Consider the following 72089-nt stretch of genomic DNA (forward strand, 5'->3'; position numbering starts at 1 on the left):
ATTTGATATTAAAAGGAAAAAATTTAAAAGCACACTTTTTATTAAAAACCACAATTCACCCTCCCTCCTGGTTTTGGTCCAAACGACTAATCATTCCGCTACACGTTTTCAACAATACATTACTAATACACTATCACATAAGTGATAAGTATGTGGTAACTCGTGAGTAAATAAGTGCGAACCCAGGTTTAATGATCTGGACACTAAGTTCCCAAGCAAAGACTACTTCACAAACTATCATTTTCAGAAGTTGGGTGAATGAGTAAAGTGTACATGGTCGTTTTGGAAGCATTGAAAGTTAGTTTTACTTGGTTGTTGTAGTCCTTCAATTCAATTGACAAAATTACTTTAGATACCCATTGTTAGCAGTAATTGCTAAGTCATATGTAATTAAGTGTCAACCCGTCTCATTCGTTTTGCACCTTGATGAAACCTTTTAGCATACCTAACTAAGTTAGTATTCCCTTTAAAGTTTTCAACTGCCCATGATATTTCCTTCATTTACAATCATGTTGAATTAAGTTGAGACAAGACACTAAATCATTAAATTCCCATAGCTATGTGCTAACACGTGAGTAAATAAGTGTGAACCTAGGTTTAATGATTTAGACACTAAGTTTCAAGGCATAAACTACTTCACAAACTATCATTTTCAGAATTGGGTGAATAAGTAAAGTGTACATGGTCATTTTGGAAGCATTGAAAGTTATTTTTACTTGGTTGTTGTAGTCCTTCAATTCAATTGACAACAATTACTTTAGATACCCACTATCAATAATAATTGCTAAGTCATATGTAAATAAGTGTAACCCATCTCATTCGTTTTGCACTTTGATGAAACCTTTCAACATACTTGACTAAGTTAGTGTTCACTTTAAAGTTTTCAACTGTCCATGATATTTCTTTCATTTACGAACATGTTGAATTAAGTTGAGACGATGCACTAAATCATTCAATTCCCATAGCTTTGTGCGAACACGTGAGTTAAGTGTGAACCTAAGTTTAACGATTTGGACACTAAGTTCCAATGCAAATAGTACTTCACAAACTATCATTTTCAGAAGATGTGTGGATGAGTAAATTGTACATTATCATTTTGGAAGCATTTAAAGTGATTTTTACTTAGTTGTGTTAGTTATTCAATTCAAATGATAGTTATTTTAGATACCCACTGTCAGTAGTAATTACTAAGTCGTATGTAAATAAGTGCCAACCCATTTGATTCCTTTTTCACTTTGATGAAACAAATACCTGATTTCAAATATTAGTAATAACTACATTCAAAGACCACGTAATTGTAAAACATGATTTACGACTTAGTTAACAAAGTCCATAAGATTAAAATATAAATTTTTCAAAGAAAATATTCAACATAATTACAAAGACAACTTCCAAAAAATCAAATATAGTGGTTATATTTTCTTAAATGCCTTTTGCCCATCACTTGGAGGGTTGTCTTGGGTGAAAACATGACAATTTGTTGGATGGATCAACCAACCTCTTCACCATTTTCTTAACAATATTGTCCATCATTAGGTCATCATCATCATTGTTCCCCATTGACCTTGCAATTGGTGCCCATATATATTTCCAAATTTGCGTCCAAATCGGTGTCCAAATTGTCCTTGCCGGTTGGCTTTAGTCGCACCACAGGAAGTGAAGTTTGAACTTATTCATCAGCGGGACTCTTTATGTCATGTTTGGAGACCTACGAATTTGATCATGTCTATTAAAGTTCAACAATGACTTCAACCATAATAGATAAATATGATGTTTGACCAATGTGATACCTTGACAATATTCCTTAATGTAATGTTCAGGTAGCACGTGTGTGGATTGGGTATAAAAGTGGTAACATCTTTCAGTAATATTACAAAGTCAACACCAATATGTGAACAAAATTCAGGAATTGAAACTACTTTTTTATGGATGCTGGTTTGGGCTATATTTGAGTTCTAAAATGAATATTACTAAATTAAAGGAAATAAGGTATTTTTAACATAATCTTTTACTAACATGGATATCTAATGTTGAAATCATACACCATGGATTCGTCGTTATTAATTCCTAAGTAAGCACATATGTGGATTTATAGTTTACTTAATAAGGCAACCAATAAAAATCATTCCTCGTAGTTATGAAGTCAAAAGTAGGCACATATTTTCATTTAAAGTTTAGTGAATAAGTCAATCAATCAATATCATCCATCCTCAACTATAACTATAAGGGGTAACTAATGTGAAAATGATAAACCATGGTTCACATATATTAAGTCTTAAGTAAGCAAATACGTGTTTACAGTTTACTGCATAACATAACACCAATATGAGAACCAAATTCAAGACCAGAAACTACTTCGTATGGATGCTAACCTGGGCAAAAGCATTTCACAAACAACACAAAATGTTAACCCTAACCTAAAAATCCCACACTTCAAACAAAAATCCATATACAACCTTTCCTTTTATGGAAATAATCATCACAACCATTAAAAAAAAAACTTACCACCACGAAGCTTTTGAAGAAGCGAGCCTGCTTACATTCCATGACAACGACAAAACCCAATGTCTAAAACCGCTAGTGTGACCACACTCCTACACACTACAACAAAAATCGTTCCTTTCCACATAAATTATACAAAGATCGAACCAACGAACATTTCATACAATGGGAAAAATTGCACCTTTGCGACGAAGAAGAAGAATGGGAATATTGTAATATCCCGCCCGGATATTATGGATTTTAAATAAAATAGAATAAAATAATATTAAAATCTCATTTAATATAACTGTAATTCCTCAAAACGCGGGAATTTAAAACTTTCATTCATCATAGAATAAACTTTAAAACCATAATTATAAGCTTTATTACAATCATCAAAGTCTAGTAATATAAAATATTACAATTTATTTAGAGACATAAAACATAAAACTTAGAAAACTCTTTTCTCCCATACTAGCCCCGCTCCGGCTCTATGCCTCACCAGATCCACATGTAACATCATCTGCTCCTGTGTACTGCGTACACGATAATTGCCAAACACAAGCAAATAGGGTCAGCTAGCAATTAAACAATCATATATATAAAACATACATATACATATAAACACACCAAAGGAATTTCATCCTTTGATTCCATATCACATGGCCACCACCATGTTACCCGTGTTGTACGTCTTCTGATGAGTACCTCAAGATGTCTTGCTACCACACCTACCAGCCACAACTGGTAGAGCACGTGCGAGAAACCATGCTACGAATCACACTCCGTAACGCCAAGCGAAGTTCCAACTATAAATAACATTCGTAACGTCCTAAGACTACCAAACTTGTTGGTCTCATACCAAGGAGGGCAATCTATCTAGACCCGTCGTACGTGCCACAACACGCACACTCACACTGGAAACACTTGCCAACCCAAGCCACAACTCAAGAGTTCCTCGTGTTTAACCGACATCCCGAGCCACAACTCAAGAGATGCCATTCCGAGCCACAACTCAAGAAATGTCACATGCTTAACCCCTATCCCGAGCCACAACTCAAGGGATACATTCCCTATTTGACATTCTTATTTTTTTTAACGAGTTTTAATCACTAATTTATTTTGTCCATATTTTATTTTATTATGGTAATTTAATATATTAAAATGAATCGATCTTTATGCTACCAACATTTCCCTCTATAATATACAGAAGTGTGTTCTTGTTTGTGTAAACCCTCTGCAAAGAATCACCATTATCATACTATAATAGCCATATTCTCCATACATCGACAGTGGTAACTCCACAATGGGTAATTATATTACCACATGTTGTGCATCGATTTTCTTGAAGAAGAAACAATCTCTTCCCATAGACGCGATATTTAAGCTTCCTGTACCAGTTGCAAATTCTTCTTGGCCTCGAGGTATCCATAATGTGATTCACTGATCAGTCATTAATCATATAACACATTTTCTCCTTCTGATATGTCCCTATTAAATTTTTTGTGTTTGTTTGATACAATGATTTCGCGAAACTTTATACTAAATGCACGATGGTTACTACAATTGTTGCATGTAGGAAGTGGTTTTGCCAGTGAAATAATTGATCTTGATGGGCTACAAGTGTCTCAAATATCAACATTCAACAAAGTTTGGAGCACTTATGGCGGTGGACTGGTCGATCAAGGTTTCACCATGTTTGAACCATCAAGAATACCTCAAGGTTTCTTTATGTTGGGTTGCTACAGCCAACCCAACAACAAGCCACTTTCTGGATGGGTTCTTGTGGGAAAAGATGCGTGCGCAAACACAAGAAACCCCATTTTAAAGAAACCACTTGATTTCATACTTGTATGGAACAGTGCACGTACCAGGATTTCCTAAGATGGTCTTGTCTATGTTTGGCTTCCAACACCACCTGATGGGTATAAAGCAGTAGGCCATGTTGTGACCACCACACCAGGAAAGCCTTCCCTTGACAAAATTAGGTGTGTCAGATTACACTTCACTGACCAATGTGAGACAAATTCATTGATTTGGGAATCACGCAGCTTCAGAGTTTATGATGATAGACCAAGAAACAGGGGAATTGAAGCTCCTGGTGTTAGAATAGGCACCTTCGTTGTTCAAAATGGGAGTGCCAAATCCCCATCCATTTCTTGTTTGAAAAACACCAAATCTATCTCAAAATACATGCCTAATCTACAACAAATCAATGCATTACTCCAAGTTTACTCTCCAACTATGTTCTTGCATCCCAGCGACAAATACATGCCATCTTCAGTGGATTGGGCAAGAGTCAAATCCTGTTCCAATAGCACCAAACGGCACGAATCTCCCTCAGGATCATAACAATGATGGTGCCTATTGGCTGGACCTGCCTACTGATGCAGCCAACAAAGAGAGGGTCAAGAAAGGAAACTTGCAAAGTGCCAAAAGTTATGTACATGTGAAACCAATGCTTGGAGGAACTTTCACTGGCATTGCAATGTGGGTCTTCTACCCATTCAATGGCTCTCGAGAGCAAAAGTTAAGTTTATTTCTTTTCGATTGGGGGAAATCGGTGAACATGTTGGGGATTGGGAGTATGTGACACTAAGGGTAAGCAACTTTAGTGGTGAACTATGGCAGGTCTATTTCTCACAACACAGCAAAGGTAGATGGGTTGATTCCTCTCAGATTGAGTTCTAAAGTGGTGGCAACAAACCACTATTCTACTCTTCCTTGCATGGCCATTCAACATACCCACATGCTTGTCTTAATCTGCAAGGGGAAGACAACATAGGCATAAGGGATGATACTGTTAAATGTAACATTTTTATGGATATGGCGGCATTTGAATTAGTTTCTGCTAAATATTTGGATGCAGTTATAGAGCCTTTTTGGCTGAACTATTTCAGAGATTGGGGTTCTAAAATTGATTATAACAAAAATGCTGAGCTGAAGAAGATTGAGAAGTTCGTTCCTAAGAATAAAAATTGTGCTTTGGAAAAGATTTTGAGGAGTTTGCCATGTGAGGTGCTGGGAGAGGAAACCCCACTAGATCAAAGGTCAAGAATAATTGGAGTGGAGATGAAATTTGAAAATTGTACAGTCACATTACATTGGGTCAATTGACTAAGTTAGCTATTAGATTGAATAGGAATTTTTACTCTCTTTTCTTGTGATTTAACTTTCTCACATGTTGTGTGTTATGAATACAGTCGCTGTATAATACTGATACAGTTTTGTAATTTTCTTGTCGTAATAGAGTTTTCTTTTTCTTTGGTCATAGTTTTCTAAGCTCTCTTTTCTTTGAGTAATTTGCCGTCGATTTCATTTATAATAGTATTGATAATAGTGTGGAAGGGCCCTGTTTACGAAGTGCTACAGCAAATTGGAAAAACAAAATAAAAAATTGAAAGAAACAGACAATAGCTTCTAGCTGAACATAACCTAGTCAATTCTAGGTGGTTTCTCGTTTTCATATGATTAGATTAGAGTCTCATAAGATAATTCCTTTTTTTTTTTATATAGAATATAGAATATTTATAGAATGTCTAAACGATTAAAAGATATTTTTTGTTGACTTAGTTTTTTATTTTTAATTACAAATATTTTGATATAAATCAACTTAAATATAAATTATTTTTAAATTATTTTTTTAATTCCTGCGGAGAAGTTTATGGAAGGGTATGGAATATATGAAATTTTGCAGTAATTAATTTTTCCTATAAACTGTTATCATTGGATCAAATTTTATTGGTCATTAACTAGCCAAATCTAAATTTTGTTATTTATTTAATTTATAATTAGGTACATTTGAATGAATTCTTTATGGCAAATTTTAGAAAAGAAAAGAGTGAAAAAGAATTTAAAATTTTTGTTTTTTAAGTTAATTTTAGAAACTCAATTACAAAATTTGTCTAATTTTATATTTAATTTGTATAATGGAAGTTTATTTAATTTCCTTCTTCTTTTGTATATGTTTTAAAATAATTATTGAACAATTAACAATCTTATTTCTTATATATATGCTGTGTTATAATTATAAAGGTTAAAATTATCCTTTCAACGAGAATTTTTTTAATAATTTTCTTGATTTTTAATTTTTTATAAATTCTTTACTCAAATAATATAATTTTGTCATAGATTATTTTAAATTTTTTAACTATTTTATTAAAATTCTCCCTCTGTTATAAAAAAATTAATTCAACATAAAAGCTTAGAATGTATTATGAAAGTAACATGTGATATATAAAGGTAAATATGAGATTAACGTGTTCCTTCTCTTTATCTAGAAATGACAAATAAACCCGTTCCCGTGGATATTATCCGAACCCGTCCCCATTTTGACGGGGAATCCCTGCATTGACTGGGTATGGGTATGGGTATGGAGAATCCCCGACTTTTTCAATTGGGTATGGGGATGCACATATCCCCGCCATATTACCCGTCCCCGTTTAAATTATTAAAAATATTCCTAATTAATTAAATAACCATATATATATATATAATATTTTTTATTTATTTTAATTATTTGGTTTGTCATGAAACTCATTCACATTTCAATTATATTTTTCATCTTATCATAATCTTTATGTAATTATGTTAAAAATATGTATGTTAATTAAAAATTTTTATGTCTCACATTTGAATATTTCTATTATTTTTTAATATTTTTATTTAATGTATATTTTTCTTTCACATGAAAATGTTTAATACTCTCAATTTAAGTATTTAATAGCACAAACATTTCGTTTACTAGGTAATATAAAAAAATATCATTTACTTATTATTCTTATTATTAGTTTTTGTTTCATTTGAATAACTTTTTTATTTTACTAAAAAAAGTTTTGTTATTTCTCAACCACTTAGTATATATGTTGATATTTGAAAAGTTTTCTTAGATTTCTAAGATATTTTTCAACTTATCATACCTTAATTATACATTTGTTTTCTTTTGTGCGATTTCTTTCAATAGTCTCTCAAATTGTTTGTAAACATTTGTTAATTTTTTAATATTTTTATTTCTTGTTTATTTTTGTTATGTAGAATACTATTTCGATATATTTTATCTAATTATTTTATATTTTTTAACTCATTATCAATCATACTGTAATTTTTTCACTATAATTGTATAAATAACTTTTATTTATTACAATATAATAATTTAATGTAATTGTCATTCATATTTTTTTATCACCATCCAACATAATTGAAGTTCAAAAGATACAAGATCTATGTTAAAATTTTATTATTTATTATTATTTGTTCTTTGTATCATTTTGATTAAGTAATGTATTATAATTTTATTAGTGTATAAAAAAGAGATTCATTAGAATTTAAAAGATTGAAGTAAACAAACATTTAAAATATATTTTAATTTGAATATTTTTTTCCTTCTATATTTTCTTAAAAATATTTTTAAATTTTATCAACTAGGTTTCATTAATCTTTGCAAATTTAATAAATGTGTTAGTTCTCATGGAATTTTATTTGGTATTATAATCTAAAATGTAAAAAAATATAATTTATTTTAAACTTTTATTATGATTATTATTTGTTCTCTGTATCATTTTGATTAAGTAATGTATTATAATTTTATTAGTGTATAAAAAAGAGATTCATTAGAATTTAAAAGATTGAAGTAAACAAACATTTAAAATATATTTTAATTTGAATATTTGTTTTCCTTCTATATTTTTTAATTTTTTTTTAAATTTTATCAATTAGGTTTCATTAATCTTTGCAAATTTAATAAATGTGTTGGTTCTCATGGAATTTTATTTGGTATTATAGTCTAAAATGTAAACAATTACAATTTATTTTAAACTGTTATTATGATTATTATTTGTTCTTTGTATCATTTTGATCAAATGATGTATTATAACTTTTATTAGTGTACAAAAAAGAGATTTATTAAAATTTAAAAGATTGAGGTAAACAAACATTTAAAATATATTTTAATTTGAATATTTGTTTTTCTTTTATGTTTTTTAAAAAATATTTTTAAAATTTATCAATTATGTTCATAATATTTGTAAATTTAATAATTGTTTTAGTTCTCATGAAATATTATGTGGTATTATAGTTTAAAATGTAAACAATTATAATTTATTTTAAAATATTTGATATCAAAGAAACAACCATCATTCTAATATTGAATATTTGATAATATTATGTTTCTTTTATCATAATTTTTTTATTATTTTATAAAAATTAATTAAAATTAATATTGAAGTAGTAAGAAAATGGGTATGGATATGGGTACGAGATTATACCCGTTATCCGGTGGGGATGGGAATGAGTCAAAAGTTTAATACCCGTTGGGTTAGGGTTTGGGCATGAGGATGAATTTTTTTTGCAGGAATGAGTATGGGATAACGAAATTCGTGCCCGCCCCACCGCGTTGCCATCCCTACTGCTAACTAGTTATAGACTCGTCGTGCGGTCTTGATGGTTCGAATGGGTTTTGAATTATATGTTTATTAGTATCAAAGGTTAAATTGTGTAATGATATATTTAATATATAACACAATAAATTGGGATATTTGTATTGTTGAATGGTTTATTTTAATTTTTTATTGGTATATGTATTGTAAATAATATTGATCTCTATATGTATTTTTATAAGTTATTATTTACAATTTGGTTTTACTTATTTGTACTATTAAAATTGTCTTTTTTTTTATTAATATGTCTTGCTTATAATATGTGTCGTACAATATTGTTTAGAGTTTAATTGAAATTTATAGATATTAATTAATCTTAATATTGATGAAAGAGTTAAAGTAAATGTTTAGTCAAATTTTAATATTAGGTGTTTAGATTAAGTATGAAGTATAGACTATAATTGTTTAACTGAAATTTGTTTAATTATCAATTTAATTAGCAATTAGTTAAATTCAAATATACCATTGTACCAAATAAAATAAATAATATTCTAGAACAGTTGAAAATTGCAAAATTAAAAACATACTTAAAAGCACAAACACATAACTTGAAAACTCTAGGAATCCAGAAAATTCATGAAAAGTTACCATGTTGATTTTCTCCAATTTTTCTCCCTTTAACTTCTCCCCCTTTTTGTCATACATTTGAATAAAGAAATAAGTCATCATAGCTACAAGGAAGGGCTAGGAGAAGGTCAATCAGGTATCATGTCTCGAGGATGAAAATTTTCTGGGAAAATGTTGTGAATATAGACAAACATGTTATAGGTTGCATGTTTTACACGTTCAGATTGCCTTGCCACTTATGCATTCAATAGCTGAACTATATCTTCGTGTTCTAGTGCATTTAATTTATCGACAATCTTTTTCATGTTGTTAATACTCCTCTTAGCTCGTTGGGTCTGTATGCTGGGCATATTTGGGATAAGTGATGGATTAGAAGAGTCTAAAAGAGTTGGAGTAGGGAATTTTGTGGAGGAATCTTGTGACTCAGAAGTGATAGGAACAAGAATTGGGTTTGGAGTAACCTTTCTCCAAGTAACCTCCTTTCTCGGTAGACTGGCTTTTTCATGAAAGAGGTTTAAGAAATACATTTCCTCTTGTTAGAGCAATTTGACTTTTGGTTGGACTCATATTTTTCTCAGGAAAATTATGTGAATTCAAGGTTTTGTAGGAGAGAGAGGTGTGATTTGAGGTTAACTAGTGATGTGTATATATAGGTATGAGATGATTTAGGAAAGATTTGTAGCTCAAACATTGAAGTGGCAATTTGAGTTAATTTAGTGATGAATTTGACACTTATCTTGTTTTGATTATGTATATTTATATTAAATTCACCCCAATTTAGTTTGTTTTGAAGTTTCTAGCACCAAAAGATAGTCAAAGTGGAAAAATAAAGAAATTGGATGAAATTCAAACAATTCTGGGTAAAATTGTGACTGGCGAGGTTGGGTGGCAGAATTGAGGTTGAGCCACAAGCAACAAACCCTTTGGAAGAGGAAACCTCAAGCACTAAACCTGGGTTAAGCCATGAAGATTCCTTCTCAAAGAAGTTATCGTAGGAGCTGAGAACCAGAGCATGAGGTTGGGCATAAAAGCAAACCCACATAGGAAGGAAAACTCTATTGTTGAGCTACAAGTGTATTGTTGAACACTGCCCTGGACAGTTTATAAAAATAGAGTTGTACTCCTATTTTGAGAAACTTTTTGGAGAGTGTCACTTTAGATACTTTTTAGAGAGTATTTGTAAACACTTTTCTCTAAACTTATTGAATATTTTTAAAGAGGATAAGAGAGCATGACTACTCAAAGCATTGAATTGTTACACCCATTATGAGGAACTAAGCCTCTCTAGTGTTGAGGTCCAGGTTTAACCCTTTGAAACTCCCTTGTATTGGTATTGTTGTATTTATAAAAGTATGCTTTTGTTTACATTTTTATGAATTAGTTTATACTTGTTGTTGGATGAACTAATCACTCATCTTATTTCACTAGCTTGGGATTGAGGTGGGAACTAGTTCCAAGTTGTGGTCCAACTAATTCTCCTCCTGCTTTTTTATGCTAGGAATAAATTTAAGGCTCTAGCTGGTTATAGAGTCTTGATCTAACACACGTGATTCATTCAAGCAATCTTTGAGAAATCAAACTAAAGTTTGATGATCTTAGGCTCTAGGTGTCACGAATAGACCTAAAGTTACATTTAAAGAGAAATTTCAAGACATGAACAATTGCATCTTTATAAATGATAATTGGATTGGTACAAGATGTTAGTAATAAAATGGTGGTTTAAGCCAAGAAATGAGGGGGTTGAATTGGCTATATAAAACTTTTTCGAAAGCTTAAAACCTTTATTTTTATTGAATCAAATAGACCACAAAATTCGGATGCAAAAACTGCAGGACAATACACTTTCAACTGATCAAAAATAAAAACACCATGTTAATATGTTCATACACCTATGAATCAACAGATTAAAATTTCAAAATAATCGGCTAAAATACTAGGAAATTATGCAGAATGCAGATTTCTCAAATTTCACTCAAACAACATACTTTCTCACACAAGATTTGTTCCAAGCAGTATTTCTAACAAGATTATGGTATCATATTACACAGAAACGCATGCCAACAAACCAAAGATTGATTTGCTTGATTTTCTTAAGATTTAAAAGTGAGTAGGAAGAGGGAAAGAGAATTGGAAATTATTTTTATACCGGTTCACCCAATCACAAAGCTGCAACAAGGCTTTAAACTTGTTAAAACCCATTTTAAAAGATTAAAAAGGAACATCGAAACTAACAAGACATATTTAACTTATGTCATATAGCCTACGAATCTGGTTCAACATGTAAACATCATATTCAACACATTATTTCATATTTAACACTATAGAAACATGATTCAAATGGATCTTCATCAATCTTAATCAACCACATGTGATCTTCCTACACTTTGATTTACCAAATCTTTGCACCAAGGTTGCTTGTGCTAACACAAGAGAGTCATAAAGTGGTGAAATCTAACCTCAACACGTCTGTATCATATTGAGTACAACCTTTTTCATCACATATGTTTTTAACATGTCTTTATTCAACATTTTATAACAAATATATTTTACATACTCATCATACAACCCCACCATTGTTTTATTAAAATCAAACTAGTTTAAACACTATGTATTATACCAAATCCTTGTGGATATGACACTTGTGTTACTACAAACTATCCAATATACTTGTTGGAAAATTGATTATGTTAGATCATCAATAGACATATAAAGAAAAGATGTAAAAAATGCAACAATTGAATTTTTAATTTTTTTGTCAAAATAGGAAATATTTAAAATTGTTTCAAAAATTAAAATCAAAGCCTTTTCAAAATAATTATAGTTTTGTAAACTATTTGAAGTTAAGGAATTTTCATAAATAGTTTTTTAAATAAGGAAACAAAGTATGTAAAATCGAGTTTGATATGCAATAAGGTAATATTTTTGAAATCACAAACATGTATATGATGAAGATTTTAATGTTAATCACTAGAATAATCAATAATAGTCAAAATCACAAGAATATTTATCTCTATGTGTTGTGTGAATTTACTATAATGCTAATTAAGAATGCATATCATAGGATAAAATGTGCTTGAATATCTAATAGTTAGAATGTGTCTGACACTTTAAAATGTGTGTAATTCTAATATGAATTTAATGGTTTAAATGCATCTAAAGCTTAGCACACTCTTTTAATCATTCATTTATAAGGGTCATGCAAGTAGGGTTCTCAAATGATTAAATCCCTATTCAATAAGTGGTTTTGTAAATATATCTTAGAGTTGATCATTTATTGGCATAAACTTTAAATAAATAATACCCTTTTGAACGTAATCTCTAATAAAATGATGCATAATCTCAATGTGGTTTGCCTTAGAATGCACAATAGTATTTTTTGGTTAAATTTATTGCAACACTATTGTCACAAAGAATAACAATGTTACTCTCATGTATGTTGTAGTCCTCCCAATTGATTCTTGATCCATAGGATTTGAGAACAACAATTGGCAACTGATATGTACTTTGCTTCAAAATTGGGTAGAGTAATTATGCCTTGCTTTTTATTACACCCTGATACTAAATTCCTTCTAATGAAGTGACATCCTCCATTACCATTTTTTCTTTCACTTTATCACTTGCAAAGTTTGCATCATAGTATTGTTGCAACGAATAACTTTCTTGCTTTTTATAGCAGAGACAAAGATTAGTAGTACTTTTAAGTATTTAAAAATTCTCTTAACAACACTTAGGTGTACTTTTCTTGGATCATGTTGAAATTGTGCAGATAAAAAAACACTAAAATAAAGTCATCTGAGTAGTTTTTCATAAATAGGGTAGTGTTTATTTCTCCTTTAGTGAGCCCATTTTCAATTAGGAATATACCTAATCTTTCATACCAAGCTCTAGGAGCTTCTTTTAAACCATATAAAACCTTATTGAGTTTGTAGACATAATTTGGTTGTGTAAAGTCTTGAAATCTAAGGGGTTATTCTACATAGAGTTCTTTTTTAATATAACCATTTAAAAATGCACCCATATAATTCATTTGATAAATTTTAATGTTACTAAATGTAGCAAATGATAGTAGTATGCAAATAACTTCTAATCTAGCAACAAGTGCATAAGTTCTAGTGCAGTCAACATCTTCTAATTGTGAGAAACCTTTGGCTATCAGATTGACTTTGTTCTTACAACCTTACCTCGTTCATCCAGTTTGTTCCTATACACTCATTTTGCTCCTACGTCTCTCTTGCTTTTGGTGGACTCACTAGTGTTCATACTTCATTCTTTTGGAATTTCCTAGTTCTTCCTTCACTGGTTGAACCCTACTCTCATCCTCTGAGGCTTCATCCATATTTTCATATTCATTGTGTAAAATCATTGCATCATGGTCCTTGAGTTTAGATCTTGTTATTACTCCTTTCTTTTGATCACCTAGAATGACTTTCTAATGGATGATATTTCTGTATATGAGTTTAAGGTTGTTTTTCTTCAAAAAGAGCGTTTAGTGTTGATGAGTGATGGGTTTGATACCCATTCCACAATTCATGAATGGAAGGAAACATGCTTCAATCCAATCAGTGAAATAACCAAGAATGAACCAATTAAGACAAACACACAAGCAAAACACATATTAAGAGGGAAAAACAAAAGAAACCAAGAAAACACAATGAGTTGTGAACACGAGTGGGTTCGAAGGTGAGAATCAAATGGATGAGTTGAATGGATGGATGAAGTCACGCCACTTGGGAATAATGCTAAGATCAGTGATGGAGAGTTGCCACTTGAGGTAAACACTCAAGATAAAACATAGGAGAGACTTGACACTCCTTTCTTACACAAGGGTGCAAAAAAATTGTAATTTCATTCTTATAATGAAGGTCATTCCCTTATTTATAGTGGAGGGTCAGCTGACCTAAAACTTGGCCCACTAAACAAGGTTTAACTTATAACTACATGATACTAATAAAATAAAATGCAAAACAACATGTGCATGCCATCTAGAACACATACGTACTTGTTGGGTGCCATTCTTGGAGATAGACGCCACTTTTGGAAGAGGCAAACAAATTGGCTTTGACTTCGTGACCACCAAGCGTCATCCTTGCCACTACATCATCCACTATTGGGCGCCACCAACACCTACACCATCTGCATTGGACGCTAGTATTGAACTCTAGTCACTGACTTGGATGGCGTCGGGTGCCAGTTTTTCCTGTTGGATGCTAGTTGCTCTTATAGTCGTTGCGCTAGGCGCATTCGTTGGCAACAGTGTTGATAGCCCTTGATGCTTAATGCATTGAGTGCCTTCTTCTTCCTACTATGACCAAGCTCTCATCAGGTGTAGTTGTTTACGATGTGAGTGCCTACTGTATGGTTGTCTACTATGGGGTCATTTATCCATTGTTTCTGTTCCTGCAAAGAACAAATAAGATCGATTAGGCACAAGTGTCACCTTACCCATATAGTCCGCTATCTCCTCGGTTGGTCTCTTCCCATTTGGCATATATCGGCTTGGACCCGGGAGGGGTTACCTGTATAAGGGACTCCGAAGCTTAAGTCAGCGAAAGCTCTCAAAAAGTCAAATAAGATGATTAATGAAGTAATGAATGCGTACCTTTAATTCGTGGGGTCCATGTATATTTATAGATTATTAATTATGTTTGCCCATTCCATGGGCTGGGCCTTGGTTTGGGCCATAGGTGGGCCTGGGCCTTGGCCAAGGCCCTTAGTCTCGATTGTTGTGGGCTTACTGGATTTCAGGGGTGCTTTGATTTCATTAAGTATCTTAGGGTGGTCGGCGTAGGCCGATTACCCCTTTTGGCGGCTTGTGCAGCCATTGCTCATACGTTGTCTGTAACACCCCCGAATCCTCTTGGGCTTACCAGGCATCCCACCTGCCACCCTCAAACCGGTTGTGTTAGGTCCGCAGTCCAATACACCCCAACCCATCACCTCTAGCACCAACTAGCAGGTGGGTTGTTCCCAGGGAGGATCAAACCCTAGACTTGAGCTTTAACACCCCTCAATCACCGAGAGATGCTACCAGTTAGCCAGGGATGTTACATTGTCCTTGGCCGGTTATTTCTTTTAGCGTCTTAGGTTACTGGTTCAGGCCGGTTAGGCTTAGGTCAGCCTAGGCCGGTTACCTGAATAACTTCGCGTGTAAATATTGTGATCGGTTATTATTATTACTTGGTTGAATTGGCTAGGTGTGGTACAGTTTCTTTTATACTTGAAATCAAAACTAATAGAGCCTTCTAGCTTTGATAATTTCTTCTCAAACTTATAATAATTAAATTTCACATGTATGGCTTCTTCCATAATGCATGTTCTAGAGTTATATAATTTATAGGCTTTGGACATATATTAATAGCCATGTAGAATACCTTCATTTTGGAATTCCCCACCATGGTCACTTCTAATAGATACGATTGTTAAGCCTTTTTCATTTTGAATTTGTTTTATGAATTTACTAAATACCTTAACCTTGTGTTTGGATGAAGCATTTCAACAATGCTTAGAAATTGAAATGCTTTACATTTGAATTGCTTGCAATTAAATTTCCTTCATTTTCTAAATAACTTGTTTGGATAAAGAAATTAAAATACCTTACATTTCAATTTCTTGTTTGGAAAAAACAATTGAATTTCTTGTGAGATAAAATTTAATTTTTACAATATTTATTTTAGGCTTAATTATGTTTTGAGTTCATGATGAATTTGGAAACGGGTTCGACGACCCAGATTGACCAAGCTGACCCACTCAACTACCCAACCGAATTGGTATGACCCGACGCCCCAAACGGGTCGGGCCAGCCAGAAAACCCAGACAGGCTGGGTCGACTCGATGATCCAGACAAGCCTGACGTCCCATACCTATCGGTCATGCTTGTCAAGTTCATCAACCTGGCCTGACACGACCCGACCTAACTCGGCCCGTCTAGGTCATTGGCCCAACTTGGCCCCACTAGGTTGTCAAATCGACTCAAGTGTGTCATCGGGCACACCCAACAAGTTTATGTCGATGGGCCGACCTGACTTGGCAAGGTCGTTGGACACGTTTAGGTCGTCGGGCCGGTTGGGCATGACTAGGTCATCGGGTCAGTTAGGCTTGTTGGGTCAATGGGTTAATCAAGTCATTGGGCCTGCCTGACACGTCTAGGTCGTCAGGCCCGCCCGACACCTATAGGTCGTCAGGCCTGCCCAACACCTTTAGGTCGTATGGCCCACTAACTCGTCTTGGTTGTTAGGTCAGTTTCACCCGTCTATGTCTTCGAGCCCACTCGACTCATCTAGGTCGTTAGTCCCATTTGGGTCATCGGACCCGCTGACCCGTTTATGTCGTCGGGCCAACCTGGTTCGTTTGGGTCGTTGGGCCAGCTCGACACATCTTAGTCGCCAGGCCCGCCCTAACGATGTGGGTTGTCAAGCTTGACCGACCTGTTTGAGTTGTCAAGCCCGCTCGACCCATATGTGTCATCAGGTCACCCGGTCTGTCTAGGTCATTGGGCCCGCCCGACCCGTCTGGGTTGTTGGGCCTACTTGACCCGTTTGTGTCGTCAACTCGGTTCGATCCGTCTAGATCGTATGGGCAACCCAACCTGTCATGGTTGTGAGGTTGAGTGAGAAGAATTTCAAATTCCAACTTTTTTTAGGGTATTTGAATTTCTTCTAATTTAGCTAATTGAAATACTTCAAAAAAATGCATGCATTTTAAATGCTTTTTAATTTCTCTATCCAAACAAGGCATTTCATTATAAAGAATTTTAAATTCTTCAAATAAATGAATCACCCTCTTGAATTGCCTCATCCAAACACACCCTAAAAGACTCATCCTTGTGTCTTAGGAATTTCACCCATGATTTGGTGTAGTCGTCAACAATGACCAAACCATACCTTTGGCCACTTAGAGACCCAGTTCTTATTGGAATAGATCATTATATGAATAAACTAAAAAGGCTTTTTAGTAGAAATATCATTTTTTCTTTTAATACTACAAGAATGTTGGCATATGGCATTAGCCAAAATAGGATGCCATAAGGCTAAGTCCAAAACGGTCTTACGACAACATGGACAACGCCAAAAGAGTGGATGCAAAACCTCTTTGCGTCGGCCAAATGGGGATGAATATTTGCGACTTTATTATCGTCGAATTAACTGATGCAAAGGCATAAAAATATAATAATCAATTTCTGGTTTGTCGGCCAAGCCCATGTATCATAGGAATATAATAAAATATTTGAAGTACCACACCAGCATAACATTGGCTTAAGCCACACAATATATAAAAAAATAATAGAAACCACATCAAATTCTCAAGCACCTCTGTCATAAGCAAAATATATGAACAGTCTCCGCCATAAACATCTTATAAATACAAACTAAAGAATGATCCATATGTTTGTCATACTTTCGGCGGCCTTGTCGAAAAGAGAACAATGGCAGGAAAGCGAGATATAGGAAACCTTGCACGATGTAAAATCCCAATTTTGGGATGTCACGGATAGTTAGAAAATGAACGCATTTGATGGAAAAGGACTTTCATTGAAAACGTACTAATCAAAAACTTATATTTGATTTAAATTACATAGTTCAAAACGTCACTTTGTCAAAAAAACTTCCAATAATAATTGCGAACAAAAGAAAATTACATAGCTCTTAGTATCTGATTTAAAATAACTAAAGAAATTATAAAAACTTCCGAGTCCACCACAGCCTCTCGTCAATCTACTCCATGCCAAAATTATCTGCAATATCATCTGCTCTCATATAACACATACGTTAGGCTATCATCGCACATACAATAAACACACAAATGGTTCCCTATCGCAACCAGACTGTCTCCATTATTCCTCAAGGAATTATGAGTAAAAAGATCGATGCATCACACATCGGGCACTATACTCGCAACGAGCCGAAATAAGGTGAAACATTTTTCCCCTCCCCACTACTTCACACAGGCGAGAGGGTACAATACTCAAACCAATCCTCTACCACTGCTTCACACAGGCAAAAAGGACCCCTATCCACTGCTTCACACAGGCAAAAGAATCACCACTGGGTTCCTAGGTACAGAAAACCTCACACAACATTCAACACATGAGAATTACATATTGCCAACATAGTACTCACTACCACATCATGCATGAGAAATAAAGTTCCATAACATAAACTCATCAAATTATCAAATAAATCATTCAGACAACGAACCCAAGTAATGACATTCATTCTAACACAGGCATAACATCATACTCAAGTAATTATCCTCAAACCACCACTTAAACCCCATATCATGCAATCCATGAAAACCAAGAAAAACCACCAATCACATAACCCATTTATTCACGTCATTCTCCCACCGTGAATCATAACTTTGCACACCTTCATGCCTCAACATCCTCACTTACATCTCTCTGTCTTGGAAAATAACTAATTCTTATCATTTTTATCCAATCCAACTTAACAACACATTATCCACACGATTCGGGATTTTAGAAATAAAACTGTAGCTTGTGTAAAACTCCAAAAATTTTGTATTTATATTCAAATTAAAGATGATTGAATCAAGAATCAAATTCAACAATAACCAACTTAATTGAATAACTATAGAGAAAGTTATGCACCAAACAAGCAACAAAGGTCAATGCTGTCAACAACCAAACTACAAGGACCTTGTGATAAAAATTGCTCTCACACTAGCGCTTGATTCAAGATCTGACCGGTCAAAGTCAAGAACTATGTGTTAAGGATCAGCTGTTAAAATTTCAGCTTGATCCAACGGTTACCGAAGTAGGAACCTTCATTTTACGAAAAGTGTGCAGTGTAGGAAAATGGGTAGTGCCACACCATATGCTTCTTTGTTATGAGATTTTGACTTGTTCCATTGCACAATTTAGTATCTTACATTTTTATCTTCTCAAACTCATTTCAAAGTGTTTTATACCAAATTGAAGAATTGCAACAATCAATATCTCTCATTCCAATTGCATTTTAAACTACCTAAAATTCTCTAACCTATAGATACTCAAACATGAAATTCACCCCCATTCAATCATCAATCAAACATACTCAACACATTCCAGAACGAAAATAAATACACTCTATCTAAAAAAAAGAAGAAGGAGTTTTAGCTTCCCTTACACATGCATGATTTTTCCGGTTCATCCATCAAACAAACAACAAGAAAAACAAGAGAAGAAAGCAAGGTTGGCTTCCCCTACCTTGTATAACAACCACTTCACTAAACGTTCCTCCCGCTTTAAAACCAACACCACTGAAACTCAGCCAACCAGGTCCGAACCAACGTCTTTGCACAAATACTAGGTTGCACTAACCACCACTAAGCACCAGGCCACACACTTTCACATTACTTAATTCACACCACTAGTTTTTAAACACCCATTTTTGCATTAAATGTAATATTAACAAAATAAATAAATAAATAAACAATAACTTAAATAAAATAAATAATTATTCGATATGCCATACTTCAATAAAATAATTAATTTAAATAACTCAATAATGTTAATCAAACAATCAATTGTTTTTTCATATGTTTCTCTTTATTTTACTTTTTCTCGGGTCTTACACACGAGATCTCGTCATTGAAACCATCAAGACAACTCCAATTTGGTGTAGGGGAAGCACAATTTTGAGAAGGTTCGTAGAATCTCTCCTGAATCTAGAGATTGGAGATGGAAGGCAAGATGATGTGTGTTATGTGAGGTCCCTACATGCGCAATAATTAATGTCCAACCTTCTTCTTTAGGTAACGCTTTTAGTCATCGTCATTGCTAAGCTCGCCCTACGTGAGTAATAGAGAGGCTGTGTTGCAACACTTGGTTTAGACGTGGTGGAGGGTAGAGCAAAGTGGAGGTTCAGGATGGAGAAATATGCTTGCGTGGGAGAATAGAGGGAAGAGATTCTGAAATAAGTTCGAGAAGAGAGAAGGAAGATTAAATATGAAATGAATTTTGGAAGAAGAGAGGGAAGGGGATCTCAAATGAGTTTGGGAGAAGTGCGGGAAGGGAAATTTTCAAATTATTTTCATGATTGGTAAAATTGGAAACTTAAAAGAGGGAAATATAAATTTCAAATAAAATTGATATCATTTTAGCGTCGGCTAAGACAATGTTACCTTAGATAAAATATTACTTTTGTAGCGTCCCAATGACTAATGTAAGTTTATTCTTTTTTCTTATTCCTTTTACAACCATTAGTGCCGGTGTAGCTGACACTACATTTTGGGTCATCCTATTGTCGATTTGACCGTCTTTAATAACGTCACACTTTTGTCCGACACCATTTATTGGAAGTTAATCTCCAACATTCTTGTAGTGTAAAGGAACTTCTTGTGCCATAGCCAATGATCTTCTTTCATGGTCATCAAGCAAGATACCTTTTGAGTTGTCAATTCATCCATATCAATCTTACACGAGTTACCTTGTCTCTTTGTGGTGAATAGGTGTCTATCATTTTTATTTATGATGCCTTTATCTTTATGAAAGATTACATCACAACCATTGTGACATAATTGACTTATGTTCAACAAAGTTGTGATTTATCAATTAATAAAACATTACTATAAAATAGAGAAGGTTTGGGACTTACCTGATCATTAATTACCCACAATATTACTAATTTATTTTTTCAATATATATTATGAAAAAAAAAATAACATGAAATTTTATTTCTTTTTAATAAATTTCAAATTCTAATATATTAGTTATGAAAATTTTCTATCCCAATTTAACAGCATTCTAAACCCAAAATGCTTATTTTACCAGCTCTAAAATATCTATTTTACTTCTCAACTTGACAAAATATTATCATCATCATTATATTATTAACAAAATAACACAATATGATTAAATTGTCTATGAATTTAATATTATGTATTTTTTAAATCGGATATTGTCTATAAATTATTTATTGCATTTCATGACACATCTTTAATATATATTATTTATTCTATTAATAAAATGTGAAAATTTTCAAAACGATTCATTTAATTGAAACGTATTTTTACACATCTTGTGCTGTCACTGATGAGTGAATTCTAAATCTCTTCTATTTGTTAGGTTCGTTTTTTTTTAATGATCATAATACCACTTTTGGTAACAATTATTTTATATCCATAATTTTATACTTATCTTTTAATCATAATAGAAATGAGAAGATAAAATCCAGATATTATTATAAAATAATTATCGATTTATTTTATAATTATTTTTTACAAATACATATTAAGTTTAGTTAATTAAAAAAGTAATTACATTGAGAACATTTCTTGTATAGTAATTGAATTATAAACTGCAATGGAAAAATTACTAATTTGAGAATAATATATTAAAAACTATATTCAAATTTTAATCATTAAATAGTGTATAACTTACCATTAATAAAAATTAAACCCAACTATTTAATATTAAAACTTATGAACTGATAAAGCAGAACATTAAAATTTATTATGCATGAAGTTTTTATCTAGAGCAGTAAATGCAGCTTAAAAATATGGTGCAAAGCTAATTTAATTCATAAATGCAATTACATTTATATTTATTTATATTCAGATTGAAGTCCCCACCAACCCCACATTAATTTATTATCAAATGAAAAAAAAAAACTGAATTATATTATACTATACATAATAAAAGGCTCTCATTCACAAATTATATTAGTTATATATTAGTATAACTCAGGACAGAAAATTGAGTCTCATTCATTCATTCAAAGCTCTTCCGCATCATTTTTGTGGGTGTTTTTCATGAATGGCAATGGTGATTGTGACAAGCATTTTGGTTATCTTTGTGACTCTGGTGTTGAAGGTTGGGTATGACACCATTTCATGTTACTGGCTCACTCCAATGCGCATAAGGAAGACGATGGAGAAACAAGGTGTGAATGGTCCTAAACCCAGTTTTCTCATTGGCAACATCAGAGAAGTGGCATCCCTTGTTTCAACAGCAGTTTCTCAAGACATGAAAACTATCAGCCATGATATTGTTGCTCGTATTATGCCGCATTTTGTTGTGTGGTCCAACCAATATGGTATGTATCTTTCTACAAGCTCACCAACACATGCACACAATTTGTCTTAGAATGAATGTGAAATTTTATTATGAACACTCTCATGCATGCAATTTTTGTATTGGAATGGAAATGAAATTTCAACTATTGTATACACACTCACAAGTTGTTCTGTAGAGAGTGGGATCTCACTTATTATTAAACTAATCCATCTTATTATATAGATCAAAATAGTTGGAGTGAGGCTAAACTAAAATTACCATTTTCTAGAAGAATTTAGCTTGGATTTTCAAAGATCCAAATCCAAAATTAGATTGGGATCCAAATTTATATTTTCTGAAAAAAATTGTAAATTGATTTGATATTGGTTTTTAAAAACCATCTTTTTGTTTTCAAAATTGATTGTAAGTGTGTAATAATTTAAATCAAGATATATAACAAATGCTTTTGATTTACAAAAGTAATTAGGAATAACAAAGCAAGTCAACTGACCATTTTGGTCCAATCCGTTCTTGGCCCGTAAAAAATGGGCTTGACTCGCCACCAAAGATGGGTCATAAATTGCAACTCGTCCTGCCGTAGGACAGATCGACAGGCTGGTTGTTGGCCAACCACTTTTTTATTATTTTTCTTATTTTTTTAATTTTTAATTTTTTTTATTTTTTACTTCTAAATTTTGTATAATTATAAATAAATATTAAAAGAATATTTAATCATATAAATATTTTGTAAGATTTTAATTGATTAATTAATATTTTTAATTGAATAAATTAAAGTAATTATTACATTTACATGTTAAATTACTTTATTATAACTAATAATTGAAACTTAATTTATAAGTGTTAATGATTTAAATTACAATAGTGTTGCATATTTATATCTTTACAAAAATGTAATACAGAAAGTTTAATCTTTTAAATTATTTTTTATTTTAATTTTTAATTTGAAAAATAAAAAATAAAATGGGCCAGTAGAATGGAGTGGGCTGGTGGATTGAAAATTCCAACTTGGTCTGTCCTGTTTTGGTAGTCCAACAAGTTGGCTCACAAGCCACGATCCAATTTTCCACTCCTAATAATAACAATAAAGAAAACACAAGAATATAATTGAAAGAAAACCCTTTTTTTAACATTGGAAAAGTCTATACACAAATAGTTTCAAAAGATATAGTGTACAACCTATACACACAACAACCTTTATATACACCCATCACCATCTTCCTTTTTCCTCAAATAAAAAGATAATTCACTACAAGCATAGCTTGAACCTCAATCTTGGTAAGGACTTTGTAAACATATTTGCATGAATCTCCTTTGAGGCAATCTTCTTGATTTTAACCTCTCCAAACTCAACCACATCTCTCATAAAGTGCAATCTTACTTCTATTCTTTGGTATTATCATGACAAATATGATGATCAACAATATGAAGAACATGTTAACTATCATAATGAATAGTCAAAAAATATTGCTCTCCCATAAACCCATTAACCGTAATGCCTTATTCACCTCCTTTGTGAGCATGATATGCACACCTTGTATGGTAAATAAGGCTACAATAAATTACATGTTGACCTTCCAACTAAAAGTAGATCCAAACAATGTAATAATGTACCTAGAAATAAACTTTCTTGTATCAACATAACTTGTATACTTAGCATCTACAAACCCCTCTATAGCATCTCTAATATGGTTAGATCGTTTATAAGTTAGACTAAACAATATATATTTTTCGTTCAGATATCTCAACACTCACTTCAAATCCTCTTTAATGATCATGTCCAAGATCTGCCATGAATCTACTAACCACATTAACAACATGCACCAAATTTGGTCTGCTACAAATCATACCATTCATGATGCACCCTACCTTCCTCTAAACTAGGAGCTTGGGTAATTAAGAACTTTGGGTGATGTTCTAAAGGTGTTGTCATAGGTTTAGTTTTATTCATACTAAACATCTTAACCACCTTCTACAAGTAACCGTACTACGATAAATGCAACATCCTAACTTTCTGAACGCTATATATATGTTCATCTTGGTATTTGCCTCAAGAGACTAAGATCCTTAATTTCAGACTCTAAGATTATTTTTTTCTTTGAGCTTCTTTAGTTCATTTTTATATTGGGTGGCTATAAGGACGATATCTACATATAATGCAAGAACAACACAAACCTTTCTTCTCTTTTAAGGATGTAGACATAATTGTCATAAATTATCCTCCAAAAGCCCATGTACCTCATGAAATCATCAAATCTCTTATATCATTGTCTCAAATTTGATTTCAAACCATATAATGTTTTTAGGTTGTTGCATGTAAATGGTCTCCTCTAGGTTTCCATGTATAAATGTTGCCTTTCCATCTAATTTTTCGAACACTATATTATATTAGTTAACAACTAGCATTAAAATTCTCGTTGAATAACAGTTTATGACATGTAAGAAGATCTCATTATTGTCAACCTATTCCACTTGTGTAAAACCTTTTTTCCAATAGTCTTGCCTTGAACCTCTACTCTTTTATACTTGGTATTCTCTCCTTCTTCTTGAATATCCACCTGCATCCTACCACTTTATGGTTCTTGGTAGATTAATAAGCATCAATGTGTGGTTCTTCTTCAAAGATTTGAGCTCTTCCTAATTGGCAACCTACCACTACTTACTTTATACGACTTCCACAACATCTTAAAAGTTGTTAGGTTCTAAAGTTTCTATCACTTTAGGTGTTGGAAAAGGATAGCCAATAAGGTCATTATATCTAAACCTTTGTCCAGGTTTGATCATCCTCCTCTCCTAATAATGCATAAGCTGAGAGTTAGAGTAAACTTCTACACATCTCTAACTTCAAAGGTAAGAGGTACAAGGTGGTTTACATCTAAAACTTGTAGACAATCTTATCCATTTCCAGAAGGCTCCACCTCAATGTGGACTTTGTCCTTACTTGTCTTTATATGTCTAACATCAAAACCATTTGAGTCTCACCAGATGTGACATTCTTGCTAACAAAACATATAGCCTCTACAAGCCCCAACCTCTAAAGCTTACCCCTTTACATGTTCTACATATCCAATGAAGATCATCTCTTAGCTCGTTCTTCTAGTTTATCCTTCTTGTCAAACTGGTGGCCATATATCCTTCTACGCCAATTGTTGAGTTCTCAACAATAATAATGCAAGAAACACAAAGGTATTACTTTTTCAATTTATCTTCCTAAAATTTTTAAATTTATTTGGACCAATTAGAAAACCAAATTTATTTTCATATTCTAAAAATGATTTGAATAAGCTCATATATATATATATATATATATATGGAAATGAATTTAATTTTGTGTTGATAGAGTATATTATTAATAAAAGTTTCACTAAAATAATGTTTTTCTTTTTTATGAATCTTATTACTTTTCAATAAACATTCACTACAATCATTAAATAACAACCAATTTTAGAGACAAAACATAACTAGTCACTATAGACTCTAACTAATTTATAAACTAAAAATTATTGGTATCTAAAATAGTCACTATTATGAATAAAAAAATTATAATTGGTTTATGAGTTAGCCTTTAATTTAGTCACTAACATTAGCGACCAAGATTTTACATATAAATGAATTAGTGTGTAAATTAGCAACAAAAAAAATATTTCTTTATCTTAGAAGCGCTAAACTTATGGGTCTTGTCTAAATAATACTTTTTATAATAATTTATATCAAGAAAATTATTAAAATTGAGTTTTTTAATATTTGTGGCCTAAATATTTCATTATTTGTTTAATTGAATGTACACCTACTCAATGAGAGAAAGAGAGAAACAAAAACTATGGAGAGAGAAGGTCTTTATGGCCTAAAATCCTGAATCATGTCACTTGATTTTCTATTTGAAGTTTTATTATTTAGTTCGACTAGTATTAGAAGAGATTAAGAAAAGGAGTTTAAAGAGAAAAGATAAAGGAGGAGGTATAACATAAAAAAGAAACATCATGATTAATTTATCATTTATGTCTCAATGACAAAAAATTTGTAGACTTGTCTTACTTATTCAGTTTATATCTACTTGAATCTTACAAAACCAGTTTGTAAGATAAACATTACACTCTACTTAAATATATTATAGTTTGGCATTATTTTTAGCTAATATGAGATTTTCAATACATCAACTCACTGATGAATAAATGTTTTGAACCTTAGATTAGACATTTATGAGTGATCTAACAATATTCTAATAAAGGTGACAGAATAGCCTCCAAAGCTTGACTTAGGATAACCTCTAACACATTGTTAATAAACAAGTTTAAACCTAATTCAAACCTACAAAACGGACTTTTATAAGGTAAAGATTACACCCTTCCCATTTACATATTATAATTTGGTTATTCCTAGTTGATATAGAATCTCCAACAAAATAAAATATAAATGTTCAATTTTGTGGCCATTTAAGAGAAAAGGGTAGAAAGATAGAAAGGAAAAGAAAATTTCACAATATCAAAACCTTCATAAGTTAATCATTCTTGTATCTCATCGTATAAGTTATGTATAATAAATTGTATGTTCTTCTTACGAGACCGAATATACTTTGTGGAGTCTCCAAAAGAACTACTAAACTTCAACTTCTAAGTACTTGTCCTTCTAACACCGGGTGGTGTTGTGCTTGTAAAAGACACTCTGAAGTTTAAGTTATCCAAATGCGTCAGCAAGTAATTAATGCAATGATTAATGAAAACGTAATTATTTACGCCATTGTGACGTGTTCTTTATATTATTATATTTTGTAGATCCTTATGTGGGCGGCCCTAAGTCAAGAGGCCTGATTACCTATGAGGTCCAATCAGTTGAAAGGCTCCAATTACCTGTGGGCCCAATTATATGATAGGCGTATTTACCTAATAGACCCAATTACATGTGGGTCCAATTACCTAATATTGTGTCACCTTAGCCGAATAAGAGAGGGCTAGATACATGTCGGCCTACTGGCTAGATACATATCGACCTACAGGACAGTCATGTACTCGACTAAGGGCATTGCTTATCGAGTCCCAGGGTGACATAGTCTTATAAAGTAAACCAGTCCCCTGGTCTTTAGCATGGATAATGCCAAAGGCTTGTAGTGTTAGACGTCAGTAATCACACTTGGTGATCCGTCTTCCGTTCTTGGTAGTCGGCCTTGAGTGCATGGTAGTCGGTCTTTCATTTGTTTCGTAGATAAAAGTTGTATTTCTTTGGGTGTGGCCTTATAGGTATATATGCATATACATACCATGTGTTCTCTATTTGTCCATGTTCATATGATCACATTAATGGGATTTATAAGCAACATATTCCACGAGAAATGAAAATGATTAATTTAAAATGAAACTTAAGCAAAGTCAGGCTCACCATTGATGTGTATTTTTATGATGAAGATTAAATATGTTTGATCAAATATGTCCTTATACATATATACATGCATGTGCATAAATGTGTGTTACTCTTAGTTTTCTTCATTTTCATATTGGCTTTATCATAATGATGTAGGAAAGAGATTCTTGTATTGGAATGGAACAGAACCAAGGTTGTGTCTAACAGACACTGCACTGATAAAGGAATTTCTGTCAAAGTACAACTCCATATCTGGAAAATCATGGCAACAACAACAAGGTAACAAACATTTCATTGGGAAAGGGTTGTTGATGGTCAATGGTAAAGATTGGCACCACCAACGTCACATGGTTGCCCCTGCATTCATGGGAGAGAGACTTAAGGTAATTAACCAGTCACACATGAATACATTTTTTGACATGTTTCTTCAAAATATATTTTATGATTATTAGTTGAAATTGTTTTGGAAATATCAATTCTAAAATATCAGCAACTAGTTTCAGCGAGTGATTTTGAGACCAAGTGGATTGTTGTGAATATTGATAATTTCTTGAGTCTCTTAACAATGATATCAACAAATGATTGGAGTTAAATGATGATAACATTTAATGTACAGGGCTATGCTGCGCACATGGTGGAATGCACAAAGGATATGCTTCAATCACTGCAAAATTCATTAGAAAGTGGGGAAAGTGAGGTGGACATTGGAGAGTGCTTAACTGAACTCACTGCAGATATTATCTCAAGAACAGAGTTTGGCACAAGCTATAAAAAGGGAAAGCAAATTTTCTTTCTCCTCACACAGCTCCAGAGTCGTTGTGCTCAAGCAACTCGCCATCTATTCCTTCCTGGAAGCAGGTATATATAATATGCCAATTACCATTTAGAGGAATAAGCTAAAGAATATCACATATTTATATATAATAAAAAGAAAGATAGTTGACTAGTGAAAATATGATTGCAAAAAATTGTGAAGCTTTTATTATGGGGTAAATTTTAAACGTAATTCAGCCATTAAAGATTCATTTGTGATATGAAGTTTGGATTCACTTTTGTATATTGTAATTGTATTTTATATTTAGACATTAAAGAGTCTTTAAAACACTAATTCATTCATGTTGATCCAAATTGAGACTAAATATTTATAAATGGTCTAATAATAAGTCAATAATGAATGACAGGATAAGTTAACAATACTCACTAAAATAAGTTTTGTTACCATATTAGAAAATAAACTTTAAATCTATCTTAATTTTAAAAAAAATCTATAAGATAAAGTTTACTCTCATTTATATAATATAATTTAACTTTATAAATAGTCCATACAATTCCTGACTTTATTTAATTAGTAAGTATTTTACTAAATCACAAATAATTTTTTATATATGTCCACTTTTTTTACCGGGTGCATTTATCTTGGTATATTGTCTTTCCATTATAGTAATAATTATAATTACAAACTTGACTAATGATAAATCTTTTAATATGCTGAAAATCTTATCTTTTATCTAGTTTATGGAGTTCAAAGTATGAAATGATTTTCATGAAAAAAAATTATAGATAGTTGTTTTCTTTTTGGCTACCTGTGTAATGCAGTTTTGTCATTAATTTGGTGTGATCTTCCCTATTTTTATTTCTTTTTTTTATATTTTTAAATAAAATCTTCAAATAATAACAATAATGCCTAGCATAATCTTATTTAAAACACTTTTATTTTTACCTCTAGGTCAATTTTTGTGTTATTGTTTGCTAAAATTATGATTCATAATAGTAGTAAAAATATTTTGGTCTCAAAAGTTACTTTGATTCAATTTTTTTCTTTAATATTTATGTTGCTAAATCTTGTCCTCTTTATGATATCTCAATTTGATCTTTTTATTTACTTTTTTTTCCTCCCCTTTTGAAATAGTGAATTGACACACATGTCCCCTCATTGTTAAATGTGAACTTACACCATTAATGATGAAATTGACATGTTGTATAGGTTTTTCCCCAGCAAGTACAATAGAGAGATAAAGAGTTTGAAGAAGGAGGTGGAGAAGCTGTTGATGGAGATCATAAAGGGTAGGGAAGAGTGTGTGGAGAAAGGGAGAAACAATTCATATGGTAATGATTTGTTGTGCATACTCTTGGATGAGATGAAGAAAGAGAGTGGAAACTTAAATCTTCAACTAGTTATGGATGAATGCAAAACATTTTTCTTTGCTGGCCATGAAACCACTGCACTCTTACTCACTTGGACAGTTATGTTGCTTGCAACCAATCCACATTGGCAAGACAAGGTCAGAGCTCAGGTCAAAGAGATTCTCAAAGGGGAAACTCCTTCACTTGATAAACTCTCCAAGCTCACTCTGGTTAGTTTCAAATTATACTCTGTTTTTCTCCAATTATATCATTATGTCTTTCATTTTTAACTTTACTTTATTTAAAGAGTTTGATTCTCATATATATCATAGTTTTATCTACTAATGAAAAGTATTTTAGATATGGTTTTTAAAATATTGGTATAATAATTAACCTTTTCTAATTATATGATAATGCATGATAGGAGTATAATGTACACAGTTTAAAACTTTTCAGACTCAGAGGATTGAAAAGCATGATATATTGAATGAATTTGTTCCGTTATTTTCATTATTTTAAAATATTTTTACATTTTTTTTCAAATAATGATTAAATATGACCATTCTAGTAAACAGGAGTATATATTAAAGATAAAATAATCAGTGTATACTTTGGGAATATAATTTTTTGTATTTTGAATTGTATATTTCATATTGCATAACATATTTAACCCTACAAAATAAAAACATTCATTTCAAATTGCATAAATATATTTAAAATATAAATGTTTTCTAAATTATACAATTCAAAATACATTTTTTGTATTATGGACTATACATTTTAAAATAAAAAATTATATTCTAAACTGCACATTTGGGGATACAAAACTAAAAAATGCAATTTATATTATACATTTTACAAAACAAAAATTATATTTTTGGATTGCATAATTCTGAATACAAGAATTTATGAAAATGTAAGCTGCGGGAAGGAATGGCTCTTTCCGATGCCAGTTACATTGTAAGCCCAGCCCAAGTAGCCATTTACTAGAAAATTTGTGTTCCTAAAATAACATAAAGTTTAGGGACAATATTATATTTTCTTGTTGCTATTTTTCTAATTAAAATTTAAAATTTATTCTGATTTCTAATTAAAATTGAAGGTTTATTTTGATAACCATTGTACTAGAGGATTTTATTAAATATTTAACTGAGGAAAAATTTAAATTCAATTGAAATAGTACCAGTAACACCTATTTCTAAATTTTGTGCTTTAAAATAACTCAAGTTATTAACATATTATACCTTTTATGATGACGGTGATGAGATGTGATCGATTTTATGATTTACGTGTTCATTAAACGTCTTCTCTATTAATTCAATATTAACAACCCATGTTTGAACTTTTTTACACATTGATAAGGAATCCACTTTTAAGTAAAAAAAGAGTAACTAACGTTTTCAAATAACTTGTCCTTTTTAGAACTTGAATATAAGTAAAACCAGTATGATCTATGGTAGACAAAAACAAAATAAATCTAACTATTTTAATTTTATTTAATGGTGTTGTTTTTAAACAATTTTTATTTAATGATATATATATATAAATATATTAATTACGATATCAATTCATGATATTCTCTCCCATATTTATAAAATCCATTTAAGTAATTCGTTATAATTAATGAAATTACTTAATTTAGTTTGTAATATTAAAGTTGTCTCAAATTTGCATGTTTTCTCAAATTATTTTCAGAAGTAATGAAATTATTATTTTAATCTTTTTCATCATCTTTAGTTCTATTGGTTATGTGTATGAATAGTCTTCTAAAATACACTTTATACAACACAAACCTATTTTCAAGGTAGTGAGACATATAATCCCTAGCAAAATGGGATACTGATATTAAGAAATATCAATCTCGTTAAAAAGGAGTCCAGATTCTCTACTGATTTGTTTGGTATTGTCCTCTGTTTGACATTAAAAATACACTGTACTGATATTTTAAATATCTTTTTAATATATTTTAAAATGTTGATATTAATAGTAATCAGTGTATTATGAAAACACAGTAAAGAAATAACACAGAAAAAATCAGTAGAGAATCCAAAACCTTAAAATGATGTGAGTACATTGAAAAATTAATTATAAAATTTTAATGAAACTATATATAAGATTTGATGGGATTGACACTACCTTTCTAACATGTAACGAGTTTAAGTTTTTTTTTTTCTTATAATACTCAACTTTCTTATTTATATCCAATGTAGAACTTAGACTCAGACTTGAATTTCCAATAAAATTTTAGTCATAAATATACAACTACGTTATGTATATACAAATATTATTGTAATAATAAAACTACCCTACTAACCTAAGTTGTTTTTTTGATATTGCAGCTACACATGGTGATAAACGAGTCAATGAGGTTGTATCCTCCTGCAACTGTGTTTCCAAGAATGGTTTTCAAAGACATTGAGTTAGGAGACCTTCACATTCCTAAGGGCTTATCAATTTGGATTCCAGTGTTGGCCATTCACCATAGTAAAGAACTATGGGGTGAAGATGCAAATGAGTTCAACCCTGAGAGATTTGCTTCAAAATCATTCATACCTGGTCGCTTCATACCCTTTGGTTCAGGCCCTAGAAACTGTGTTGGACAATCATTTGCAATGATGGAAGCCAAGATCATACTCGCCATGTTGATATCTCAATTTAGCTTCACCATTTCTCAGAGTTATAAGCATGCACCAGTGGTTGTCCTTACAATTAAACCTAAATATGGTGTTCAAGTTTGTTTAAAGCATTTAGATCCATAATTATAATATATATTAGAAACTTCTTGTTCTAGGCTCTTATAGAGATTATGTATTTAGGATATGCGGATAATCTCATTGAGTAAGAGTATCATGTTTTTACTAGAAATAAATCATTGGAAAGTCAAAACTTTTGAGTCAAAGTTTTGACTTGTAAAGATTACATGATGTTCAAGTCAATATGAGATTAACGAATAATGAAAAGAAAAAAAAAAAATAAATAATGAAATGATATTTCTTTTTCTTTTTGTTAAATATATTTTTACATTACTTTTGGGCCTCCACAAATAAAAATAAATAATAGAAAAAATAATGAGGATTACTTAAGATATTTTGTTGGATTTGTTATTGTGGATATTTATAAGTTGTTCCTAGTTAATAAGTTAATATAATGAATAAGATTATCTTTGGTTGATAATAGTTGATATGTGATTATTCTATGAAATACTTTGGTGTGGGTATGTATACAAACCCTCAAGTTTGAAACAAAAATCCTTTTACTTTTGCATGTAGACAATTTATTTAGTTTTTCAACTTTTAAGATGATCAAATAATATTTTCTACAGTTTTTTATATTCATATTTGTGACTTTTACTCAAGTTAGAGTTCAAATAATAGTTATAACTTGAAATAAGTAACTTTAATCTTTAGTTCTAACATGTTTAAATATTATAGTCACCATATATACCTTATCAAGACTTGGACTTTCTTACCAATCTTACATTTGTGTTAAACTTTCAAATTATCTCATAAAAAAAAAATTTACATATTTTATACAAAAGTCAATAATGAAATTATACATTCATTTTACAATTACCATATGTATTTATATGTAAAATACTTCTAATTTTAAGAAATAAAAAAATTATTAAGAAAATGTAGCAATCCTTTTTATTTGTAATACATATCTGATAATTAAAAAAATGTATTTTATTCTCGTTATATATTTGTTTGCATGATTATATATATATATATATATATATATATATATATATATATATATATATATATATATATATATATATATATATATATATATAATGACTAACTTCTAACATAGACCAATATAAAGATAAAAAAAATTGATTTTGTCTTCCATGTGTTTGGCATAGGTAATTTATTTTTCAACTTTTACCAGTCAATGGAATTGGTGGAATTTCATTCACTTGATGTCCATTAAAGGATTTCTTCAACATGTAGGAAGGATAATGACATTTTACAAATCTTTGATGCTAAAGATATATTGTCTTCCTTCCATGTTTTGATTGTTGACCTCTAGTGTCTTCACATATAACAAAGACTTTATAACTCTTAACACTATTTTTTGATAAGTTAGCATGTGCAAAAATTCATTGGTGATACAAAATAACATGACAGTCATTTGGTAAGATTCATTAATAAACTCATCAAAGAATTTGACCCTCTCATCCCAAATCAACTATAAATCTTCAATTTGAAGTAGATCAACATCTATGCCATTTCTTGGTTGTTCTAGACTAGAGATCATCATAGATAATATAATGTATTTTTGTTGCATGCACAATTAAGGAGGAAAGTTGTAATAACTAGTATAAAACAAGCCATAAATTGTGGATAGTACTTGAATTACCACTATAAAAGTTGCATAAATTGTGGCAATTTTAATATGATGGTTCTAAAAAAATGCCAAAATTATCTTTATAATACAACAATTTTATAACTACCACATTTTGTATTTAAAATATGATAGGTTTTTTCTTTTTCTTTTTTGATTCCCTTCATTTTAGCCTACCTTTTGTAATTACAAGAATAACAAAAGTGAAGATTTTGTTCCTAGTGTCCTTTACTGTGGAACCTCACTTTTAATAACCATCTCACCTCTTTTGCCAACCCTCAATGTGAATCCTCTAACAAACCCTCATTGTGGACCTTTACTGTCAACCCTAATGAAAAACCTCACCTTCCCCCTTATTGCAAACCTTATACCATCAATCCTCACCTTGAACCCTAATTTTTATTTATTTTTCACTAAGACACTCATCATAAAACACACACCTCTCTATCATTTCTGTCTCCCCCAATTGATTCACGAAATCCTAATTTCAATGGTTCCTATTTTGGGTAGCGAAGAGTTAGGTTGGATTTAGCTAAGGTAACAACTATAACAACTTCTCTTTAAGGAAGTGAAAGGTGGCATCATAATTACTATGAGCTCTTAACCTTGTTATATTTGAAGGATCGTTACTACACAACAAATGGCTTCATCAACAACATCAAGAAACTCTAGAGATGCAAAACCCCATTTTCTTCTCTCTAAATCCTAGATTTTCTCTTTTCCTTTCTTTTTCCCTAAAAAAATCTAACCTCATTCTTTATGTTCTTGAAGATCTAAGCCCATCAAAGTGATCCTTGTGAAGAGTTCTACAAAATACCCCGATCAATTTTATCTTTAGGTAAGTTTAAATTTTCACCTTTTGCAAAGAGCAAATATGTTTTTCTTATACATGCAACTTTTCTTGGGTTTCATGTAATTTTTATGTTTTCTAGATCAAACTCTATCTAATTGTGGTTATAAAATCATGTCTTGATAATTGCTCGGGCTTTTTGTTGTGTAGCTAGAACAATCGTAAGTGGTGGAGTTGTGTAGGAGAAGAACAATGTTAGGTGTATTCTTTAAAGTAAGGAAAGCTAATCTATAAGTTGTTAATTTTCTTGAAATGTTGATTCTTGGTTTTAAGATTTAATTTGAGGATTTAATATTTTGGAGTGTGTTTGAATGTCGGTATGTGTGGGTTGATCAATGGGATTGAAAATGCGACAATGCTAGAAGATTGTGGTTTTAATATGTGAAATGCTATGAATTTGTGATGTGTTTAGATTGTTGGTGAATGAGAGAAATGAGAATGAATCAGAGTGAGGGCAACAAAAGGTTGTGAATCAACTGTATAATGACTTATAATTGTGAACCAGAAGGATTTGTGATGAAATATTTGTGAAAGGATGCTATTATGCTAAATTGAAAAAGATATTTTGATGATGACAGTTAATGCGTCTTGTTATTATTTATGTTATGGTGTTCTATTGTTTTAACTTGAGTTGTCAAACCTTATATTAAAGGATGACATTGAATGTCTTTGAAGAGAGGTATTTTAAAAATTTAGAATTTGCTCGAATGATGAATTATTTGGTGACTTGGTTAAATCGTGAATCCTTGTGGTGTGTAAAGAGTAGAAATGGGGTAAGCATTGAATAATATGGTATTAAATGTGGCATGATTCTTATGTTTTAAGCATGTAGTATGCTTATATGATTGTTATAACATATGAATTTAGGAATGAAAGTAAATATGGAGAGCTATAACAAATTAAAGGTAAGCAAATTAAACTAATATTGAAGCTAGTGTAGACAAGTTAATAGCCTCAGGAAAACTATTTGATGAAATTGTGCAATTCCTTTTACCACTATCGACACCAATATCAAGTTGTTCTATATTATTTTGTGTCCTTTTTCCTAAGTTAAATAATCTCATTCTCCATCTATGCCATTATTTTAGTCATGTTTTTCATTTGAGTAGTCAATGTGTCTTATCTTGTTGTGTATAACGCTTTTTGGGCGGGAAATAATCTCTGTGATTTACTCCCGTTGCCCTAAAACGACTTGGATACTCTGGGAGACATAAAGCTTGAGCAAGAATGTCTAAGCGAGCATTACTCATCTCTTCTAAATGTATAGTTTGTATTGTGAACTACAATTTCTAAGTAATTAATACATTTAAACAATAGCTCAATCCTTTGTAAAATTGGTTGACCAAATTATGTTTTGGCTTAATCAATTAATGGGCTTTAGTTTTGTTTTATTTTCAAGTTGTAATAAGGGCCCATTTGGCAACTTAGGAACCAACCTTTGGAAGACCAAGAGGACGATGCATTGGTGAATGCTTTTGGGTGACTTTTGGTTACCACAATTTCAGTTACAATCAACCATTAAGTAGTAGGATCATTATTAGCTTAAGTGGGATGGAATTGAAATTAATGGGCCTTTTGTAATTTTGATGGCCAAAGCTTTTATATAAGATGAACCATTTTTATCAATGAAAACAAGTAGAGTTTTATTCAGAAATATTAGAGTTTTATCTCTTCTATCTTAGTGAGAGTGATTCTGATGAGTCCACTCTAGGCCCAACCCATGGCCCACATGCACCACAAGGCCCAAGCCTAGTTAAAGGCCCAATAACAAGAAGCATGTTAAGAAAGATTCAAATAGGCTTCTCTCAAGATGGCCAAAATTCTCACGGGCTTGAAATGCTATTTTCATCAGCCAAAGAGGATGCTAAAATATGACAGGTTTCATGTTAGAGCATTAGTGTAGACTTTAATTTTGGGCCACATGTTAGGTCATGCTTTATAAAATAAAAAGCCAAAGTAAATTGTTGATTAGCTTTCAAATTGGGCTAATTCAAGCCCAATTGAAAGGAAACATGGTGAAAAGGCATGGAAGGTGTGACTTGCCACTTGGTGCATGATCCTTGCTCCCATTACATCACACGGATCTAAAGGCTTCTAGTAGCCTAAGCCAAGTTTGCATTTCATTTCATTATGCATTTGTATTTCATTTTGTTCAGCCACTCTACTACAAATGACGGCCTTCACCACTTGTATTGGGTTACTCTTTGAATGGTAATTGATAGATGTTGAGGGCACTCCACACAATTGCCTTTGAGAGTCATGCTAGGATAGTCTCCTTTCATAGAGTTTCACTTCCACAAACCACACATTGCTCAAGGGCCTTCAACCTTGCTCCATCATTCTACTGCCTCAATGGAGTTCCTCCTCTCCAAATTCACGCTTGAAGCTCCATTAGATTCTCCTATGTTCTTGAGTGATTCAAGAAAACCTTGGTTGTATAAAATGATTTTCCTATCCTTTGTGTGTTACCTCACTTGGAAAGAGTGATTCTTTCCTTCCACCTTTGTTATTCACCTAATATTCTTTCTACTTCACCCAAATTCAGAAAACCCAATTCTACCCAGATTTATCTCGTGATCATAACTCTCGTTTAACTCACCCAAAATTAGTGATTCTTAAGCCTAAATTAAAGTTCAAAATGTGATGTTTCTAAACTATTGCCTAAAATGGAATTTCAACCACTTTCCAATTCACCTTTTCATTAATTTTCCAAGTTTCCTACAACCCCAAAATCCTAAGTCAGTCGTTGAGCAAATGAGATTCACATTAGTTTGTGATAATATCACCTAAAATAAACAATAATTAAACATATCACACTTATTCTCATATCACACACACACACACACACACATAATTATTAAAGTTCAGTTGCATAAACCCCACCTCTTCTTGTCGATCTCCATTGTTATTATCAACCCACTTGCAACCAAATGTGGGAAAAGTTTTTGTAATCCAACTCCCATATATGTTCAACTACCCCAAAATACGACACATTTGCATAAATAGGAGTTCTATATTTAACACTTGAGATATGCATAGATTCAGCCACCAATGGGCGCCATTATTGTGCATAGTACTTTTTGTTCTTTGGTATAAAATGTGTAGTCATTAGTCATATAAGTAGTTTAAGAGAAGACTTGAAAAGTAAGACTATTTGCTAACCATCTAAATTTGTCACAAATTAAAGAGAGGTTCACATTTAACTCTGCAAAAATGTGGCTTTTTAGCCATTGTATAAAAGTTGCATTGTGTTCTCTACTTATCCAATTGTCAGGCCTAGTTGTAATTAACCTTTTATCATGTCTTTGTATCTCTCCAAATATGGTTCAACTTCATCGTTATTATGTAGAATATACAATTGATCTCTTTCCTAATCTTTCCTCGATATGGTTACCTATGGTATTTCCAGTAATCTTTTCTCATTTGGTTCTCGCTAAGTGTTGAAGTCCTATTGATTCAACATTAGAGAGGTAATCAGTACAAAATTCAATAGCTTCTTCAAGTATATATCGTTCCACTATACATCCTTCTGGTCGACTTCGATTTTTCACATAGCCCTTTAATATCTTCATATAATGCTCCATTAGGTACGTCCATCTTATATAAGCTGGTCCACAATATTATGTTTCTTTAGCTAAGTTAATGGTAAAATGAACCATTATGTCAACCAAAGAAGGTGGGAAACACATTTCAAGCTCACACAAAGTTACAATAATTTCTCTTTCTAGTGTTTGCAATTTTCCAATGTCAATCACTTTGCTACAAAAGGCTTTAAAGAAATAACATAGTTTAATTATGGTCCATCTTACCATTTTAGGCAAAATGAAACGTATGCCTATTGATAACAAATGCTCCATGAGAACTTGACAATCATAAGACTTTAACCCTTTTAGTTTTAAATATTTCACAGATACTAGGTTCTTGGTGTTTGATGAATACCCCTTTGGAACTTTAACACCTTGTAGAAACTTACAGAACACAATTTTCTTCTTTCTAGATAGAGTATGAGTTGATAAAGGTAGATATTGACGTTCACCTTTCTTTGTTGTTGCTAGTAACATCCTAGGCCAATATTACTTAATTAAATAATTTATAATTTAAAATAAAGTTATTTAATGATAAAGTTCCACTAGTGTAGTTTGGACTTTTGACAACGCACTATATACCTTAGTTCCCGTACAAACGAGGCATAAAAAAACATGGTGGCATTTTTGTAATTTTTGTAAACTTTTATGTCTCGGTTCTAAATACAACCGAGGCAGAAAATATTTTATGCTTCGGTTAAAATTCACTCGAGGTATATATGTTCCCAAAATTTTCATTTTTCCCCTTTTTAAAATTTATAAAATGATCACATTGTTTTAGGCCTCGGGTCTAATTCTACCTAAGGCATATAGATTTTTATGCCTCGATCTCCACTTAACCGAGGCAGATAGCCTTTTTAGGTTAAATACAAATCGTGTCACTGTTGCAACGTCTTCTCCGTGGAGCGGCAGCATCTTCTTCGTGGAGTAAAACAGCTTCTTCGTCTTGGAGTGGACCAGCAGGTTTCGCATGGAGTGGACCAGCAGGAATTGCAGAACGCCAAGCACAGGTTCCTTTCTTCCACTGTTGATCCGTCGTGTAGTTGCAGAACACCAAACACATCCACTGCTGGTCCGTCGTCGCACATGCCGTTGCGATGTCGCCTCTATCGTTGTTCAATCCCACCAGTATATACTTCTCCTTTTTCTATTCATGAAACTTTTTAATCTATGCACCTTTATGCCGCCTCCATTGTCCACTCGTGTGCATAATTCTTGAACGTTGTCGGACAAGTATAAAGCCTACAGAGGTGGGTTCAGATTGAATGCAGTGTGTATATCCAATGTTGGTTTCCAAAATTAACATCCAACGTCTTCATACACTAAACCTTTATGCCCCTTTTGTTCTTAGTCAGTTCTTAATTTCCAATCCATTGTTGTTTGTTGTGAAACAGATGTGCTTTTTGTGATTGTCAATCCAACTCCCAATTTGAAGATGCTCGGGTTACTACAGGTGGTTTTAGTTGGTCAAGGATTTTTTTTCCTTAAGTTATGAGAATCTATTGATTGATTTATAATCATTATAACCCTCTGTTTCTAAATTCCATTTGTTGGTTAGTTTACTCAAGTATGCTTTTTGAAATTATTCCACTGCTTGAAGTGTTTTGTTGTTGGTTTGATGCTCAAAATATCATTCTTTGATTTGGCTCACAATGCTTTGAACTCACTAGGCTTCTTGAAAGGAAACTTTTGGGTAGGAAGTGTGCTTTCTGCAACCATCATTGTCGAGGCAGTAAGATCAAGATTGTATATCAGTGAAGTTATATTTTTCCTCTTGCAGAAAGACATTGAGAAGCTATTACAATCTTGAGTGCTAAAGATTTGATTATATATAACATATAATGTTGCACAAGTTAGTTTTTCTATCATTTACTTTTCAACACTACTTTCTTCTTGATGAGTATTGTCTTGTGGGAGCTTAACCTATACAAATTGTCTTGTAAATTCTAAATCTTGCATATGCTAGAACACATCCATTTGTTAAACTGTTCACTGTTGTTAATCTCTTTAAGTTTGTCCTTTGTTCTTTTTGTTCAGGAAATAGGTAATTTTCCAGTGCTTTCAAAAGACAAGTATCAACTATGAGACTATATAGGTATATCATCAATGAATATGTATTCTGGAAAACTTTTAATATATCTATCTGGTGTATTTTGATTATTCAATAAGTATGAATTGGATATCAAAACCATTACATAATATATCTGGATGCATATTTATGTTATTATTCTGCATGATCCATACTACATTGCCTATATATTACATAGCTTCTGATTATGCAATGATCTTAGTCTTGGACTTTGCTCCATAATATTTATAGAAGGAAGCAATAGGAAGATATAATGTATTGTTCTTTTCTCATGAATTAATATGAATTAGATCTTTGAGAAATTAAATGAGTAAAACTTCTGTAAAAGAAATAAAACACGTCAGAGAAGTTCAATTTAATTTTTTTCCTTTTTTTATTTTTACATAGAAGTTTATTTAAACATTTGAGTTATTTGGAAAAGGCATACACTATTTGGGACAGGACAAGTATTTTTACTTTCAGAATTTATGCGTTATTAGATTGTAGAGTCATTGGTTGTCATAGAAATATAAGACCATCACATAATTATCTTATATTTTTTCTTTAGTGTTTTAGCGTAACTTTTTTAACCAATTTGATTTTTGAGACAGGTTATATTAGGTGCTATAACATCTAATGTCAACAATTATTTAATAACTTTTTGTGATGGTGTAAGAAATTCTTCAGAATCATTCGTTATGTGTTTTTTTTTTAATAGCATCATCAATATTGTGCCTCGGTTGTGCCATAACCGAGGTATAAGCCACACTTTTCTGTTTTTTTTTTAATGTCTATTAGGCCTCGATTATATATGAACTGAGGCAATAATGAATGGATATGTCTCGGTTGAGAACCGAGGCAGAAAAGTGATCCTTTTTACCTCGGCAAGATATGCCTCGGGTCTTAAATCGAGGTCAAATAGCCAAAATAACCGCTGTAGAAACCCTTCGCTGCACTGGTGTTCCCAAAAATGGGAGAAATTCAAAACTTTATTAAATGCACTTAAATCCAAAATCCAAAGTTCAACTTAACTATTACAAGTTTCGAAGTCTATAACCAGAATTAAAACAAATACATGATAAAATAAATATTTTTCTTTAAATCTATCCCATAGCTAGCCCTCCCTTTGGCCCTATGCATAAACTACATCACTTGCAATATCATCTACTCCCGTGTGACAAGTCACACGATCATCACCAAACATAAACAAAAAGGGTGAGCTCAATGAAATTAAACCTGCATAGTAAATCGTATGATATACTCTCACCCACAACCTCCTGCTCGTAGTCCAACATGTGTGGAACCATCCCGTTACAAACCTCCCGTTTGTAACAATCAAGTAGAGTCATCCAACACGAACCTCCTGCTCGTATTCTCACACAATATTCCATCATCATAGACCTCCTGCCCACGATTATCACGTGTTCAAAGTGCATTACGAACCTCCCGCTCGTAATCCATGCAAACATATCTTAGACCAAAACAATCACCACACAACACACAAACTCCCCCACAAACGCAACCTACCACTACATTGTCGCTTGGCGCTGCTTAGGCGCCTCCAGACAAAACTTTAGTGCAGACCGCCTGGTAGTCCAACCAATGCGGCTAGGCACTAAGCCACTGCACTCGCTCTCGCTTGGCGGTTCCAGCGTGCCGCTAGGCACCACACATTATAGAGCTTCCCTACGCCTAACCATCGCTTGGCGATCTCCCCCATGCCGTCAGGCACTATACCAGTAACACAAGTTTACTAGTTTTTGGTTCCCTAAATAATGACCAAGGCAATAAATCACACAGTGCATGCATCCAGAATATGAAATACACGTTCATATATCTCAATATGACTCAGTTGTACTATCATACATCATATGCTTCAATATTCATTTCACCCATATACATTCCCCAATTTAGATCATGTTAATTACTTAAATTTGACAAAGACTCAAACATTCTCGTAGAAAACTCAAAATCAGAACCCAACATTGCATTCGAAATCAAGCCAAGTCATACACTTACATCAAACAACCCCTACAATAATTACTTTATTTCTATACTCCTTACCTAGTCAAATTTACCCCATTACATGGTCATACATTCATGCCTTAGGCTCACAACAATACAATCGATAAATTTTATAACAATATACCATGCCTAAACAAGAGTAATATCATTAGAACCCAACTCGTAACCATCATAGTGAATACGCAACATAAAGCATTGTTGTCACAACGCATCGCCTGGCGGTTCTTACTTCCCGCCAGGCAGTGCATCAGGATTCATGGCAAAATCTAGATTTCTGCACCTGTGAGAAATCCCCAAAGCCTTTACCTGCATAACCCACTTATCCCCTTGCACGCAAATCACCTCAATTTATTTCCATCATTCTTACAAGTTTAATTAGACCAAGTGAACACACTAGCACAACAATTATAACATAGCCATCATGTTTTCAATTCATCCCTTATCCCATATAATTCCCATAACCCTCTAATCATCGCGAAGCTCATGCATTATCAAAACATCAACGTATTCAATCAATTTATAAGCATAAACTGTAACACCCCAATTTTGGGATGTCACGGATAGTTAGAAAATTAACACATTTGACGAAAAAGGATTATTATTGAAAATGTACTAATAAAAACACTTTTAATTTGATTTAAATACATAGTTCGAAACGTCAATTTGTCTAGAAAAATATAAATAACAATTTTGAACAAAAGAAAATTACATAATCTTTAGTATTTGATTTAAAACAACTAAATAATATTACAAAACTCCAGAGTCCACCATAGCCTTTCGTCAATCTACTCCATTTCAAAATTATCTGCAATATCATTTGCTCCCGTATAACACACATGTTATACGATCATCGCACATACAGCAAACACACAAACAATCAAAAAAAGGGTAAGCTAACCATAAACAATGATATATAAAATAATTTTGTAAATAAAACATGACAAATAATACTCACATCTCATTCAAGTAACACTTAAGCATTAAGATCACAATCAAACTTTATTTTGAACACACAACCCCTAACATCCAAACAACCATATCAAACCAACAGACTATCGCATTCGTCTAAAATCCTTAAACATAATAACCATAATCAAGCTTTGGTTTTCCGTGAACTTTTACCCCACACTAACATCTAGTTTCCTAGAAATAGATGGTTCGATGTGTCCCACTATCAGAAAAAAAAAAACAAAACTTGAAAGCCAGAACAACAACTAAAATACGGTAACCATGATGCACCCACGCGGCCCCCACGAGGCTTAAGATTAATTACATTACTTTTCCACCCAAAGAACTTAGGTATCAATCACCGAGAATTTAACCGAACCACTACACCTAACACCCTCAAACGTACCAATTTCATTAAAACCAAAGATGGCATACAATAAGATAGATAAACTACTAGGTAATACCTACGGCCCCACCACCAACTAAAGTTTGGCTAACACCCCAAACTATGGAAAACATTTACTATCATAGAATGCACCAGAAATAAAAAGAAGCAAACTAGGTTTATATGTGGTAATAAAGAAACAAGAAATTGATACTAGCTATTCCTAGGCTTGCTGTAGCGTAAAAAATTGTGGAACAATTCTCATCCCATCCAAACAAGACAAAGCACTAGACATTAAATGATAATATACTATTCATTACACGGTCCGCACCTCACATGTGGTGTGGCCCACCTATTCAAAATTAAATCCCACACATTTACGTGAAATAATCTAAGCTAGGAAAGAGAAACAAGTCATGCCACCACCACAATCTTGTTAAAGTAAAAACCTACTACAACACATAAAAAGGAAGAAAGAAATCGGAGTAAAACAAGTTCATATGTGATAAAAAGAATAACCAAACTACACCAAGTAGTCCCCCCCATGAATAAGAAGGAACGTATGCAACCTATGGGTTCTTTTCAAACCCACATCAGGATAAAAGAAAAGAACCCAAAAAACAACATGTTGTACCCAAAATATAATGAAGGGAAATGGCATGTGGTGAATGATATGACCCCAACAAGCCCAAATGCACCTTCAAGCCCAATTTCAAGTGCAAGCCCACTTAAAGGCCCAATTACAAGATCAATGATTAAAAAGATTCAAAAGGGCCTCCCATTAGATGATCAAAAATTCAATGGGCTTTTCACATTACTTACATGGGCCAAAGATGTCACAAAGGCTTGAAGACGTGCATGTAAATTTAGTAGTATAGATTTAAATTGGGCCATTGTTTGGGATTTACTTTCAATAATGCATAAGACAATAAAAACATGTTGATTATGAGATACACATTGGGCTCGACCCAATTTTGGCTATGCTTGGCCGAGAGCATCACATGGTGCAAGGAAGGAGAGCTCATGGTTTCATCACACCGTCATCCAAGGGCTAGGAGACTTGACTTTCTTTTCAAGCTAGGATCTCACGACCAAGATCAAACCTTCTTCCCCAAGCTAGCATCAAAGGCCAAGATGCTTTCTCCTTCTCATCCAAGGGCCAAGATTCCTCATGTGTAATGGCTTGAGTATAAAAGCCATAATTTTTCAGCATTGTATTCACTCTTGAAAATTTATGCAATAGATGCTAATTGAGTTGAGATCATTCCTCCTTCTATTGCCTTTGAGAGTCACTCTTTCTAGAGATTTCCTCTCTCTAGCTCTAGCCACCTTCCTTAGGCTAGCATAAGTTAGGAAATCCTATCACCTCCTTCACCTACCATAGCTTGTAAGTGCCTTCAAAACTTTCTCCACTCATTCTTCCAAGTTCTGTTGCATCGTGGAGTTCTTCACGCACCTTTTAAGCTCCATCATAATTGTATCAAGCCCAAATGCACCTTCAAGCCCCATTTCAAGTGCAACCCACTTAAATGTCCAATTACAAGATCAATGATTAAGAAGATTCAAAAGGGCCTCCCATTATATGATCATAAATTCAATGGGCTTTTCACATTATTTACATGGGCCAAAGATATCACAAAGACTTGATGAAGTGCATGTAAATCTAGTAGTGTAGATTTAAATTGGGCCATTGTTTGGGTTTTGCTTTTAATAATGCATAAGACAATAAAAACATGTTGATTGTGAGATACACATTGGGCTCGGCCCAATTTTTGCTATGCTTCGCCGAGAGCATCACATGGCGCAAGGAAGAAGAGCTCATGGTTTCATCACACCTTCATCCAAGGGCTAGGAACTTGGCTTTCTTTTCAAGCTAGGATCTCACGGCCAAGATCAAACCTTCTTCCCCAAGCTAGCATCAAAGGCAAGATGCTTTCTCCTTCTCATCCAAGGGCCAAGATTCCTCATGTGTAATGGCTTGACAACAAGAACAGGGTCAAGCTTCAAACAAAATAGAAAACAAAGTTAACTCCCCTTACCTTGTGTAAAAGTCCCTCCAAAATTTACGTCTCTCTCGCAACCTCATCTTCACGGTTCCTTGCCTTGCCACTTTCTTTCCTTCTTTCTAACCCCCAAACCCTAAATAACTTAGGATATATATATCACACTTTCCACTACTAAACCTAACATTTAAAACTAGATTTATCTCCTATTATTCCTAGCCTTTTCTGTTTATATTTGAAAAAATAAAATATATGATTTTGCCATTTATTTTGTGTGGCAGCAACAACAACAAAAGTTTATACATTGCATGCTGTAGCAATCGCAAAAGCCATCATAAAAGAGAAAAAAGGAGAGAGAAATATAAAGGTGTTCTCATGGGACCCACCAAAAGAGAAGAGAGAAAATCACAATTTAACCATTTTAATGCTACCTGGAATCGAATCCTTGCACTTTTGACAACAACACGTACACCGACCACCAAGCTAATTGCTTTCTCATAACATAACGCACATTATAAGTTGATAAACACATGTACTCAATATTAAATATAATATTAATAATTAAAATAAATACAACAATAACTTAAATCACTCAAATAATAATTATTTCATATTTCATAATTTAAGAAACTAATTAAAGTAAATAAATAAAAAATCTTCATCAAGCCATTCATTTTTTCCATGGTTTTTCAATATTCTAATTTTCTCGGATCATACATAAACACTACAATGGGAACAGATACCTTAACAGAACACCCACACGTGTCCCATCCTCCAATCAAAATGTAAAATTCAGAAAATACAGCTTGCATTGCCTGGTGGTTTGTGACTACCGCTAGGCGGTTCTTAGTATAAACCTAGAAAATGGTTCATACTGAATACGTCGCTTGACGGGCCTTCATTGATGCTAGACAGTTTCTAGGAAGGAACCTAAAAACTCGAAGAGGACATTGCAAAATGATAGTTAAAGGGACTTCCATACATTCCACACACCACACAACATACAATTCACAAATTAAACAATTAGGCGAAGCTCCCCTTACGTGGAATTCTTATTCCAAAAGCTTTTCTAGAGTTCTTCTTGCACAAGAAATTAGCCTAGCTTCAATACCCTTCATAGCCCCTTCAAAATTTTCCCTTTTGGTGCTTTAAACTTAGTGCTCTCAAGCCACAATCCAATCCCTCTGTTAACTCATTAAAACCACCACTCTAATATTCAATTTTCAGCCTAATAAAACCCATTAAAATGAAAAAAATGAAAATTAATAAAATAAGTAATGGTCTTTTAAGTGCCATTATCATGGTGATTTCTCTACCCCTCTAGCTTCTCTCTAAAATGGCTAGGTTTTCTAAGCATTTCCTAAGTGGCCAAAATAGTCTAAACGTAAAAAGGACTATTTCATGCTTGCCAAAGTTCAAATTTTCATCCACACAATCACAAACCTTGTGCACAAACCAACAAGCTATTACATGTTTCTTGGAATTTCATGCACATATAGCTTTATAGTTTCGTATCACAACCATGCATGCATCCAAAACAATTAAATAATTAAAACATTACACTAATGACATACATAAGACTCAAACCCAAGTCCTCTCACACTACAAGAAAGTTACATATTAGCGAGGGAATAATCCCTAGCGAATCCCTAGCTAATCTTTCGCAAAACGATTAAGCGAGGGATTAGCAAGGAAATCGCGAAGACACTATGTCATAGCTAAAATATAGGTAGCTAAGTAGCTAGAGAACCACTTTGTCGCTAATCCCTAGCTAATCCCTAGCAAATCGGTTGTAGCTAAACCCTAGCTAATCCCTAGCAAATTGTTTGTAGCTAAACCTTAGCTAATCCCTAGCAAATTGGTTGTAGCTAATCCCTAGCAAATCAATTGTAGCTAATTCCTAGCTAATCCCTAGCAAATTGGTTGTAGCTAAACCTTAGCTAATCCCTAACAAATCGATTGTAGCTAATTCCATGTAATCCCTAGCAAATTGGTTGTAGCTAAACCTTAGCTAATCCCTAACAAATTGGTTGTAGCTAAACCCTAGTTAATCCCTAGCAAATTGATTGTAGCTAATCCCTAGCTAATCCATAGAAAATCGGTTGTAGCTAATCCCTAGTTAATCCCTAACAAAGTTGTTATAGCTAATCTGATGAAGGATTGACCCCAACCAAGGATGGAGGCAAATGCTTAAGAAGACTAAGCATGTTTAGAAAGGAAGTTCACTAATCCTTCACCCCTTTCATTTGTGTTTGCTATTTTTGATTCCCTAAGTTGACTTAGTTGAATCAACTTTAGTTGACTTGTTGACCTTTGACTAGGTTTGACTTGTTGACTATAGTTGACTTGACTTAAGCCAACATGCTAATCTATGTTTATTTGCTTTGTAGGTTAATTAGGAGTAAGAAAGCAATGCTAGGTGGTGCATGGTGATTGGGGAGCATAAATGATGTGGAAGAGAGAGTAAAGCAAAGGCATAAAGCATAAAGTAAAAGGCATGAAGCAAGTGTACCTGTGTACCTTTGGTCTCCTTTGTTTATAGCACACTTTGGCCACTTTTTGGAGACATATGAGACACATTCTTTGTCTCCTTTTATCCTAGAACGAAATTAGCCTTGCACACACCATAGTTAGCTCTTTTGTCTCTCATTTTTGTAACCTTATTTGACCTAGTTTCTAGAAGCTAAGGTTAGGTTTTTGTAGAGACATCCTTAGGTATCTTTTATTTGCTTAGAAGCCCCTAAACTCTTCTATATAAGGGGTGCTCCTAAACATGTAAAAGGGTTGAACATTTTGAAGTAAAAACACTCTTGTGTCTCAACCATTTGTGAGAGTTTCCTCCCTAGGGAGTGAATACTTTTAAGCCTTATCTTGCATAGCAAGTGGCGGCACACATCCACTCATCTTCAAGGTTGTCATGGCTTCTAGCCTAGCCTTGTAGTGGCGTGCTTCTCACATTTTTACCATTTCTTTCCTTTCCATTTTATGTTTTCTTCTTCCTTTAATTGTTCTTGGTTTTCTATGGTTTATGTGCTTTTCATTTCTTTTTTGTTTTGAATCAATCCATCATCTTCTTCTCTTGAGCTTTGTGAAAGGAACCTTCACATCTAGATAGCTTGCTATCTTAATGTCCAGTGGGGATTTCACATAGCTTTCTTAAGCAACTCACACCATATTCAATAATCTTAATAAAAAGTAACAAGTTAATCCTTCATCATTTGGTATCTAGAGCCTAGGTTATCTTGAATATGGTGTTTTTCGTGTGCTAACCTTGTCTTGTTGTAGCTATCTTGGTATGGTTCAAATCCACTTCCATGACACACAAAAACAGTGCTTGCAGAAAACGTGACGATTTTAAAACATTAAACTGCACCAGCTCAGCGCTCCAAAAATTACGTTTTTGGTGTCAAAAGAAAGCTTTTTGAGTCTAGTTTCCAGAAAAAAAAGAACCAACGCATTTGGAGTTCTATGGAGAAAGTTGTGATCAAATTAGTGAGCAAAGGTCAGATCTGCCAAGAATACGTGAATCAGCGTTTTCAGGTTTTGTTGTGGCAGTTTGGCTACGTTTTTTGCACCTCTTTAAGCTCCTAAATGTGGTTGGATAACATGTCTTTGGATGCTTAGTCTTTGAGCCTCAAATCCATGAGTTTAAATGCATGATAGCTACATGTTTGTGTCTTTGTGTATGTCATGTTGAGTCTTTAAATGTGTCTAACTTTTGCTTGAGTCATATGTCATATGCTTCTTTGAGTTTTCTTATTCTTGTTTCTAAGTATTTGAGTTATTGCATGAGATCTATGCCTTTTGTTGTAGCATGCTCCTTGAGATTGATTTTGACCTAATTTTTAAGGAACTAAGTGTTTAAGACACCTTAAAATATCCTTCTCATCATCTTAAGTACCTAGTTTTGAAAAGAAAAATTATTTTCATGACCAAAAACAGTTTGGCCAAGAGCTAATGTGTTGCTTGGTGAATCCATTTGGCCATTGTTACTAGGTGTTATGCTACCAAATTTTATACTTGGATTTTGGGTGATATTGGCAAATTAGTTCCATGCTTTATCTTGGTTATGATCTTTCTTGGTGTATGCATAATTTGAGGTATAATCTTGGCTTGTTCAAATGCTTTCCATAGAGTCTTTAAAAGTGTTTTTCATTGCTTTAGTCTTGTTCAAGTTTTGTGTTTAAAACAAAATTTCCTTAGAAGTTAAACTTTCTTGTTTTTGGGTTTTTCTTGCTTGTCACTAGGTGTTCTTTGTTGTGTCTTAATAGTTTTCTTTTCTTGAAACTCTTGGGATGTTGTGGCCAAATCACTTGTCTTGCATTTGAAAGGTTTTGAACAAGTTTTTAAAAGTGTTTGCTTCACTCCTTTGGTGGATTTTGAGTGCTAGCCTTGCCTTGTTACTTTGGGAGAGTGATCTAAACACTTGGGTTACAATTTGGGTTGGATTTGGTCTCGATTTTCATGTTGTCTAACCTCTAATCCATTTATTTTGTCTCGGATTTGAGTGTTTTTGTTGTAGGAATCATGGCAAGTTCATCAAGTGCACCTACACCAAACAAAAACAATACATTGATGAGATTGCTTCGGGATTTGAAGTTGTCTAGGAAGGAGGCCTTTGAACAATTGAGAAAAGACAAGGAGCAAAGTGACCTAAGAATCCAAGAGCACATTCAAAGGCTTGAAGCTAGGGAGAAAGAAAGAGAGCCTAGGAAAAGAGGGCATTCTAGACGCAACCCATCACAAGAGAAGCAAACTCTAAAGATTCCTAAGTTCTATGGTGGAAGTGATCCCAAAATCTTCCTTGATTGGGAAGCTAAAGTTGATCAAATTTTCAATGAAAATCATGTAAAGGATCAAGCACAAGTTGATCTAGTAGTTTTAGGATATTTGGAGTATGCCAATACTTGGTGGCATAAAGTTTGTAAGAATTATGACTAAGGGCCACCCGCGGCTTCTTGGATGGACATTAAAACTCTTATGCGCGCTAGATTTGTTCCTCCCTCCTATAGGAAGGAACTTCTTTTGAAGCTCCAAAGGCTTCACCAAGGTTCTATGAGTGTGAGTGAGTACTTTAAAGAATTAGAGTCTCAAATGCGTAGAGTTGAAATAAAAGAAACTAACAAAGAAAAAATAAAAAGATTTGTGAGTGGTCTTAGGAGAGACATACAAGACCAAGTAGAGTTGTATGAGTACTCCACTCTTGAAAATGTTTTCACACTTGCCCTTGGGATTGAAATTCAATTGAAAAGAAAAAGAAGGGCAAGGAAGAGTTACTCACCCAACCACTACTTTAGTCACTCATGGAAGGGGAAAGGATAAAATGAAACATGATAAGTTCCCTTCTAACTCTCATCAAGAACCACCAAGTAAAAGTAAGTCACCAAGTGATCACATTCACCATTCCACTTCTCCAAGATCAAGTTCTATTAAATGTTTTAAATGTTTGGGTTATAATCACATTACTTTAAATTGCCCAACCAAGAGGACTATGATCTTAAAGAAGAGTAATGATGTTGAAAGTGAACACTCATCTCCCCATTCCCTTTCAAAAGAACCTTCTTCCTCTAGTAAAACTAAATTTTTTGAGAAAGACCCTATGTTATTAAGGCGCATGATAGGTCAAGATCAAAGTGAGCTTGAGCCAACTCAAAGAGAAAACATTTTTCAATCTAGATGCAAAATTAACAAATGGGTTTGCTCTCTAATTATTGATGGAGGAAGTAGTACCAATGTAGCTAGCACAAGGTTGGTGGAAAAGCTTAGCTTAGAGACGATTCCTCATGCTAAGCCCTACAAGCTTGCTTGGATAAGTAAAGAGGGAGAAATAGATGTCAATAAACAAGTCCTAATTAACTTCTCTATAGGAAGCTACAAAGATGAGGTGCTATGTGATGTTGTTCCCATGGAATTCACACATATCTTACTAGGTAGGCCATGGCAATTTGATAAACAAACTTTACATGATGGCCATACCAACCAATACATTTTCTTCAAAAATGGGAAAAAGACAACTTTACTACCTCTATCACCTCAAGAAGTTAATAAGAATAGAAATATAATAAGAAAAGATAAAGAAGAAAAACAAAAGGGGCAAGCTTTCACTAAGGTGTTACTTGCCTACAAAAAAATTCTTCCAAAGCAACATGTACATCACCCTTCCTTCTCTTCCCAAGCCAAAAAGGAAGGCCCAAAGCACAAGCAAGAGAGGAAGAATAGTCTAGAAAATAAAGATGGCCTAACCAAAGCTAGGGGTAATACCCTTAGAAATGATGGAACAAGAGCTCATAAAAGGGAGACGCAAATCCTCCCCCAAATCAAGTCAAGCTCCATCTACAAAGGCTTAAAGAATTTGTGGTCAAATTCTCTCCAAGGAGGGGAGGATGATGAAGGATTGACCCCAACCAAGGATGGAGGCAAATGCTTAAGAAGACTAAGCATGTTTAGAAAGGAAGTTCACTAATCCTTCATCCCTTTCATTTGTGTTTGCTATTTTTGATTCCCTAAGTTGACTTAGTTGAATCAACTTTAGTTGATTTGTTGACCTTTGACTAGGTTTGACTTGTTGACTATAGTTGACTTGACTTAAGCCAACATGCTAATCTATGTTTATTTGCTTTGTAGGTTAATTAGGAGTAAGAAAGCAATGCTAGGTGGTACATGGTGATTGGGGAGCATAAATGATGTGGAAGAGAGAGTAAAGCAAAGGCATAAAGCATAAAGTAAAAGGCATGAAGCAAGTGTACCTATGTACCTTTGGTCTCCTTTGTTTATAGCACACTTTGGCCACTTTTTGGAGACATATGAGACACATTCTTTGTCTCCTTTTATCCTAGAACGAAATTAGCCTTGCACACACCATAGCTAGCTCTTTTGTCTCTCATTTTTGTAACCTTATTTGACCTAGTTTCTAGAAGCTAGGGTTAGGTTTTTGTAGAGACATCCTTAGGTATCTTTTATTTGCTTAGAGGCCCCTAAACTCTTCTATATAAGGGGTGCTCCTAGACATGTAAAAGGGTTGAACATTTTGAAGTAAAAACACTCTTGTGTCTCAACCATTTGTGAGAGTTTCCTCCCTAGGGAGTGAATACTTTTAAGCCTTATCTTGCATAGCAAGTGGCGGCACACATCCACTCATCTTCAAGGTTGTCATGGCTTCTAGCCTAGCCTTGTAGTGGCGTGCTTCTCACATTTTTACCATTTCTTTCCTTTCCATTTTATGTTTTCTTCTTCCTTTAATTGTTCTTGGTTTTCTATGGTTTATGTGCTTTCCATTTCCTTTTTATTTTGAATCAATCCATCATCTTCTTCTCTTGAGCTTTGTGAAAGGAACCTTCACATCTAGATAGCTTGCTATCTTAATGTCCAGTGGGGATTTCACATAGCTTTCTTAAGCAACTCACACCATATTCAATAATCTTAATAAAAAGTAACAAGTTAATCCTTCATCATAATCCCTAGCTAATCCCTAGCAAATTGATTGTAGTTATTCCTTAGCTAATCCCTAGCAAATAGGTTGTAGCTAATCTCCCGCTAATCCCTAGCAAATAGGTTGTAGCTAATCTCCCGCTAATCCCTAACAAACTAGTTGTAGCTATTCCCTAGCTAATCCCTAGCAAACTTATCCCTAGCTAATGCCTACCTAAGCCCTCCCTAATTGAACAATTTAATCCCTAGAAAAATAGTAGCGAATTGCATCAATTCAAAATATTCCATGCTTTTACTTGTACCTTATGAAATGCATTTTGACATAAATATAACATTAAGTATGAATCTTGCCAAACATTTTATATGAAACATGTCAAATGTTACTACATTCAAAATAATAAATGTGATGAACATAATGAAAGTAGTCTTCACAATTGTCAACATACATCATTAAAATACGTGTTTAGAAACAAAAAAAAAACATCATCATCTTTATATTTTCTTCTCGCCATGTTTCATGACAGACGGTGGTGAAGATATCTTTAATGCAGGAAATATTTGTGTCTTGAAAAACTCCATCTGTGTTTGCATTTGTGTATGCATTTGTTGTTGTAAAAGCTTTTGCATTTCTACTTGTGCTTGTATTTGTGCTTGAAATTGTGCTTGAAATTGTGCATGCATATCTTCTTGTGTTTTCAACTGAGCTTGCACCTGTTGTGCATGTGCCTCTATTTGTGCTTGTAACTCTATCTGTAGTTTCTTTTGAGATTCAGTTTGTAAATGTAACTGTGTCTGCATTTCTTGTTGCATTTGAGACATTTGTGTAGCTATTGTCGTGATTTCTTCTGTTTGAGGTGCATGATTTGGATTTGTGGAAGGACCTACAACTGATGAAGATGAACCATTCACACTGATGATGGAAAGTTCCAAGCTACGACCAATACCGTGAATTCTACCTTTCTTATTTTCACCTCCCATTTTCATCCATACTTTAGAATCAACTTTAGGATGCTTTGGTACATCTTCTCCATATTTTTCTACCATAGCACTTTCATATGATTCCTATATATAGTAAATCAATCATTTTGTAATATAAGATTAAATAAGTAAATAAATTATCTTACATGTATACTTACAATGAAATTTTTTGCTTTATTGGAGACATATTGACCATCTTTTCTTTTATGAACTTTGTTGTATAGTTCACCATAAGAAACAGACCCATTACGTTCCGCCTCCTGTAAAATAATATGTAATTCTATAGAATGAATACTATCAAAATCCAAATGTATATCAAAATATATAATAAGTATGTTTATGTATATGATTGATGCACTAATGATATCCACCAAATGTATACAATATATAAGAATTATTAGAAAGTCATACATATTTCTACAAAATAAGAAAATGAATACCATCTTTTTCAAGTGTTGTCTAAAGCTTATTGACCCTCCAGTGTGCACCATAGCCTTTGGCTTGGCAGCCCTATTGTTTTTACCAGCAATAGATTTCTTTTTCCAGTCTTGTGTCATCCATATGTCAATTAAAGCGTCCCACATCTCAGTCCTTATTCCTCTTGGCCCAAAACCTTTTAAGTCTTCTATATTATCTGAGTTTGCTCTTTCTCTTGCCTTTTTCCTTGGCTTAGCTAAGGAGTCAGAATAGCGATCCATGCATGTTAAATTCCAAACCTTTCTTGCCATGCTACGATCATAATCTGATGCAAATCAGTACTTATTCTACACCAATACAAAATTATCAAAATTAATGATAATAAGTAAATGTAATATAAAGATAAAAGATTATAGTAACTTGCCGTAAAATCATTGAATAAAGTTTCTTTCATATCAGCAGAATAAGTTTTCCATTTCTTAGCTAGATTAGGCATTCTCATCAATACTTCAAATATGATATCTCGAGTCACAGAATCAAGAACAAACCTTTTTCTGCATGTTCAAATAATCATTTTACAAACCAAATAATAGCAACATTGAATTGAATATTTGATTGGATGTACTTACGGTCTGCTAACTTTTTGTACAGATATGACAAGTCTCCTATCAACTTCATTATGAGAATATACACTTGAAGGATCTTGAGTAGGTACGTCATTAGATGTTGGATTGACATTTGATTGACCACCATCAAACACTGGGGTGGTAGGTGGTGATTGATTACCATCAATTGAAGTAGCACCTAAAAAAAACATTGAAACTATAAATTGTTGACAAAGGTAATTTATTGCCTTTTTTCTTCTTTTTTTCTCTTAATCTAAACAAAATGAATTGTCATTTGTTTTTCATGAAGATAAATGTTGTTAAATACATATTAAAATTTGATTCTTTTTACATATAAATGGTATTTAGATTCGCTTAAATACATACAAAAATTTAGAGTGCTTTCAACAATTATACCTGGTGATTACAAAATAGGATCTAGTTCTGAAGGACCAACATGACATTGAATAGGCTTAAGTTGACTTAGAGTGTGACTACCTTGACCTCTACCTCTTCCTCGAATAGTCATTTCAGTTCCTGTCATGGAAATATAATTGTGACATTATTTATAGTTAAATAATTGATCCACCTGGCCTGAAAACTTATCTACTTCTTATTGAATATATAAAATAAATTTTTATTGTCAACTTAATGATTAAATAAAATCACCATGAGTTCATTACCAACTTGCCTTATTAAGTCTGTATACACATTCATATGCATACGAGCAACCCATAGAAAAAGAGTAATGCCATATTGAAAACTTAAGGAGCATAGTAGAGAACCATTTTCACGAGTAATTTTGACAAATTTAGTAAATTGTTAACAAATTCGATGTACTGTAACCACTACAGTTCAAGGTTCAAAGATTTAATACAATAGCATGTTATATATTTATCTAATAGTAATGATTTAATACAATAACATGTTATATATTTATCTAATAGTAGGTTGCTAGAAAATTTGGATACCTGCTAGATAAGTGCACAAAAGAGCTCTAATTTAATAACACTCAATCCAATTCTGAGATCCTATATGTTCTTGCTCAAGGAAGAATAAAGATATAAGAAACACAACAATATTTGGCACAATACACAGCCTGCTAGAAGATACGCTTGTTGTGAGGACCATCATACCAAACAAAATTATATAAATTAGATGATAAATGGAAATGCATGTTGAATCCCTTCAACACAACTGGCAATAATTAAAACATGTTAAAACATTTACAAATCCACACCTAATCTAATGGCTTTGACTTTAGGGTAAGTTTGTTCGTGACAGTATGGATATTTGTTTCATTCATTGCTTTTACTTAGTTACCTGTCTTTGTTGCCTCTTTTACTGCCACTATTTTTGATTCACATTTCTGTTCACATTTCTAATAAATGGCAATATTTTTTAAGTTCTATTGGTAGATGAATCTCCTGCATATCTAACAGGTTTATGATTATTTGGTTGACACTATTGCCTCTGATCAAACAAGAGAGAGCATCAATGAGTTTTTGACTAGTATTAAATGGCATGTTCTAGCAAAAGTCGAGGTTCCGAACATATTAAACACTAGGCTAATTATAAATAATAATAGTATAGTATTCATTGTACATCTTGAGCACTAGAAACAAGACTTCTATAAGAGGATCATATACTTATCAATGTATCAAATAGTATGCATAAACTTTCAAATCAAAATAATCAATTCAAGATTGAATGATATCACTATATAACTTTAAAATTATGTACACTCCTTGTTGTTGTATTTCTATTAGAAGTAAAACAACATTTCTGAATTATTTTAACTAAAATCTAAACATCAAATCACACGAGATAATCTCATTTATAAAAAACAAACCAAATCACAGTAGAGCTAAATGATAAAATTTCATACTTTCATACACACGGTCTCTTTTAACTATCATGTTCATTTATATATAATCAATAAAGAATAATTACCAAGTTTTTTGTTTATTTAATTATTTAACTATCATATTCATTTCTATATTATTAACAAGTCTTTTTGTTTATTTAGTTAAGAGGTTTATAGATATAAAACTATCTATATATTTTTTACCTATCAAATTTTCAATTCAAACAACATGGTCCTACATTCCATCTAGCAGGAACCTTTACACATTTGGTTGATGAGAAGGAAAGAAACGGGAAAAAAGGAATAACGTGAATTGAAGTAAATAAGAAAAAGCGAAAACAAAGTTATTGATAAGAAGAAAAAATAGGTGTAGAATAACATGAATGAAAATAAATAAAGAATAGAGTAAACAAATGTGCAAGAGAATGTGAAAAAAAATGACTAGATCATTAAAAAAAGTGAAATTAAATAGAGATAGATTCATCGGATATTTTTATCTATCATCTATTTTTTCTCTTTCACCAAACTGGTTTAATTGGAAATTCTTTCGTACCTCTTTCAAATCCAAGCTTACCATTCCTAAATAAATCATAACATAATGTATATCACAAACATGTCTTAGTTTATCTATTTCACTTTTCTCACTACTCAAGATGAAGCTTTAAATTTAGGTAACTAACAAATGCTTCAAATTCGGGTTAAAGATGTGAATGAAAAAAAGAAAGGATAAAAGCAATCCATAATCAAAGTCAAGTATAACGTAGCAAAATAAATGTCGAAACTGACAATAACTAATGAAAGAGTATAATTCCATAATCTTCTTAAAAGGCTTGAAAAATATAAAAGAAATAGAGCAGGTTCCATAATCTAAATTACTAGGAAGAATATTAAGGCAATGAAATGGAAAAGAATCAATCATAACCATTCTTCATCAGATTCATCTAACTCCATATTTAAATCATCTAAATCATCTAACTTTTCCTCTTCATCCATGAACCCATCATCCTCATTGTGTTCATTGTTGACCTCATCATGATTTACATTTTCAATTGAACTTTGTATATCATCCATATTTACTTCTTCCATTAGAGCATGTGCGTCAAATAGTTGTATGATCTCATTGTCAATAAGAATAGTAATCATTCTCGTGGACTCTTCATCTTGAAAATAATCAATAGCAATTTGCTCATTTGAAAAATCTTCTTCATTATTCAGTGTCTCAACTATAAACAATTTTGCTCTAACCTTGCAAGCTGCCCACCAATCACTAGTATTTTTACTCCCACTTTGAGGATATTTTGTATAATAGACTTGTTGAGCTTGTCCAGCTAATACAAATGGCTCATTTGTTTGAAGCTTTGATTTATGATTGATATCAACCAACCCATAGACATTATCAACTTTAACACCATTGAAAGGGTCAAACCAGTGACAATGTAGAATAACCACTTTGTTTTCAAATCCAACATATGATAATTCTAATATCTCCTCAACAATACCATAATAGTCCAAATGATTTTCACCATATATGTTTCCTCAAACACATATCCCACTATTCGTGGTGGACTTATTATGTCCATAATCCTTTGTATGGAATCTATATCCATTAACAATCAAACTATTATAAGAAGTCACAACCTTCAATGGGCCATAACTTATCTCTCGAATCTTTTGATCTTCGACATGACCTGTACTAACCTATGAATTATTGGAAAAGTGAAAACACATAATTATATCATTATTATAATTAATAAATATTAAATTGTACATTATAAAGAGTATGGGAGAGGCTACTTACTTGTTGTTTCAACCATCTACTAAAATCTCTATCTCGAGCTATGAGTATTTCATCCTCAAATATATTAGGATTTCTTTCCTTTAGTGAATCCTCGAATTGTCTAACAATACAGAAATTAATAACATAACTAATATAATTATAAAATGCATAAACATATAAATTAAAAAGAAAACTTACTGAAGATAAGATTTTGATTCTTTACAATTCACCAAGATATATGTCTCAGCAATATGAAGTTCTTCATCTATTAAGAATCTATGTTGACCTTTGCCAATATGGCGACATGGATGTTTAAAAATAGACAATTTATCATCCAGTTTTTGTTCACCACCATCATCATTACGAGGAACATTAGTGTACCTTGTTTGAATGCTTGGATCAAAATATAAAGAAGCAAAGTTAGAAATTTCTTCCAAAATATATGCTTCACAAATAGATACTTCAACTTTTGCCTTATTTCGAACCTTCCTTTTCAAGTACAACATACATCTCTCAAATGGATACCTCCATCTATATTGCACAGGTCCTCTAACCTTAACTTCATATGGGAGATGTATTACCAAATGTTCCATTGAGTCAAAAAATGCTGGTGGAAAAATCTTCTCAAGCTTGCAAATTGTTTCAATGATGGAAAGTATGACATTGTCCATGATAGAAACACGTATTCCAACACAAATTTCTTTGAAGAACAAACTCAGTTCCGTTAAAACTTTCCATATTGGCATTGGCAACATGTCACGAAATGCCAAAGGAATAAGTCTTTGCATAAAAACATGACAATCGTGACTCTTCATTCCGTATATTTTTCCTTCTTCTAGATTAATGCAACGTGATAGGTTAGATGAGTACCCATCTGGAAACTTCAGTTGTTTTATCCATTCACACACCTTTTTCTTTGATCCAAATTCAAGGCATATGTTGCCTTTGGTTTTTTATACTTTTCATTCTCAACTACTAACTCTAACCTAGGACGTTTGCATATCAACTTCAAATCTTGTCTTGCATTTGCATTGTCTTTTGTGTTGTCCTTTATGTCCATAACAGTGTTGAACACATTGTCAAACACATTCTTTTCAACATGCATAACATCCAAATTATGTTAAATTAGATTGGTGGACTAATAAGGAAATTCCCAAAATATGCTTTTCTTTACCCAGTTATGAGTTCTACCAAAGTCGAGCTGCTTTATCTTGGTTGATTTCAAGCCAAACATATTTTCTTGAAGTTGATTCACTCTATTTAAGATATCTATACCGCTCAAGTGTTCTGGAGGTAAAGAGTTTTCTACTACAGACTTCTTAAAAGAGTATCGATCATGACGAAAAGGATGATCAATAGGCAAATGTTGACGATGACAATCAAACCAACAAGGCTTCCTACCATACTTCAAACCAAATGATTTACTATTCTCCATACAATATGGACAAGCAAGTCTTCCATGAATGCTCCACCCGGACAACATTCCATATGCTGGAAAATCACTTATTGTCCACAACAATGTTGCTTTCATAATGAAATTTTGTTTTTTCCATGTATCAAAAGTGTTTACCCCAATATCCCATAACATCTTTTATTCATCAACTAAAGGTCGGAGATACACATCTAAACTTTTACTAGGTGAATTTGGTCCAAGAATCACAAGTGTAAGAAATATGTATTCCTTTTTCGTACACATACTTGGTGGAAGATTATACGGTGTGACAAAAACAGGCCAACATGAATATGGGGTACCTGTATTGCTAATTGGATTAAAACCATATGTGCAAAGCCTAAGCCTAACATTCCGAGAATCTTGTGAGAATGTAGGATGTGTATGATTAAATTGCTTCCTAGCCTCTGCATCAGATGGAGGTGTCATCACTGATTCATCTTGACGTACTCCATCTACATGCCAACACATGTATTTTGAAGTATTCTTAGACATGTATAGGCGTTAAAGTCTTGGAACAAGGGGAAAATATCTCAATATCGAGCAAGGAACATCCTTCTTATTTGTAGATGTCTTCGGCTTAAATCGTGGTTCTTTACAGACCGAATAAACATTCTTGTCACTATTTTCCTTGTAATACAACATGCAATGATTAGGACATGCATCTATCTTCTCATATCCTAATCCCAACTCATTAACCATTTTCTTTGATCTATACAAATTTTCAGGCACCTTTCTGACTCTGGAAGCATGCTTTTAATTATGGAAATCATTTGATCATAACAATTTATACTCATGCTAAACCCTGACTTCAAGTTTAGGAGTTTTGTTGTAGCTGACAATTTTGAATGTTTTTTGCAACCATCCCATAAAGGTTCATCAACATCCCTTAATAAGTTGTAAAACTTTGCAGCTGAAGGATTTGGATCTTCTTCCACTTCAGAATTGATTCTACCCAAAGAAGCATCAATAATCATATCTACATATGGCCTTTTGCTCTCATCAATAGAATCTTGGATAACAGATGTTGATGAGTTATCTTCCCATTTCTTCTCACCATGAAGAGTCCAACTTACATAACCATCAACAAATCCATGATGATATAAATGTTTCTCCACATTAAATGATGTCTCCCAATAATGATTTCTACACCTTGTACAAGGAAAAGGAATGCGTCCTGTTACATCTGGAATTATTGGGTCTCTAGTAGCTATTTGAATGAAATCATCAACTCCATCTCTAAATTCTCCACTTATCATGCCAGATTGATCCTTTCTTTGTAACATCCATGTTCTATTAGGTCTCATGACTTGTCATTGGTGTGATACATTAAAACAATAATTATTTCAATTAAGCTAGCAATTAAAACAAATTGAATACATAACCCCTCCCACGTTTAACTCTTACACGAAAATGGTACCACATTCTAGAAAAGATAAAGAAGAAGTGAAACTAACTACAGATGGAATACCATCAACCAAATCAGAAATATATAAATGTAGAGTATGCAGATTTTGGTACTAAAAACAATTGATCTTTAAGCATATTAAGTTTCATAGAGGAATTCTGCAAACTAATAGAAGAGTAAGTGTGAAAGTTGAATTTCGAAACCCTATTCATGGTGTAAAGGACTCTAGGTGAAAATTATACTTTATAACCTTAAAATAAATGTTGACATCTCTATGTATTTGTATTCTGATAGTAAATATAAAATTATTATAATAAAAATATTTTCAATATGTTTATGTATTTGTATTCTGATAGTAAATAGAAAATTATTATAATAAAAATATTTTCAATATGTTTATAGTAATATGTATATAATTTATTTACTTCAACATTATTTTTACTTTCTTACATTAAAGAACTTAAGTACAAATAAAGATAATGAAAATGTGATTAATTTAATGTAAGTAATAAAATCTTTATTTCCTTGGTTAGTTCAAGTTAAAAAATTTCAACATTAAATCTTGAAAACCACTTAATTTAGAAGTTATTTTCACAAAAAAACTCGAAATGAACATCATGTTCAAAATTGTTTTACATATTTTAAAATAAAATAAATTAAGGGTAGAGAATTTTATTTTAACATCTCTAAATAGTTGTGATAGTTTTTTGCACAACGCAATATGGAAATAAATTAGTTAGTTTTAGCAGTCATGTGACTTAAAGTAAAATAAGCATTATAAATATGTTTCAAATAAGTATATTTGTTATTGTTTAAATCTTACTACATTTTGAAGTTATCAACACTTAAAATGTTTTATAAAATATAAAATAATATACTATACACATATTTTAGTTTTAGTTTAATTGTATACTGAAAATATTTTCAATATATTTTTTTTTTAGTTTTTAAATATTTTTTCTTCTTTGTAATAAATTAAATTTCATGTACATAAATCTTTGATTTTATATTTTTGGTTATTTTCTTACAAGTTTTAATTGCATTGAATTTTATAGTTAACAAAGATAGAACTAAATTAGAAGAATTTTCAATTTTCTAAATAACCAAGTTGAGGAGAATAGGTTTGCTAACCTTGTACTTCAATCTTCCCCTAAATGAACAAGTACATGTGGCCTCATATCAACAACCAATAGACATCGCTAGTTTTGAAACCTCTGTTGCAATGATTCCTGTGGAACGACCAGCAGTGTAATTAGTTTGTCAGATGAATCAAATTCCAGATTGTTAGTATCATCTCAACAAAATATTAAGGAACACTGTAGTCCAATGGGAAGTGGACTATATTGTTCCACAATTGAGGAAGGAGAAGAAAAATCATGTAATGATGATAGGAAAGAGTTCATTGACAGTTTCATCCCAAGGCTCTGTCATTTCATCCAAATTTCTAGAGATTTTTCAAATGATCAAAATCCTGAGAAAATTGGATCATGTTCAGATAGCAACTCGGAAGTAGAAGTTCTATCGAAAACAACAAAGTACAACCATTTTGATAGTAACACTTCTTTCAGTAAACTCCTTTAAATGGTTAGTTCAACCAAGTTTTATGAAGATAACAATAAGAAAAGCAAATCAAATATGAACTTAAGAGATGCATATGATCAACCTTTATGCAGGCAGCATGACAACCCAAAAGAAAGCTTGCAAAAATCAAGTGTTACTCAAGGCTCTTCAGAAGCATCCATCAACCTCTCCCATGACTACTTTGATCCTTTCGAAACCAAATCATCAAGTGACTTGATGAAAAAGGATGAAAATGTTATGAACAGATCTAGTTCACAAACAACAGAACCTGCCAGCCAAGTTGCAATTACTCTTTCTCAAACTATGGTGTCTCTAGTCCATCCTCAGGAATAAAGCAATCACCAACAGCAAAGCTTTTTCAATTTCAACAGCCAAGGACAAACTCAAGATCTTATGCAAAAAGAAAGAGGATCAGATCTTGGCAAGCAAGAAAATGCCACGAATGGAACCAATGAGATAAGTTATGCCCCAATAAAAACAAAGAGCAAGGGTCAAGGAAAACATCAAAAGGATGATTTTAACTGGGATAGTTTAAGAATAGAAGCACAAGCTAAGGCTGGGAAAAGAGAAAAGACAGCAAACACCATGGATTCTTTGGATTGGGATGTTGTGAGATGTGTAGATGTTAATGAAATTGCCCAGACCATCAAAGAACGGGGTATGAACAACAGGCTTGCAGAACGGATTCAGGTAGAATAAAATACCATGAAATACTTATAACTTTCTTGAGACAGACACCCTATGAATGCAGCTTATAGTACATGATACACTATGTAGAATTTCCTGAATAGACTGGTTGAAGAACATGGAAGCATTGACCTTGAATGGCTGAGAGACGTTCCACCAGACAAAGCAAAGTAAGTCCAGTGGTTAATTAAACTTCCTAATGAAGTACTATTTCTTATACAATAAACTTAGCATTTATTTAATCTTGTTGGTGAAACCAACATCCCGAACTCTCTCATTACACATACAGAGAATACTTGCTCAGTGTAAAAGGATTGGGATTGAAAAGTGTGGAATGTGTGCGACTTTTAACACTGCATCATCTTGCCTTCCCGGTAAGTTGAAAGAAATTTGTGCAATTACTGGAATATAGAATAAATCTGATAAATTATTGACATATAACACAGGTAGACACAAATGTTGGACGAATAGCAGTTCGACTAGGGTGGGTACCTCTGCAGCCACTACCCGAATCATTGTAGTTCGACTGGGGTGGATAAATTTTTTGGACTAGACATCAACATGAAAAAATATGCAACTATACCAAACTAAGACTTGGCTCCATTATTTGGATGCATTTACCCAACTCACCTTTCATCGAAGTCAATTACTACTAAAAGGTGAAACGACAATAATAATGATAAGCAGCAAAAAGGTGAAACGGCAACAAGCTACGTGCAATAACCAAGTGACAAATGATAAGCAACGCCAGTTTCAAAAGTTCAGAGTCAAATTTAAGAAAACTTTCGAATTAAATTTGAATAATAAGAAAATACAATTGCAATAATAATGACAATAGTAACACTAAAATCGTCACAACTGCCATGTTTTATATCAATCACACATGAGTTTCTTGAACTATAACTGGTTCTAAAAATTCACATCTCTCAGCTTGTGCTCAACTGTACTTGGCAGTAGCTTACAAGCTGCAGAAAAATGATAGTGTTTCCTCTAAGCATTTACTGCAAGTGTTTTTGTGATTCTCCTAGGTTTTGTGATTGCTTCGATGCAATTTGGTAAGCCAATAAATTATATCAAGCGATGAATTACATATGACTTTGTATTGTCTGATAAATCATGAATGACTTTGTATTGTCTGATAAATCATGAATTGTCTGAACCATACTAACCTACGATCGTTGCAATCTGAACTACCGATGAAACTGAACTTGAACCGATGAAACTGAACTTGAACTTGATAATATTGCTGCAACCTCCCAAACTTGGTTCTCTTCAAAATAGTTAATCGATTAGAAAACGTTTTTTCTCCAAACCAACTTCGAAGAAGGTGAACGAGAAATGACAGAGGTTGAGATAATTAACTTGATTTAGGAACCAAACTCGACGTCATTGCAACCTTTTCGGTACTGTCTCCAAGCTGAAATCAAAACCCTAATGTTCACACTTCTTCATTATACAAAATCCGACAGCCTTCGATGCAAGCTTCCGGTGCCTGCGAGTCACTATACGAAATCTGATAGCCTTCGATGCGAGCTTCCGATGCCTGCAAGTCTCCGACCGTTCAAGCAAAAGGCAAAGTGATCCAAGAGCAGAGGGTTTTATTCGAATGTTCAAACAGTGACATGAATGTCTCCGACAAACAACTGTTTAAAGTTTCATACGAATAGGATTAAGTTTTAAGTTGTATGCTTTATGTTTTTAATTCGTTTTTAAAGTTTCATACGAATAGATTCAGTTATAAGTTTTATGTTTTTAATTCGTTGACTTTCATTTTATATGTTGTATCATTTTCATTTATTTATAGTATTTATAGTATTTATAGTATTTATATTATATATATATATATATATAATATTATATAAAATATATATATTTTTTAAAGTTAAGTGTTTAATTAAATCAAGTTAAATATTCATATTTTATAAATAAAATACATACATACAATTTATTTTTATTTATAATATATCCTAAATAATTTATTTCATATTTAAAATTTTTTAAAAAATAAAACAAACTGTACCATAAATATAACAATATATAATAATATGTGACAATATAAATTAATTATTAATTTAATAATTCTTTTATTCAAATAAATTAATATAAAATATAAAAAAATAGCGTAAAAGATAATAAATAATTATCAAAATAATAACTAATCATTTCATTTTCTATATAATTAATAAGAATTGTTTTAATACCTTTTGTAATAATATTTAAATGGAAAAAAATATTGTTTTAGTTAAATGGTAGTTATTATTTAATATATATATATATATATATATATATATATATATATATATAAAATAAAAATAATTTACAAATAATGGATTAATTTATATAATAATAAAATATATTTTTGAAGATTAACATTGATAGTTTTTAAAAATTTCTTTAATAAATTCATTTTTTATAAAATAATTTGTATATTATTTTTTTAATTAGAAATTCTATTTATTAGTTTTGGATTAGCAATAAAATAATTTTATAGTTAAAATCATAGCTAATTAGCTTCAACTTAATTATCATATTATGTTGTATCCAATCCCTAACTATTAGCTACAACTTAACTGCAATATTATGTTGTGTCTAATCCCTAACTAATTAGCTTCAATTTAACTACCATATTATGTTGTGTCTAATCCCTAACTAATTAGCTACAACTTAGCTACAATATCTATGTTGTGTATAATCTTTACCTAATTAGTTACAATTTAGCTACCATATTTATGTTGTGTTTAATCCCTAACTAATTAGTTACAACTTAGCTACCATATTTATGTTATGTTTAATTCCTAACTAATTAGCTACAACTTAGTTATCATATATATGTTATGTCTAATCCCTAACTAATTAGTTACAACTTAGCTACCATATTTATGTTGTGTTTAATCCCTAACTAATTAGCTACAACTTAGCTACCATATTTATGTTATGTTTAATTCCTAACTAATTAGCTACAACTTAGTTCCCATATATATGTTATGTCTTATCCCTAACTAATTAGCTACCACTTAGCTACCATATTTATGTTGTGTTTAATCTCTAACTAATTAGCTACAATTTAGCTACCATATTATGTTGTATCTAGTCCCCCACTAATTAGCTACAACTTTGCTACAATATTTGTTTGTCGCTAATTTGTCTCTAATTAGCGAGTAAAATTTTCCCTCGCAAATCAGCAAATTTCTTGTAGTGTCAACACCCCTCCACACACTCAACCACTTGAGCTACCATTGCTCCTTTTCACAACTCTTCGCATTTATATTTAATTTTTTCAGGTCTTACACTTCCAATTTTTTTCTAATTCCCATATCACGTAGGTAGAACCTTGCACGGATGCCATCCTTAGACTTAATAGGAACATTCAACAATGTACCTATCACATTGTCAAATACATTTTTTCCCAATATGCATCACATCAAGAAAATGTCTAATGTACAAAGACTTCCGATATGGCAAATAAAAAAGGATTGACTTTTTCCACCACTTACATGTGACAAGATCTCTTCAAAAAGGTTTACCTTGTTATTTATGTTCTTTACTTTATCAAAACCTTTATCACCAAACAACAATTATGGAGCTCTAAGTTCTTCTATTCTTCCATTAAACGCTTTTCTCCACTCTCAATAATGATGTTTTGAAGGTAAGAATCAACGATGGCCAAGAAATACACTTTTCATACCATGTTCCAATTGCACCCAATCTGTATTATCTTCACATATACGACATGCATATTTCCCTTTGATACTATATCAAAATAGATTACCATTTGTTGAAAAATCATTAATTGTGCCAAAAAACATTGCTTTTATCTTGAAACTTTCTTCCATATGGCCATCATACACCTTTACACCTTCGCTCCACATATCCTTCAAGTCTTCAATCAAAGGTGTCAAGTATTTGTCTATGTCATTCCCTTGATGTTTTGGTCCTGGAATTAACATGGACAACATCATGAACTTCCTTTTCATGCATAGCCATTGAGGTAGATTAAATATAATTATAACCATAGGCCACATGCCATTTGAGTTTCTTTGCATACAATGTAGACTTATTCGATTAGTAGACAAAGCAAGACATAGGTTTCTTGGTTCTTTCTCAAAATTAGGGTAATCATGGTCAAGTATTGCCCATTAAGGAGAATGTGCATGGTGTCAAAGCTTTCCATCACATGTCCTTTCTTCCGCATGCCATCTTATGTTCTTTGCGTCTTGTTTATTATGATACATACGCCTAAATCTTAGTATTATAGGAAAATACCATACCACTTTGATCGTCGCTGAATTTTTCTTATAGTGCAATGCCCTACATTTAGGGCATTTATCTTATGGTGCATATTCATTTTAAATATCAAACACTTGAGGAAAATCTCGCATATCCTTTTTGATAACATTTGCAATCTCCTCAACTTGGTCTAACTCATATGTTGTGTTAGTCTCTTTTGGTGCATTACTTATACTATCATGCAAATCATGATCTATATCTATTTTTCTATTGACACCGTGTTTGGTTCAACATGAATAATTTTTATCAATTCCTTTCCATGCTAAATGTTCTTATAATTTATCTATAGTTACCGTAACATCTTGGCCGGATGTTACTAATTTAAATAAATAAAAATAGAAATTAATAAATGCTCAACAATTAATAAACCTTTTTCCCAAAACGCGGGAAAAATTTAAATTTTTATTTTGAGCGTTTAAATCTAAAACCATAATCCACTTAAAAATATTACAATTCAAAATCTTATAATCATATTGAAATCGAAATAAAAGAAATACATGTCTTTAAATTAATTCCCATGCTAGCCCCTCTCCGGCTCTAAGCGTTCGCATAATCATCTACAACACCATTTGCTCCCTGTAACGACTTACATGATCATCGCCAAACATAAGCAGATAGGGTGAGCTCAAAGAATAGAAGAAATAATAAGCATCACAATGTAAACCTACATCCCAACTTATTAAATTAACCCAACACCCCTTCAGAGAACCTCCATCTTCTAACACTAGAAATCATTGCCACCACCATGTACATCCAAATTCTACACACTTTGATAATGGCCTTACGTTAACACTTCCCATGAGCCACCACTCGTAGATCACACGTGCGGAAATCACCTCTAACAGTTCAAGCACACATACAGACTAATAATTACATGCTCATATGAATTTATATGTCCATACTGCATTATTCTAAGATCCAATTATAAATTAGGCATAAGTACTCTAACATTTGTGTTCCTACAAAGAACAAATAAAAAATATCAGGGAACACAAATAATGTCTTACCTCAAACCTTGACCCTTCGAGCCGGCTCCTTCTTGGCTTGTACATGTCATCTCTGAATGTAACCGGTCTGGACCCTTAGGGGGTTACATGCAGAGAGGGCTCCGACGATCAAGTCAACAAAAAGTTATGCAAAAGTCAAATCTCAGATTAGGGAATTAATGAAAATGTACCCCTTAATTGCTGGGGTCCACGCATATTTATAGAGTTATTAATTATGTCTTGTCATCTTTCTGGGCTGGATCAATATTTGGGTCTTAGATAGGCTTGCGCTTGGCCCAAGCCCTGTGTTTGCGCTTGTTGGTATTAGGGACCCTTGTTTGCGACATTCTAAGTTTAGGGTTATTAACTTATTATGTATTGTCCTTTGCAGTAGGCGGCCTGGGCTGCTATATGGTTCTGCTTGACTAGTTACCTATGTACTAATTTTATTTGTGGGGCTATGTCTAGGCAGTCTTGGCTGTGTAGTTGCCTTGGTCTGCCTAGGTATAGTACAATTCTCAATTTGGATCCCTACCAACACATAATTTAACCTTAAGTACAACTTACCCATTATATACATTTTGTCCTAAATATCGGTTTCCCAAGTTAAACCATGAATCACATAATTTTAACAGGAATCCATTATGCCAATAACAACTCAACACCCACAACTGAATAATACATCCAACTCATATAGGTTCATAAATTTATTTAACCCCAGTTGTAGCCCGCCCTTTTATCATAATGCCTCATGGCCAGTCACAATTCACCTTAAGTTGCACACTTATACCTTTGCATTTAAACATATAATGGTCCAACAGTTCATTCCATTATATTCTAGTAGTCATATATATATATATATATATATCCAATGCTAAGAGCGGGGGAGGGGGGATTGACTTGGCTAGTTAAAAAATAGGAAGTCTTTTGAAGGTTTAAAACTGTTTTAAATTGAATAAATTCGATTACCAAGTTTGGATGCAAACACCTTTGTACAATACACTTTCAACCGATCAAAAACAAAGTTAGTCGATTGATTTTACTAGACATATGTTGTACTGGTATAATCAATCGATTGAATTAGAAAAATAGTCGATTGAAATACTGGGAATAATTCAGAAATGTAGATTTGTGATTTAAAGCAAGAGCCACCAAAACACTCAAGAATATCAAAATGATGGTTTAAATCCAAATTCTTTAAACTTTGAATGATAATGCAAGAGAAAAGGTTTAGAGAAAAGATTGATGCATGAGATTTTTATATTGGTTCACTCAAACTTGATCTACATCCAGTTTGTAAAGGCAACTTGAGCCCGACTTTGCACTATTTCAAAAGATTTACAAAGTTTACACTCTTACACTTTCAAAATTAGCAAAAAACACACACAAAAGACTCTTGAATCACACAAGAATCACAACAACACAACAAGACACCTCTTGCAGACTTGGAAAACCACCAGGCACACACACAAAGCTTGAGAAAGATCAAACCTTTGTGGTAGCAAAGCCTTGCCTACCCTAAACACCTTCTCCAAGCTTCAAACACAAGCAAAAGCTTCAAGAATTGATCTAACATCAATCTTCACCAGCTGCAAACTGAATGATCACGAAAGAGAGAGAATTCCAAGGTTTCCAGAATGGTTTCACACTCAAAAATGGTCTTGCTACCTCTCTTTCAAAAATCACAACACTTATAGTCAAACTGTTACAAAATTCAACATGTTGATTTTCACATCAATTGGTTGATTTCACTTAACTTAAGTGAACTCAGTCGATTAAAAAATAAATCAACTGATTGAATAGGTCATAGTTTATGACTATTGTAGCTAACCTTTTAACTTATTGAAAATTCATTCAACAGATTAAAAGACACATTTTAACCTATTGAAAAATATTTCAACAGATTAAAAGACTCAATAAAGACCATATGCATCTAATACATGCTAAATGGTCTACAAAGTGAGTTACAAACATCAAGCTTGTTTTCCTAATCATTGATCCATATTGAGGGCATGCGTTCAAGGCTTGTTCAATATGAGCAACACCAAATCTCCATGACTTCATCAATGTAGGCATGATTCCAAAGAATTGGCTTCAAGTTACTTCAACAAAGCTTCATCAAATCTTCATGAAACTCACCATCTAGGTTTCAAATGTTAACATACCCCAATTTATACATGTTCACATAACCATCAATTCAGAATCATACTGACATTCCAATTCACCAATTTGAAACCACGTCGCCACTAAATCATACAATTTCACATATAACAACTATTCACACAATTAATTTAGGATTCTCAAGATTTCCCTATATCCCTAATCTTTTTTTAACCCTCAAGAACCTTCATCTTAAATCATCCATAATTCAATAACTTATAATCACTATAGTGATAGTCGCGGTAATATACGCATTCCTAACATTCATCGTG

General features: G+C 32.6%; 2 protein-coding genes, 1 long non-coding RNA gene and 1 pseudogene across 11 annotated transcripts; all 4 read left to right on the forward strand.

The window, feature by feature from the left end:
- Nucleotides 1-4002: 4002 nt before the first annotated feature.
- LOC114180616 lies at nucleotides 4003-5564 on the forward strand (annotated as a pseudogene).
- Nucleotides 5565-22236: 16672 nt separating this feature from the next.
- Nucleotides 22237-32842, forward strand: LOC114182691 (cytokinin hydroxylase-like). The gene is made up of 5 exons (XM_028069606.1): nucleotides 22237-22516; nucleotides 28006-28232; nucleotides 28466-28707; nucleotides 29834-30203; nucleotides 32313-32842. The coding sequence occupies exons 1-5, from the start codon at nucleotides 22237-22239 to the stop codon at nucleotides 32730-32732; spliced, it is 1539 nt and encodes a 512-aa protein (XP_027925407.1). The 3' UTR covers nucleotides 32733-32842.
- A 6694-nt stretch (nucleotides 32843-39536) lies between these two features.
- On the forward strand, nucleotides 39537-54774 carry LOC114180344. 9 transcript variants are annotated; one of them, XR_003603676.1, is made up of 5 exons: nucleotides 39541-39885; nucleotides 40152-40210; nucleotides 40428-40609; nucleotides 40795-40852; nucleotides 54442-54774. XR_003603676.1 is itself a non-coding variant. In XM_028066641.1 (5 exons), exons 1-4 carry the CDS (start codon nucleotides 39728-39730, stop codon nucleotides 40840-40842), a joined length of 327 nt encoding a protein of 108 aa, XP_027922442.1. In that variant the 5' UTR covers nucleotides 39547-39727; the 3' UTR covers nucleotides 40843-40852; nucleotides 54469-54702. The 9 variants fall into 9 exon arrangements, 3 of the variants coding, with proteins under 3 accessions (XP_027922442.1, XP_027922441.1, XP_027922440.1); XM_028066641.1 differs by having other exon boundaries at nucleotides 39547-39885; nucleotides 40428-40489; nucleotides 54469-54702; XR_003603679.1 differs by lacking the exon at nucleotides 54442-54774 and having other exon boundaries at nucleotides 39537-40007; nucleotides 40795-40984.
- A 9521-nt stretch (nucleotides 54775-64295) lies between these two features.
- On the forward strand, nucleotides 64296-64748 carry LOC114181333. The gene is made up of 3 exons (XR_003603795.1): nucleotides 64296-64387; nucleotides 64475-64554; nucleotides 64674-64748. It is a non-coding gene; the product is annotated as an uncharacterized LOC114181333 (long non-coding RNA).
- The last annotated feature ends 7341 nt before the right edge of the window (nucleotides 64749-72089 follow it).

This window comes from Vigna unguiculata, chromosome 4 (genome assembly GCF_004118075.2).
Source record: "Vigna unguiculata cultivar IT97K-499-35 chromosome 4, ASM411807v1, whole genome shotgun sequence".
Lineage (NCBI taxonomy): Eukaryota > Viridiplantae > Streptophyta > Magnoliopsida > Fabales > Fabaceae > Vigna > Vigna unguiculata.

What these genes read in the sequence shown, in the direction of transcription:
- LOC114182691 (XM_028069606.1), top strand. Translation starts at nt 22,237, where the DNA reads ATGGCAATGGTGATTGTGACAAGCATTTTGGTTATCTTTGTGACTCTG. An exon ending in TGTGTGGTCCAACCAATATG is followed by an intron (nt 22,517 to 28,005) that starts GTATGTATCTTT and finishes ATAATGATGTAG; the next exon opens with GAAAGAGATTCTTGTATTGG. An exon ending in AACTCTCCAAGCTCACTCTG is followed by an intron (nt 30,204 to 32,312) that starts GTTAGTTTCAAA and finishes TTGATATTGCAG; the next exon opens with CTACACATGGTGATAAACGA.
- LOC114180344 (XM_028066639.1), top strand. Translation starts at nt 39,728, where the DNA reads ATGGAGTGGACCAGCAGGAATTGCAGAACGCCAAGCACAGGTTCCTTT. An exon ending in ATCGTTGTTCAATCCCACCA is followed by an intron (nt 39,886 to 40,151) that starts GTATATACTTCT and finishes GTTGTGAAACAG; the next exon opens with ATGTGCTTTTTGTGATTGTC. An exon ending in AGATGCTCGGGTTACTACAG is followed by an intron (nt 40,211 to 40,427) that starts GTGGTTTTAGTT and finishes TGAACTCACTAG; the next exon opens with GCTTCTTGAAAGGAAACTTT.